This window comes from Rhincodon typus, chromosome 42 (genome assembly GCF_021869965.1).
Source record: "Rhincodon typus isolate 14 chromosome 42, sRhiTyp1.1, whole genome shotgun sequence".
Lineage (NCBI taxonomy): Eukaryota > Metazoa > Chordata > Chondrichthyes > Orectolobiformes > Rhincodontidae > Rhincodon > Rhincodon typus.
Genome location: NC_063373.1, coordinates 215,774 through 287,862, shown reverse-complemented (window position 1 = coordinate 287,862; position 72,089 = coordinate 215,774). Strand labels below are relative to the sequence as shown.

At 43.5% G+C, this 72,089-nt stretch overlaps 2 protein-coding genes across 2 annotated transcripts; both read right to left on the bottom strand.

The window, feature by feature from the left end:
* Window positions 1–2,599: 2,599 nt before the first annotated feature.
* Window positions 2,600–10,793, bottom strand: LOC109911301 (zinc finger protein OZF-like). Its single transcript, XM_048619154.1, has 2 exons — window positions 10,675–10,793; window positions 2,600–9,312 (listed from the first exon to the last, which is right to left on the bottom strand). The coding sequence occupies exon 2, from the start codon at window positions 9,229–9,231 to the stop codon at window positions 7,957–7,959; it is 1,275 nt and encodes a 424-aa protein (XP_048475111.1). The 5' UTR covers window positions 9,232–9,312; window positions 10,675–10,793; the 3' UTR covers window positions 2,600–7,956.
* Window positions 10,794–40,791: 29,998 nt separating this feature from the next.
* Window positions 40,792–56,653, bottom strand: LOC109911300 (immunoglobulin gamma-1 heavy chain-like). Its single transcript, XM_048619153.1, is given in 9 exon segments — window positions 40,792–42,591; window positions 42,593–42,738; window positions 43,713–44,033; window positions 46,118–46,225; window positions 46,879–47,178; window positions 48,741–49,055; window positions 55,703–55,752; window positions 56,160–56,457; window positions 56,576–56,653. Coding segments are annotated over 9 exon segments (1,815 nt in total). The 5' UTR covers window positions 56,622–56,653; the 3' UTR covers window positions 40,792–42,360.
* Between the last annotated feature and the right edge of the window lie 15,436 nt (window positions 56,654–72,089).

Here is a 72,089-nt window from a genome sequence, read left to right as displayed (position 1 = left end):
GTTAGTCGTAACACACTTAGTCAGTTATCTCAGCCACAGGATTTGCTCAGGGTAGATATTACATCTCTGAACAGGTTGATTATAAAATAATACACTTCTGGAACAAAGGTAGAGGTTACCACTGCACCAGAAGAGCTCCTTATTTGCGTAGGACAGTGTCCCAGCTCAACCATCTTCAGCTGCTTCATCAATGACCATGGTAAGGTCAGAAGTGGGGATGTTCGCTGATGATTGCACAACGTTCAGCACCATTCATGACTCCTCAAGATATGGAAGCAGTCCGTGTTCAAATGCAACAAGATCTGAACAAAATCCAGGCTTGGGTGAAGGTGATAAGTAACATTTGCGCCACACAAACGCCAGGCAATTACCATTTACATTTAAGAGATAAACATCTCATAAAAGTCAATAGGATTACAGTCACTAAATCCCCACTGACAACATCCTGGGGGATACAGTTGACCAGAAACTGAACTAGATTAGCTATTAACTGGATTAGACTCCCCAAAACCTGTCCACCATCTACAAAGCATAAGTCAGGAATGTGATGGAATATTCCCCACTTGCCTGGATGGGGCTAGCTCCAACAATACTCAAAGTTTGACACTATCCAGGACAAAGCAGCCCTCTTGATTGGCACCACATCCATAAGCATCCCGTGCCTGCATGGGTTTCCTCTGGGTGCTGCAGTTTCCTCCCACAGTCCAAGGTTAGGTGGATTGGCCAGACTAAATTGCCCATAGTGTCCAGCGATGTGCAGGCTGGATGGGTTAGCCATGGGGAAATGCAGGATTACAGGGACAGGGTAGGGGTGTGGGTTTAGGTAGGCTGCTCTTTGGAGGGTCAGTGTGGACTTGATGGGCCGACTGGCCTGCTTCCACACGAGGGATTCTGTGATCTTTAGGTAGCACCTTTCAAACCCATGACAACTTCAATCGAGAAGGACATGAGCAGGAGATGCATGGGAACACCAACCCCTGCAAGTTCCCCTCTGAACTCCTCCCCATCCTGACTTGGAAATATATTGACGTTCCTTCAGTGTTGCTGAATCATCCTTGAATTCGCTCCCTAAGGGGCATTGTGGGTCTATCTACAGCACATGGACTGCAGTGATTCAAGAAGGCAGCTCACCCCCCCACCTTCTCAACCTCTCACCACGGTTTGGGGGCAGGTGTGCTACTAGGGACGCAGTGATAAATGGTAACTGAGTCAGCAATGTCCTCAATCTGTTTCAACGAATGAAATAGGTTGTGGACACGCATCCATCTGGTTCTGCCAGATGATTTGCTCGGTCATTCAGTGTTATTTCCCATTTTGACTCTCACATTTATGGGTGCAATTTAAAAGTAATGGGTGACCTGAGATGAGAAATATTGTTACTTGGATATTTGTCAATCTTTGGTAGTGTCTCCCACAGAGGACTGAGAGAGCTGGCATTGATTATGTTTAAGATAGGGATCGATAGATCTGATAACCAGTGGAGTACAAAGTTATGGGGTTCATGTGGATAAAATGGCATTGCTGTGTTCGATTAATCATGACTGTATTAGATAGTGGGGCAGACTCGAAGAGAGCCAATTCCTGTTCCAATTTTAGTACTGAACAACACCTCCTGTTCTGAAGATGTCTTGAGTGTAGAGCTCCTACCCAGGGGAAACATCGTTCCTGGGTTTATACTGTCCAGCTGTAAGATTTTTGACTGCTTTGATCAGAACTCTGGAGATTACAAGAGCATCCTCCCCTCTCTGGTCTTCGATTTGACATTGAACAGTTTTAACAAACAGCAAATCTGCCTTTATAGACAAGGCTATAAGATCAAACAAGAACCGGAGGCAAATGACGAATGCACCTGCACCAGATCCAATGTGTCTTTCAAGAGGATCATTTCACATAAAACAAAACAAAAACACTAGTGTGTTGATACTGGCTGTGCAACAGTTAATTAAAGAGAACACTGTCTTTTCAGGCAGGACTATCTGAGGCTGAACCTTGAGGAACAAACAATAAAACTATCGCAGCCAGTGCATCAAGGACGCTGTAGTTTACATGATTCAAGAGGAAACACACACTGAAGGACTAGGTTCATGACTGGAATCCTCTGTCTGTACCCATTATTGGTGCAGAGCAAGCCAACATACATGTCTCGTAACATTTATGGAACAGATAGCTCCATAAGTCATTTGACGGTAACCTGAGATACTCCTCAGCACAGGGGGAGAGGCTTATTGTGAGGGGTTCTATAGGTCAGTTGGTTTTTTGATCGTTGGTTACAGACACTTCGGAAAGCCAGTGAGTTAGTGAAGGAGAGACGGACAGAGATTCTGTGTATTCATAAGAACTACTATGTTGCTTGTACGACAGTACTGTACACTCTAATATTACCGTGCTGCTAAAGGCAGATGAACCACAGGTTTTGTGTAATGAGGGCTCGGGCAAGTCCTTCAGCAGTTGAATAGCTCTGGACGATGGAGGGTCAGGAAAGTCTTAGGAGCCAAAACGGCTTAAAAGAAGCCTGTGCACAATTAATAATAGTGCAGCTGAATGGGGCTGCAAGACGAAAAAGCAGTATTCAGACCTTGTGGATGCAAAGTAAAGGGAGTAGATTATAGAATATCCTTTATTGTCACGTGTACTCAAGAGCAGGAGTACAATGAAAAGTTTACAATGTCGCCCCATATGACGACATCGAAAGTACAAAGTACAGAAATAAAGGGAAAAAAGAAAAAAAAAGTTACATTACTTACAGTTGTTCATAGTATAAGTTAGAAAAATGAGAATAAGATTAATAAGTGTTACAGTCTTTCAGTACATCAGTGCAGGGGGCTTCCACACATGGTCTACCAGGGCTCAAAAACCACTTGACTGGTCCCCAGTCCAACCACCTCCTCTGCTCTGCTCAAGCCTCCGGCCCGCTGACCATCCCCACTTCGCTCAGGCCTCCAACTTTCTATACCTTGATATCCAAGATTAACAGAATTTGATGGCCCTATCCTTTTCTTCATTGGATCATGTTGGCCCTGTACTTTCCATACGTCTTTCTTGAATGCATTCCACTGTCCATTCTGGCCAAATCATCTCTGATCTTATTAAAATCAGCCTCCCCACACTTAACAGCTTTCATTTCAGGCCCATCTTTGTCCTTTTCCATAACAATCTTGAAGTTAGACATAATTACCAAAACCCCTCACAGTTGGTACAGATAGATCTGCTCCTTCTGAAATTTGGAATAAAACACCTTGCCTCCACCCACACACAATGTGTCACATCAGTGCAATGGGTAGATTCAATGTAACACGAACATTAACCTCTTCAGAACCAGAACCTGAAACAACGACCAATACCTTCTCAAGAAGATACCAGGGGAAAAAGGTAATAAAGACTGGTCTTTCGAGTCTGTTACCAAATAAAATAACAAACGTTTCTCAAGCCACTTGTAGGTTGAATCTGAATTTTGCCTCACTTATTATTACACATTATACGCACAGCTTCAGTGTACTCCCGAAATCAGGAAACCACATATTTCAAAGGCAGATCCTCCAGCACTCCTTCTATAATGATTATAAAAATTAAAAGATCATCAGAAATAAGAGCAGGAGAAGAACATTTGCCTCCTTGATCCAGCTCTGCTTATCGATAAGATCGTGCTGATCTGGTTGTGGTCTCAGCTCCACTTTCTTCCTGTCCCGCATAACCTCTAACTGCTTCGATCAAAAACCTGTCTAACTCAGCCTTGAATATATTCAGTGGCCCAGCCTTCACTGCTTTCTGGGAGAGGGAATTCCACACTCATCACCCTCACCAGGTGATAAAATTTATCCTCATTTCCAATTAAATGGACAAAACCCCTCAGTTTCACACTGTAGCCCCTGTTCTAGATGTCACCGACAAGGGGAAACATCCTCTCAGTGTCTGCTCTGGCAAACCGTTTCAGGATGGGAACAGAGGAACAGGAGAAGGCCGTTCAGCCTCTCTAGTTTGCCCTGCTATTCAACATGATCATGGCTGATTGAACACTTCAATGCTTTTTACTCATAACCCTGTATGCCACCAGTCATCAGAAATCTGTCAGTCTCTATCTGAAGCATATTCAGAGTCTGAGCCTCCACAGCTCTCTGTGGTACAGAATACCAAAGGTTCTCAACACCCTGAGTGAAAAGAATTCTCCTCATCTCAGTACCCTGTGGCATTCCCTTTATTTTTAAGGTAGGGTCCCACTGAAGAGAAAGCATGTAAAATTAAAGAGCATGGCATAGGGGTAGTGTACTGACATGCAGAGAGAACTGGTTGGCAGATAGGAAGCATAGAGCAGGAGCGATGGTTCTTTTTCTGAGTGGCTGGAAGTAGCTACTGCAGAGTACGGGGATTGGACCCCAGCTATTCAGAATATATCTGAATATAGCTTATCGAGAGGCCTGAGTGGAGAGGACGTGGCAAAGATGTTTACACTACTAGGAGAGACTGAGACCCAAGGGCACAGTCTATCAGAGTGAAGGGATGACCCTTTCGAGCTAAGATGGGGAGGAATCTCTTCAGCCAGAAGCTGGGGAATCTGTAGAACTCATTGCCACAGAAGTCTATGGCCCAATTCTGCTTCTGTGTCCTGTGGTCTTAAAGATTTGGGTGAGAGAACTAACAGACTTGATTGAATTTTTTGAGGAGCTGACCCAATGTGTAGACAAGGGTAGGACAGTTGATCGTTTGTATGGATTTCAGCAAGGCCTTTGAAAAGGTCCCACATGGAAACTTGGTAAAAGTAATAGCTCATGGGATCCAGGATAACTTGTCAAGTTGGATCCAAAATTGGCTTAGTAGGAGGAGACAGCTGGTGGTGATAGAAGGTTGTAGATGGATCAGGACTGGGCCTCTTATTGTTTGTAATATTCATAAATGATGCAGATGAGAACAATAGGGGTATTATAAGTAAGTTTATGGATGACAAAGACTGGCTGTGTGGTTGACAGTAAGGAGGGTCATCTTAGATCACTGGAGGGTATAGATGAGTTGGTCAGATTTAACCCTGATAAACGTGAGGTCATGCACTATGGAAGAAGAACAAGACAAGAGAATACTCAATGAATGGCAGATCACTGGGAAGTTCAGAGGGATCTTGGGGAGTCCACAGATCCCTGAAAGTGGCAGAACAAGTTAATAGGGGAGTGAAGAAGGTATACAGGACACTTGTCTTTATCAGTGAACAGATGGATTACAGAAGCATGGAAGTTATGTTGGACCTGTGCAGAACTTTGTTTAGGCCACAGCTGGAGTATTGTGTGCAGTTCTAGTCTCCACACTAAAGGGAGGATATGATTGTGCTGGATGGGGTGCAGAGGAGATTCAACATCCCAGTCTTTGTTCATACATCAGTCCTTCTATCCTGTAATCAGTCTGGTAAAACTTTGTTGCACTCTCTTCATAGCCAGAACCATCCTTCCTGTTTTCTTTAAAGCAGAGAAGGTTGGAGGGGAAGCTGATTGAGGTGTATAAGATTACGAGGGGAATAGACAGGGTGGATAGTAAGCAGCTGTTTCCCTCAGTCCAAAAGTCAAGAACAAGGGGCACACTTTTAAAGTGAAAAGCAGAAGGTTTTGAGGAAAATCTGTTTTCACCCAGAGGGTGGTGGGAATCTGGAATACACTCCCTGGGTGGGTGGTTGAGGTGGGAAATCTCACAACATCTTAAGAAAAAAACTTGGATGAACATTTGAAGTGTCGTAACAGTCAGGATTATGGACCTAGTGTTGGAAAGTGGGACTAGTATAAGTAGAAGTGTATTTATGATGGCACAGATAGGCTGAAGACTCTCTTCCCTGCTGTATGATACAATTAACTAAACGTAACCTAAATTAACCTCCAAGTCTGCGGATAACACAATGCTGGGTGGGCCGATGAACTGTGAAGTATAATCCGAACAAACGTGAGATTATCCACTTTGAGAGCAAAAACAGGAAGGTAGATTATTATCTGAATGGTGAGAGATTGGGAAGCAGGAGACCTGGATGTCCCTTGTACACCAGTCACTGAAAGTAATCAAGCAGATGCAGCAGGCAGTGAAGACGGCTAGTGGAACATTGGCTTTTATAGCGAGAGGATTCGCATACAGGAACAGGGATATCTCACTGCAACTGTACTGGGTGAGACCACTCCTGGAGAATTGTGTGTGCAGTTTTGGTCTCCTTGTCTGAGGAAGGATGGTTCTGGCTATGAAGAGAGTGCAACAAAGTTTTACCAGACTGTTTCCTGGGATGGCAGGACTGATATATGAAGAAAGACTGGATCGGTTGGGACTATATTCACTGGAGTTTAGAAGAATGAGATCTGATCTCATAGAAACCAATAAAATTCTCACAGGACTAGACAGGGTAAATACAGGAAGGTCATTCCCAATGAGCAGGGAGTCCAGAACCTGGGGTCATACTCTAAGGATATGGGGCAGGACATTTAGGACTGAGTTGAGGAGAAATTTATTTAGCCAGAGTGGTGACCCTGTCGAATTCTCTTCCATAGAAATTGATTGAGGCCAAAACATTGAATGTTTTCAAAGAGGAGTTAGCTATAGTTCTTCGGTTTACAGAGATCAAAGGATATGGGAAGGAAGTGAGAACAGGGTAGTACGGATTGGATAATTAGCTACAATCATATTGAATGGCAGAGTGGACCTAATGAGCCAAATAGCCTACTCTTGTGCCTATTTTGTAGGCATGAATATAAACTGTGCCCTGTTAGGGTTTGACTCACCAAATGGGGAAACATCTTATCTGCATCTATCCTGTCTACCCCTTTAAATATTTTGAAAGTTTCAATGAGATCACCTCTCATGTTTCAGAACTCTAGAGAATACATTTTGCCCAATCTGTCTTAGTAGGATAGTCTCTCACCATCCCAGGAACAGGTCTGGTGAACCTTCATTGCACTCCCTCTATGACAATAATATCCTTCCTGTGATAAGGAGACCAGAACTATACAAAGTACTCCAGGTCCAGTTGAAACCAGTTCCTATACAATTGAAGAATTACTTCACTACTGCTGTACTCAAATCCTCTCCAATAATGGTGGTTGGTGTATAAGAGAAGGGAGGCCTTACTGCAACTGTACAAAATGGTGAGACCACATCTGGAGTACTGTGAGCAGTTTTGGTTTCCCCTTAATTAAGGAAAGATATCATTTAATTTGAGGCAGTTCAGAGAAGATTCACTAGGATGATCTCTGGTGTGGAGGGGTTGTCTAATGAGCAAAGGTTAAACAGGCTGGGTTTCTACTCACTGAGCTTAGAAAAATTAGTGGCAATCTCATTGAAACATGTAGCATTCTTCAGGAGCTTAAAAGGATAAATGCTGAGAGGATGTTTCCCCTCATGGTTGAGTCCAAGACCAGAGGGCATTGACTCAGAATAAATGGGCACCAATTTAAGACTGAGTTGAGGAGATTTTTTTCCTCTCAGAGGATTAAGAGTCTTTGGAATTCCTTGCCAAAGCACTGTGGGAACAGAGTCATTATGTATATTTAAGGCTAAGATAGATAGATTCTTGTCCAGTTCAAAAATCAAGAGTTATGGGGAAAGGACTGGAAAGTGGATGTGAGGAATGTTGGATCAACTGTGACCTTTCAAATGGCTGAAGGGGCCAAATGGCCTCATTCTGTTCCTGTTTCGTACAGTCATATTAAAAGAATAGTCGGAACATACTGAAGGGGGATAACTGGATAAACACATGATAGAGAAAGGAATGGAAGGATATGGTTATGGATGTGAGGTGAAGAGAGGATGGGACGAGGCTCAAGTGGTGAAATAATGTGTTCTCAGACCAACTGAGCCAAATGGCTTGTGGTGTAGAGTTCATGTAAAACCATGAGAGATTCGATAAAGGGAACTGTCAGCCAAACAGGCTGAAAACCTAAAGGAACAGCATGGGAATTCATAAAACACTTTTCACTTCAGCCCAGCTACCATCAGGGTCATATGCTAGGAAGTCGGATGAACCTGTTGGTGTCTCAGCAAGTGGGAGGAGCGAATGAATCCCTTCCCACACACAGAGCAAGTGAACGGCCTCTCATCTGTGTGGACCCGCTGGTGCCTCAGGAGGTGGGACGAGTCTGTGAATCCCTTCCCGCACACAGAGCAGGCGAACGGTCGCACGGCAGTGTGATAGCGTTGGTGTATCACCAGACTGTTGGTGCTTTTAAAACACTTCCCGCAGGTCGAACAGGGGAACGGTCTCTCATCGGTGTGGACCTGCTGGTGGGTCAGCAGCTTGGAGGAGCGAATGAATCCCTTCCCGCACACGGAGCAGGTGAACGGCCTCTCGCCGGTGTGGATGCGCTGGTGGGTCAGCAGGTTGGAGGACTGAGTGAACCCCTTCCCACATACGGAGCAGGTGAACGGCCTCTCCCCGGTGTGTACCCGCTGGTGGGTCAGTAGGGCGGACGATCGAGCAAATCCTTTCCCGCACACAGAGCAGGTGAATGGCTTCTCCCCAGTGTGGACGCGCTGGTGCGTTTCCAGGTTGGAAGCCTGGGCAAACTCCTTCCCACAGTCCGGGCAGGTGAATGGCCTCTCCCCCGTGTGGACCCGCTGGTGGGTCAGCAGGTTGGAAGAGCGGGCAAACCTCTTACCACACGCCGGGCAGGTGAACGGCCTCTCGTTGACTCCCTCCAGCTGTTGTCCCCTCAGCTCCTGGTTGCATTTGTCTGAACTCTGAAACGGACGTGCATTGGTGTGAAACTGCTGATGTCTCAGGAGGGAAGATGATCGAGTGAACTTTTTCCCGCAGAAGGAGCAGTCAAGGAGTGGTTGAACGGAGTGGCTTTTCCGATGCCTCCGCTGGTCAGATAACTGAGTGAATCCCTTCCCGCATACCGAGCAGGGGAAAGGCCTCTGCCCAGTGTGTTGGCCCTGGTGTCGCTTAAACTCCTGCGGGTTCTTGAAGCCCTTGGCACAGTGGGAACATTTCCACGGATTCTTGTTGCAGTGAACCCGCTGCTGCGCTCGCACATGGGAAGGATAAGAAAAATCCTCCCCACATGGAGAGCAGGTAAACTGACTCTCCTCAGTGGCAGGGCGTTGATCATCTACGGACAGTGAACCGAATTCTTTCTTGCTGCCCCGACTGTTACCTGGCTCCTCCTCACAGTTACAGTGCACGTGTCTCTCCAGGTCAGGCGAAAGGATAACGGTGAGTCCACACACGGTACAAACGTGTGGTGTGTCCACCAGTCGATCACGCTTTTCTCCTTCCATGTGCAAAGACCGATGATGTTCAGATCCTGATGAATCCAGCTACTGACTCAGATCTTAAAGGGAGGCCTGGTCTATAAACCCCTGTAAAATGAATGCAGGAAGAGTAAGATGGAGCACAATTACTTTGCAGCTAATTTTTCCCCAAAGAACAATGAAATGCCTTTCTACCAGCACATTAGCAGGAAGTGGAGAGTCAGGGAGGGGAAGGTCACTCACAAAGAGAGGAGTGGAGATAGAAACAGACAGTCATTAAATTGGCAGAAATTGTAAATGAAGACATGACCTTAGTTACGATTCAGAAAGCAGATCTTGTGACTGCAGCACCCTGTGAAGAGGAGGGGGTGGCACATTGGTAATGACACTTGATTATTAATCCATAGTCCCTGGCTAATGTTCTGATGACATGAACTCAAATGACTGTTATGGGGTAGAAAGCCATAATGCAAATTTGCGGATGACGTGAAGAATAACGGCTTTGAAAGCAAGGATTGAAAGGTACATTAGAGTTAGGAGCAGGCATTTAGTTCTTCAAGCCTACTCTGCCTTTCAATAATATCAATCCCTGATCTGATCCATCCATCAATATCCATCCACTTATCAACTTGTTTGTCAAGAAGCTATCTATTTCTGCCTGAAAAAGATTCAAAGTCTGCTTCTGTTACCCTCAAGGGATATTGTAGAATGAGGGATCATCCTTTTCACAACTACAGAAGTTGCAGGAAAAGCTCAGCAGGTCTGGCAGCATCTGTGAAGAGAAATCAGTGTTAATGTCTTGGGTCTGGTGACCCTTCCTCAGAAAGGACACGAAACGTTAACTCTGATTTCTCTACACAGATGCTGCCAGACCTGCTGAGCTCTTCCGGCAACTTCTTTTATCGTTTCTAATTTACAGCATCTGCAATTCTTTCTTTTTTTTTCTTTTCACATCTACCTTAACAAGACTCCTCAATTAAGTTGACTCCTACCCATCTAAACTCCGGCGGCTACAACCCTAATCTGTTCGATCAAGTGAAACACAGAAACATCCGCCAAATCCAGGTGCAAACTGTCTTTAATAGGCTTCCAACGGCATCGAATAAGATGACCAATACTGCACACTGTCAACGATAGTCAAGGAAGCTGAACGGCCTTGCTGCTGTTCCCGATGCCAGCAGGTTTTCAGCATCCCGAGGAGCCCGCCTGAGAAGCTCCCCGCCGGCCGGCTGGTTGGCCATTGCCCGAGGGCGGCCGGACCATCCCATAAGGCCCCGCGCGCGGGAAAGCGCTCTATGTGTTCCGCGGTGAGACAGACGCGCATGCGCCCGATGCCCGCCCCGGAGGGAGGCGCAGTAGCCCAAAGGAGATTACAAGTAAACGTCGGCAAAAAGTGAACCGTCCGGAGCTGCAAACACTGGAGAGAATAACGCGAGCGGGGACATAATAAAGATGAACAAACGCACGAACCGGAGCTTCTGGAAGCTTTCCCTCCCCCTCCCGGTGGAAGCGAACCGGAGCCGCCTCAGACTCAGCGGCTACAGGGCCGCACCACGTGACCTCCGCCACCTGGGAGGGTGGGGCCTGCACCTGATTGACGTGCGTCCAGACCAATAGGGGCTCGGATCGCTCCCCGGGGGTGGGGAGGGAAAATGGTCCTCCAACCAATGGGAGCGCCGAGATGCAGGGCGTCCGCCGCCTCCTTCCCAGTGGTTTTTGGGAGCCTGAGCTGGAGCTGAGGCCTTTCGGCCCAATTAACCTCTGCTGTGTAACGACTGAACTGATGGTCTTTCATTTTATTTCTGCCCCTGACCTATTCCTTGATTTCCTTATTGACCCGGGGTCTTTTGAGCTGAAGGTAGTTATTAATTTGTATCGATAGATCAGCATTAATAGCGAGAAATTAGAAGCAAGTCAGTCCTTTTTCTGAAGCAGTGTCCAGACCCGAAATGTCAGCCTTCCTGCTCCTCTGATGCTGCTTGGCCTGCTGTGTTCATCCAGCTCTACACCTTGTTATCTTAGAAGCAAGGATGGACCGTTTCTCCCTTCGAGCCTGCTCCGCCACTCAATACGATCACGGCGGATTATCCATAGCAGTACCTTGTTCCTACCTTTGATCCCGTTAGCCTTAAGGACTATATCTAACGTCTTCTTGAAAATATTCAGTGTTCTGGGGTCAACCACTTTCTGTGGCAGAGAATGCCATAAGCTTCCCACACTCTGGGTGAAGGCATTTCTCCTTATTTCAGTCCTAAATGGCCTACCCTGCATTCTCAGACTGTGACACCTGGTTCTGGACACCCCGGCATATCCTTCCTGCATCAGCCCTGCCTGGTCCTGTTAGAATTTTGTAAATTTCTATGAAATTCCCCCTTCACCCCTATTCTTCTGAACTCCAATGAATATAGATCTAACCAATTCAGTCTTTCTTTGTAAGTCAGTTCTGCCGTCCCAGGAATTAGTCTGGTGATTGTTTGACTGTAATTGCCCTAAGGGTATTTCAGAGTCAACCACATCACTGTATGAGAGACAACAAGTTGCAGGGCTGGATGAACACAGCAGGCCAAGCAGCATCATAGGAGCAGAAAGGTTGATGTTTCGGGCCTAGACCCTTCATCAGAAAAGGGGGAGGGGAAGGGGGTTCTGAAATAAATAGGGAGAGAGTGGGAGGCGGATAGAAGATGGATAGAGGAGAGGATAGGTGGAGAGGAAACAAACAGGTCGAAGAGGCGGGGATGGAGCCAGTAAAGGTGAGTGTAGGTGGGGAGTTAGGGAGGGGATAGGTCAGTCCAGGGAGGACGGACAGGTCAAGAGGGCGGGATGAGGTTAGTCGGTAGGAGATGGGGGTGCCCTGTATGTGTGGGCTTGGAGTTACATATAATCCCAAACTGGGTAGGAATGGCACATATCCTTCCCTAAAATGAATTCCTTATAATGAACCAAATGGGAAAAACAGTAATTAGGCTCTTACGAGGTCAACTTGACAAATTAATAAGAGGAACTTCAGGGGAAAGAAAAGGGCAACGAAGATCTGATGAAGAATTATTGGAGTCAATGTTAACTGTTTTCTTTCCATACTTGCTGTCACATCTGCTGAGCTTCACATGTGGTTTTTGTTTTTGTTATAGAGCTCCAATATTAGGTTTTTTTTGTTTTAGTTTTGTGTTTAACTCATTGCCACATCTCTTCCAGGTTTGCTACCTTGACGGGGTTCTGCTCCTCTCTCCGATGGGATTTCCATTTTAACCTTTCTTCTTGTTTTCCATCATTACTTTCTTTTTCTCTCCTAGTATTTGACAAAATTTTTGCCAAAACAGCCACATCCACATCTCATTCCTCAGTGACTGCTTCCGGCTCAGACTCACCCCACATGGATTCCCACTGAAGTTTCATCCTCCATGTTTCGAATCCACCCAGGATCACAGGCACCTCCATGATGTACAACTTTCCTCAGACAGCTACTCTCACTGCACTGTGAAATCCACACTCAGTACTATGCACCACCATATCCAAACTCTCCTCCTCTCCTCCATCAGCACTGCTTCACGCTGCCCCTCATTTTCACTTTATTCTCCTGCTCGTTTGACATTCTAACAAGAAACCTTTTCATTTCAGGTGTTATGGAACACAAAGAGTTCTGATGAAGAGTCACTGGACTTGAAACATTACTCTGCTTTCTCCCCACAGATGCTGCCAGAACTGTTGAGTTTTCCAAGCAATCTCTTGTTTTTGTTTTAGGACAATGATCATTTATTTCATTCATTTGTATGGAAAAGGAGCAGTAACACTTTGCAGTTTCTTAGTCACTCTGCAATGTTACAGAACACTTTCAAGGCTATCCAGATTACAGCATGCATTTTACAATTCCCATGCTCTAATGTCCGTGTGTCTCTTATTATCTTTGTTTTTTCCACAAACTTTCAAATGTTCTGTTCTTTTAACTAAGGCCTTGATAGCATGGCTCATGCACTGCTATTCTTGACAGTCTGAATGAGTTATGATGAAGGGTCACTCGACCTGAAACATTAAATCTGCTTTCTCTCCACTGATGCCACCAGACTTGCTAAGCTCTTCCAACAATTCCTGTTTTTGTTTCTGATTTCCAGCATTCACAGTTCTTTGGGTTTTTTTTCAGTCTGAATGCCTTGTTTGTTATCCAATTCTCTGTGCATCTATCGTTCCACACTCTCTGCGAGCTTCACTTATTACTGACTGTATAGCTGAAGTTTTAATCATTAACTGTGCAATCATGTGGCTTTACTGTCTTGGAAAATCTCGCACATCATACATTTTCAAAACTTGAAGTTATTGGTTTCTAATCAGATCAAAACAAATATTTGGTGATCTGATCTGGTGATTGATTTATTGTCATGTGTACCAAAATACAGTGAAAAGGTTTGTTTATGAGCAGTACAGGCAGTTCACAACACGCAAATGATGTATAGATCAAAAAGACTTAGAGGCATACAGGTTACATTGCAGATTACGTTATTTGAGGCTAGAGTCCATTCAACACTATGATAATGGCCAGAAAGAAGCTGTTCCTGAACCTGCTCGTGTGTGCGGTCAGGCTTCTGTATCTTCTGCCTGATGGAAGAAGTTGCAGGAGATCATTACCAGGGTGCAATGGGTCTATGATGATGTTGGCAGCCTTTCTGCGGCAGTGAGCAATGTAAATAGAATCCCTGGATGGAAGGTTGGTTTCCATGATGGTCTGGGCTGTGCACACCACCTTCTGTAGTTTCTAACAGTCCTGTGCACAGCAGTTGCCATACCAGGCCGTTACACACCTAGACAGTAAGCTATCAATGGTGCATCAGTAGAAGTTAGTGAGGGACCTTATGGACATGTCAAATTTCCTGAGCCGCCTCAGGAAGAAGAGGCATTGTTGTCCCTTCTTGACCATCGCCGAGTGGTATTATCATTAGAGTGTTAATCCAGTGACCCAGGTAATGTTCTGGGGAACCCCCACATTTGAATTCAGGAACAGCAGATGGCAGAATTTGAATTCAATTAAAATCTAATTAAAAGCCTAATGATGACAATGAATCCATTGACAATTGTCAGGAAAAACCCATCTGGTTCACCTAATGTCCTTTAGGGAAGGAAAGTGCCATTTTTACTTGGTCTGGTCTACATGTGACTCCATGCCCTCAGCAATGTGGTTGACTCTTAAAATTAGGATTGGGCAATAAATGCTGGTGTAGCTAGCATTGCCCTTAACCCATGGATGAATAAAAAAAAGTTTTGTGGCAGACTAAGATCATAAGACATAGGAGCAGAATTAGGTGATTTGTCCCGTTGAGTCTGCTCTGCCATTCAATCATACCTGATATATCTCTCAACCCCATTCTCCTTTCTTCACAAAACGCTTGATCCCTTTTCTAATCAAGAACGTATCTATCTTTGTCTTAAAAACACTCAATGACTTGGCCCCCACAACCTTTTGTGGCAATGAGTTCCACAGATTCACCACCCTCTGGCTGAAGAAAATCCTCCTTATCTCAGTTCTACAGGGTTGTCCCTTCACTCTGAGGCTGTACCCTCAGGTCCTAGTCTCTCCTACTAATGGAAACATCTTAATCACATCCACTCTTATCCAGGCATCTCAGTATTCTGTAAATTTAAATGAAATGTAAAGAAATTGCACTGTTCTTAAATAACAAGAAGGTTTAATTGCACCATTAGTATTAATGCAATTCCACTTAGTCAGCGACAATTAATAGGACCTTATGGAGTTGTGCAGATACATCTGCTCCCCCCAGAAATTGGAGTAGAATTATATGTGACTCAATCTATGTGTGGAGACATGAACACTAACCTCTTCAGAACCAATACCTGATACAACCATCATCACCTTCTCAAGAGGAAACCAGGGAATGGGGTAATAAAGACTGGTCTTTGAAGTCACACTATAGTTTGTGAACAATTAAAGAGACAACATTTCCCAAGCCACTTACAGGCCTAATCTGAATTTTGTCTCAGTGATTATTAGACAGTATGGTTAATAAAATTATGCAACTGACATCAAAAATGGGAACATGATGGAGGCTATAACACTGGATGAGATAAATATACAGCTGGAGAAAAATAAGTAAATATTAGACAGTCAACATGGCCTTGTCAAAGGCAGGCCATGTCTGACAAATTTAATTGAGTTCTTTAATGAGGTGGCCAGGCAGTGGGTAAGGATAGTGCCGTAGATGTTGTAGATTTGGACTTTCAGAAAGCATTTGATATGGTGCCACATGGCAGGTTGGTTAGAAAATGAGAAATGTTTAGAATTGATGGGTCCTTGAAGCATGGATCAGAAGTTGGTTAAAGGATTGCAAATAGAGGGAAGGTGTAGATGTGCAGTTCTCAGATTGGGGAGGAGTTGAGAGTGGTGGTCCCCAGGGATCGGTGTTGGGACCCTCACTTTTTCTGATTTATATAGATGATATGGAGTTGGGTATAGAGGACAAAATCCCAAGAAATTTGCAGGTGATACTAAACTAGAGAACTGTGAGGATGATGCTGAGTGATTTCAGAGGGACACTGACAGGTTGGCCAAATGGGCAGACCCTTGGCAGATGAAATTCAATGTCGAGAAATGTGAGGTAATACATTTTGGAAGAAGAAACATGGAGCAATAATATAGGCTCAGTGGAACAATTTTGAAGGGACTGCAGGTGAAGAGGAACCTCAGGGTTCAAATGCATAATCCTCTGAAGGTGGCCAGGCAAGTTTGTGCTGCCCTTTACAGAGAGAGTAAGAGAATACCCTCATTCAACTCACTTTCCGGATGAGGGGAGGATTGTGTCTGCAGTCTTTCCCCTCCCTTTCAAGCGTCACTCAATGGTGGCTTCTCGTGCGTGTTCCTTGGCACTTTCTCCCCTCTTGGTGACCTGTGCATGTGCTGAAGGGAGGTAGCAGAGGGCCTGATGTACACATGTTCCAGAGAAGGCACTGACCTCAGGGTCAAACCCAATTGGCACAGCAACAGGCTCTTTGAGCCACCATGTCCGTGCCCACCATGATGCCATTCTAAACTAATCCCATCTGTCTGCACATTTTTAAAAATTCATTCATGGATGTTGCTGGAAGGGCCCAGCATTTATTGCCCATCCATAGTTGCCCCCCTTGAGAAGGTGGTGAGGTACCTTCTTGAACCGTTGCAGTCCATGTTGACCCACAATGCCCTGAGGGAGGGAATTCAAGGATATTAACCCAGCAACACTGAAGGAACAGTGATAGATTTGCAAGTCAAGACGGTGAGCGGCTTGGAGGGGAACTTGCAGGGGCTGGTGTTCCCATGTATCTGCTGCCCTTGACCTTCTAGATCGAAGTGATAGAAGGTGCTGTCTGGGTTCTTTGGTGAATTTCTGTAGTGCATCTTTTAGATGGTACATACTGCTGCTACTGAGTGTCAGTGGTGGAGGGAATGGATGTTTGTGGATGTGGTGCCAATCCAGCAGGGGCTGCTTTGTCCTGGATGGTGTCGAGTTTATTGAGTGTTTGTTGGAGCTGCACTCATCCGGTGAAGTAGGGAGTACACCAGCATTCTGATGACTTAAGCCTCATAGATGGTGGACGGGCTTTGGGGAGTCAGGAGGTGAGTTATTCACTTAGTATTCCTAGTATTTGTCTCACCCTGCCTTTCAGTGAGATTGTAGCTGAATTTCCAATATCAGCAGCAGTTTCTCACACCAACTTTGTATCCCTTGATGAATTTAATATGTAGAAATCTACCTCTCCCACTCTTGCATGTGCACATTGACTGATTCCGAAGATTCACCACCCTCTGAGTGAAGAAATTTCTTTCCATCTTAGTCCTAAATGGACTGCCCTTTATTATGAATCTGTGTCTCTGGCTCTAGACACCCTCCTGCACACCATCCCTCCTTCAGTCACAGCCTCCCCCTTCCTGCATTTATTTGCACTGTCAATCCCTGTAAGAATATCATTTATGAATAAGATTATCCCTCCCTCATTCTTCTGAACTCCAGAGAGTAAAGATGGAATGTGTTTAATCATCTATCATTGGAACAATCCTTCCATAGATTGGTGAATGTTTGATGCACTCCCTTTATGGCAAATATATTCTTCATTGGGTAAGGAGACCAAAACTGTACATAATACTCGAGTATATCCAAACCCCTTGCAATAAAGGCTAACACAACATTTTCCTTCTTGATTGTTTGCTGGACCTGCATGTTAACTCACAAAAACAAGGAAGTTACTTTAAACCTGTATTAAGTACTCGTTTTTCCACAACCAAGTCCAATTCTGGACTCCGCATTTCAGAAGGGATGTGCAGGCATTGAAGAAAATGCAGATAAACGTCTCGAAAATGGATCTGGAGATGTGGGGCTTCAGACTCGTTGCAAGATTAGAGAGGAAGTTCTGAGGAAAGGGTCACCAGACCCGAAACGTTAACTCTGATTTCTCTCCACAGGCACTGCCAGACCTGCTGAGCTTTTCTGGCAATTTCTGTTTATGCTCTGGGGAGTGTTGGTTCACCTGCCATCTGTCTTTCCCACTTGCAAACACATCAGCTCGCCCACCCTGAGGAGATGCTGTTTGAGTGCTCACACTGCGCCAGGGGCTTAGAAAGATCCCAGAACTTGAGGCAGCACCAGCAGGTCCACTCTGGAGAGAGGCTGTTCAGCTAAGGTTGCTCCTTGAATCTGCTCCAACACCAGCAGGTACACAGCAACAAGAGGCCGTGCATGTGCAGGAACACGGAACAGGTGAGTATTGTATTGGTCGTGGAGCTGCTGTTGAGTCTTTCAGACACTTATACTGCGGCTTCTCTTCACTTGACTGTTGGTGATGTTGTGCGCAATGTGCAATGGGCCGTTCAGCCCATTCTGGCGTCCATACTACACACCAGATTCTTCCCACCAGAGGTGAGTGAAGTCTATCAACCTAGCCTCCAATTCATTTTCCTGATGATTGAAATGAGCCTGCTTGCCATTACAGGATGAAATACAAGACAGATCGTCTGGGTGATAACAACTTCACAGATCGGGGCTGGGGTTCTTACCTGGCCACAGGTGTGAGAATTTGGGAGGTGGTCAATAGCCCTGTCTCCTGAATGCTGCCCAGACCTTTGATGAAGAAACAGGCCACTTAAATCCTTGTCTGTTGGAACAGACTCAAGAGAGACAGCCTGCAACACCTCTTCCTGAGTGGGTGAGAACAATCACACGATCTGTCCTCTGCGGCACTCTTGCTAAGTCCCAAATAGACATTTTGTGTTCCTGTGAGTTTGATGATCTGTGATCCAGAACGTGGGTCATAGAATCCCTAGCATAGGTAGAAGTCATTTGGCCCATCGATTCTGCACTGACCCTCCAAAGAGCACCCCACCCAGATCCACATCGTTCAGTAACCCGACATTTCCCCCAGCTAACCCACCTAGACTGCACATCCCTGGACAATTTAGCAAGACCAATTCACCTAGCCTGCACATCCCTGGACTGTGGGAGGAAACTGGAGCAAACCCATCATGCAGGCGCAGAGAGAAACTCCACACAGACAGTCGCCCAAGGCCAGAATTGAACCTGGGTCCCTGGCGCTGTGAGGCAGCAGTGCTAACCATTGTACCACTCGAGACAGCCTCTGTCTGGGGAAAGAGATTTGTGGATGTATCCCGACCTGCAGTCCCACCACAGAGTGTTTGCACTGTGACTGCATGATTTGGTTACATTGGAACGTTGCAACAGGAGGAGATCATTCCTTTTACCTCATTCTACAATTCAATTAGATCATGGCCGATTTGTATCCTGCTTCCGTTCCCTACCCCTTGACATCATCGGCCCATGTAGAGAAACAACCATCTCACGTTGTTAAAGTTTGTCTCTGCTAACCAGGAAATGCCCTTCACCCTGGCACTGGGCGGGCAACACAACTTTCTGAGGCCCTGGCCCCAGCTGCAGAGAACAGTGTCCAGCCTGTATCACCTCTTCATTCCTCTCTGCTCTCCCCACTTGAATGGTATTGTGAACCATTGTACCATGGTATGTTTACCCATCCACTCTGCAGCCCAAATTCTCATTCAGATGTAGCAACACCTCATAGCTGTTGTTTAAAGTCAAGGGCTGAGACTGCTCCATCACTACATAGAGTATCCTCATGCCTGCAGTATTTCAATCAGCCTTCTGTCCCTTTCCATCGATTACCTTTAAAGTTCTGCTCAATCAAACGGCTGTGACTACCTCCTTGAACAAAGTGGCCAGATAAAACTCCTCTCCCTGATGCTCCTCAATGTCTGCAAAGCAAGTACAATAACTCCTTGCCACAGTTAAGAATGAATCTTCAGGTACTTACCACAGTTCTGGTTGACTTCATCTGATGAAGGAGCAGCGCTCCAAAAGCTTGTGATTTCAACTAAACCTGCTGGACTAGAACCTGGTGTTGTGTGATTTCTGACCTCGGTTGACCAAGACTGCAATGCACTTCAGTTTCCCACTTATTGAAGCCATCACACACTTCCAGCCTTGCCATGTCTGTCTACCCTTATTCATCAAATTACTCAAATAGTTACTCATTTATTTAGCTATATAATACCATGTCCTAGGCTTTGAACATGCAAACAAAAGAACACTCATCAACTGCTGGAAGATGAACAAAAATAATTCAAAGCAGCTCTTCCTTGCCCCTCTACAACAAATTCTCACTTCCACCAAAATCCCAACTTAGCTCTCATTTCATGAAACATTTTCTTCCCTGGTCCCTCTATGCTTCGGTGCTCGGTGCGGTAAACGTGTCTGCTTTTCTCGAGGATTTATGACCTGCATCCAAACAATAATGCAAACCAGTTTCTGGCAGCAATTATTAACACGTGTACAGGCGTTCCGTTTCAGTGTGTTGACAGTTAACTGCCACTACCAGGCAGTTTCTGCTAATGAAGCACCTCTACCGATCAGAGTCTACCTACCAACCTATCTGCATTCTTTTCTCATACAGTATAAATGTTGCCCTTTCCCCCCATTATTAGTATTCTTGTGATCATCAACAAAAAGCTATGATAAAATGTATGTTCTTTCAGCAATACTCAACTAAATAACTCACTGGCAGTTGTAAAGTTCTGAGTCAAAGTCTGAGTATTGATCTGAATTACAGTCTGATAAAGACATATGTAATGATGCAGCTACAATCAGATTTGGTAGACCAGCGCCTGTGACTGCTCTATGACAGATCAAAACCTGATACCAAAAGATCCAGCTGACTGTGCAAGGAGGCCTGTTATAGTGTAGGGATGTTCTGTGGAGACCAGAATGCATTCAACCTGGTGATCAGGCAGCATGTTGCATTAAATAGTTGATAAACAAAACTGATTCATCTGGCTTGTAATGTGCGATTGAGACCTTTCTTATTCACTCATGTAGTGTGGGCACCATTTATCGCCCCGTCCTTAGTTGCCCCCCCCCCCACTTGAGAAGGTGGGGGTGAGCTCCTTTCTTGAGCTGCTGCAGTCCTTGTGCTGTAGGGTAGACCCACAATGTCCCTTAGGGAGGGAATTCCAGGATTCTTACCCAGCGACACTGAAGGAATAGTGATATATTTCCAAATCAGGATGATGAGTAGCTCAGATGGGATCTTGCAAAGGGTGGTGTTCCCATGTATCTGCTGCCCCTTGTACTTCTAAATGAAAGTGGCTTAGAAGGTGCTGTCTAAGGAGCCTCGGTGAGTTTCTGCAGGGCATCTTGTGGATGGCACACACTGCTGCTACTGAGCGTTGGTGATGGAGGGCGTGAATGTTTGTGGATGTGGTGCCAATCAAGCATGTTATTAAGCATATTCTGAAGAAGGGTCACCGAACCCGAAATGTTAACTCTGTTTTTGCCTTCACAGATGCTGCCAGACCTGCTGAGCTTTTCCAGCAACTTTGTTTTTGTTCCTGATTTACAGCATCTGCATTTCTTTCGGTTTTTACGAAGCATATTATAGCACTTATATTAAAAGCACTTGTGGTCCCCTGTTCTGATAAGATGATATATGAAAGGATTGAAAACTGCAGGGGAGGAGGGGTTGACTAGTCAGCACAACCCTTTCAGCAGGATTGAAACCAGAGAGCAACTAGCTGGTGCTACAATCCTGACAGACAGTTTATGTTTGGCTTACTAGCGCTAGTCTCACTGAGCTCTGCTGAAGGGTTTAAACTGGAAAGATGAACAATCAGTGTAAAGCCCTTCAGTTGTACATAAAGAAGACCAAGTTGCAGAAAGAGGCAGCAGTTTGTCCAGTGTGATAGCTAGCAGCAAAGTGGTTGTTAGCCACACTCATTCCATGTCTGAATTCTAAAGTTCGTACAATAAATTGAACTTTGTAAATTAACCAGAGTCATAGCCAGTTTCATAATCTCAAAGCAAAAAGAACTTGTAAGAGTCATGGATTTACCTCGTATTTTGATGTGTCCCTTGTTATCCTGCAGACCTTGACATCACTCCTACATTGAAGAAGGATTGATTGGATGTTTATAACCTCTGCAGCAAATGCAGCCATTTTTTTCCAGGCCAGGGTGGGGCTACTGAGTAGGACACAGGAGCAGAAGCAGGCCATTTGGCCCATAGAGCTCGTCCTGCATTCAATGTAATCATAGCTGATTTGATAATGCTAAACTCCATTTCCCTGTATTCTTTCCCCCATAACCCTCAATTTACCTCCTTGATTTAAGAAGTCTGTATATCCTTCAATATACTGAACGATGCAGTCTTGACAATGCTCTGAGGTAAAGAATTCCACTGATTCACTTCCCTCGGAGAGAAGAAATTCCTCTTCATCACTGTCTGGTAACGCCGAACACAGAAACAACATCCACCACCATCTCATGAGGCGGAGGCCTGAATTAACTTGTATCCAAGTTGATTCGGGCCACCCTTAAATAAGAAATTCAAACTGCACAACTTCCAGCAATATGCGGCTTCCTTCCACACTGTCAGGATGATGTAATGGGACCAAAGAATGGATATGATCTATCTTGGTTACATTCAACACACCAGCCTCAGCAAGCCTTGTTAACTCAAAAAATTAAATTCACTACGTCAGACAGAGCCTTCTCATATGCTGTCTATCCCATTTTAAACAAAGGTTGAACATTATCAGTTCCCTGGCACTTTGCCTGTAGCATGAAAGGATGAGACAATGATGGTCAATGCCTTTGCTCTTGTATTCTATTTTGCTTAACAGCCTGGGGTACAATTCATCTGGGCAAAAAATGCTGGCCAGGCAGCAAGGTCCAAAATCTCAAGAATGAATTAAAAAACAGTGAAGAATTAAAATGGATGGAGTAAACAGCATCAACTTAGGCACCAGACACAGTAAAACATAGCCTGCTCAGTCTGTGGAACCCAAACTTAATCTGACCAGCTCACACAAATAGCAGGTCCTAGGCTGGGGATTTTGAAATTAAAAAATGTCGGCTCCTGATCTCAACAGAGCCTGTCCTCCGTATACAAGGCACAAATTAGGAGTGTTATGGAAAATTTGGAAAAGTTGGGAGTGTTCCATCACACTCCTGACTTGTGCCTTGTCAATGATGAACAAGCTTTGCAGCATCAGGAGGTGAGTTACTTGCTGCAGGACTGCTGGCCTCTGACTTGTTCTTGCAGCCACTTTATTTGTATGGCTAATCCAGTTCAGTTTGTGGTGAATGATAACCTACCACAGGATGCTGATTGCAGGGGGTTCAGCAATGGTAATGCCATTGAATGTTAGGGGACAGTGGTTAGAATGTCTCTCATTGGAGAGGTTCATTGTCTGGCATTTGTGTAATGTGAACGTTCCTTGGCACTCGTCAGCTGAAACCTATATATTGTCGGGCCTTGCTGCATTTGGACATGGAGTGCTTCAGTATTTGAGGATTCATGAATATTGCTGAACACTGTGCAGTCATTGGTGAACATTCGTATTTCTGGTCATAATATGGAGGGAAGGTCATTGATAAAGCATCTGAAGGTGGTTGGAACTTGGACATGACCCTGAGGAACTCCTTGCAGAGATGTCCTGAAGCTAAGATGACTGTCCTCCAACAACCACAACCATTATTCCTTCTTGTAAAATTTTATCTGGGTATCTCTTCCCAATGCACCAAACTCTCAATGCTGTGTAGATCAACCCCGCTGTAACACCTGCATGTTCCTCTAAAAATCATACAGCATTGTCAATGTTCCTTCACCATCACTGGGTGAAAAACTGGGCTTGTGTCCCTCGCAGCTCTGTGGTTACACTTGTGCCAGATGGACTGCAGTGATTTAAGCAGCAGACTCACAACCACCTATGAAGAGCAATTAGAATTGGGCAACCAATGCTTGTGTTGCAAGAGATGTTCAAATTCCATGAGAAAGGTGAAAAGTCTCACCCTGTAAAACTTGAGCATGTGCACAAACCACCATCCTGTCTCCTCATTCTATCCATGCAGGTATGGAAACAGTTTCCAAAGTGACTCCCACCCCAGCCTCACCTTGATCCTCTGTAATTTTTCCCACCCTCTCTCCACCAGCAGGCTCGCTGCCTTGTGTACATGAGCCTTCTCCCACCTCCCTCTCCTTTCCTCACCACCCCATACTTTCTGCCTTCCACCCTCACCCCACCTTCACTGCTCTCCCTCTCCCCATATCTGTTCCTGTATCTCTCTGCCCCTTGCCCACTCTATTTCCCGCTTCCCTTTCTCTCTCCCTCCCTTATTCCCCTTTCTCCCCTGTCCTTGCTGTCCCAGCTGATCCTGCGCAGGGCAGAAGTTGTCTCTCAGACGCTAGCGGCACTTTGTGCAAACAGGCTGCCTGGACAATGACTGATCAGAGAGAAGTGAACACTCACAAAACAGGAAACAGAGGCCCCAGACCGTTATTTGCAGTCATTGAGTGTGAACATTATACTGAGAACAAAGGGTTTCGGATTTCGGATGGAAAGAGAGAGAGAAAGAGAGAGAAAGAATGGCCGTGTTCAGGAGCTGACTCAAATATACTGCAGTGACACGGTAAGGGAATGACTTATTGCTGTCTGAGAGTGAGTTTGTCGATGGGTGAGTTGTGGGAGCAGTGGGCGGGGTGTTGTTTCTTACCCGGGAAACCATGCTGAAGCTGTGTGTCATACACACAGGACAATGAGATAGAGGAGGAAATGGAGGGGAGGAGTGTGTTATAAAGCAGGAGCGAGGGAAGGAATGTGATAGATTGAGAGAGATCACAAGAGGAAGTGAAATGAATGTGGCGTTACAGAGTGTGAGAATTGGCGATTTTGAAATGGGAGATGTACATGCCTGGATTGTGTTGTATTTAATCAAATCAGTATATTGTGTCTGATTGATTATTTCATGGGATGTGGGCATCACTGCCAAGGACAGCATTTGCTGCCCCTTCCTCATTGCTCATGAAGTGGAGATGCCGGTGTAGGACTGAGGTGGACAAGGTCAAAAATCACACGACATCGGGTTGTAGTCTCTAACCAGGTCACAGCCCAACAGTTTTTCACTCCGCCTGAGGAAGGAGCTGAGCTCAGAAAGCGTGCGTTTTCAAATAAACCTGTTGGACTATAACCCAGTATCGTGTGATTTTTGACATTGCTCATGAACTGAGTGGCTTGCTTTTCCATTTCTCATTAGAATCAGCCACGTTGCTGTGGGTGTGGAGTCACATCTCGGCGAGAGCAGGTAAGGAAAGCAGATTCCTTTCTCTGAAGGGAAGTCAAGAACAAAATGGGTTTTTACAACTGTTCAGGAATACTGCAATGAGCTTTCAAATCCAGATTTAACTCACTGATTTTGAGTTTCATCATCTGCAGCAGAGCGATTTGAAGCCATGAGAATTAAAGAGAAAATGCTGGAGAAACTCTGCATGCCAGACTTTAAATGTAAACTCTGTTGATCTAACACAGAAGCTGCCAGACCTGCTGAGTTTCTCCAGCACTCGTTTTTATTTCATATTTCTGAGATCTTCATTATTTTACTTTTACTCCCCAGCAAATTAGCCTGGACTTCCAGATTACTAGACAAGTGATATTATCACAGTGTCACTCTGACCAGACAAGGTTAGAGGCTAGGAATCCTGTCACAAGAAGTTCCCCATAGGCTGTCCACCATCCACATATCACAGGCCAAGAATGTGATGGAATGCTCCCCATTTCTCCAATAAGTGCAACTCCAATGATACTTGACAAGCTAGACAACATCCAGGACAAACTAAAACACTTGGTTAGCACCACACTGCACTCACTGCCACTGATGCAGAGTTGCAGCATCTATCATCTAGAAGATGCACTGCAGAAATTCACCAAATGCTCCTCACACAGCACCTTTCAGATTCCACTTACCATCCTGACTTGGAAATATTTCACTTTACCTTCAATGTTACTGGGTCAAAATCCTGGAATTCCCTCCCTAACAGCATTATGGCTGTACCCACAGCAAATCGAAGGCAGCCCACCACCATCTTCTCAGAGAAACTAGGGCCAGGCAATAAATACTGGCCCAATCAGTGAAGAGTCCACACCTTCTGACTGAATAATGAAAAAAGCTCTTGTGTCATGACTGCTCAAACCAGTATTTTGTAACACAATTCATTCACCATCAGTTCTGAGGAAGGGTCACCGGACCCAAAACATTAACTCTGTTTTTTCCTTCACAGATGCTGCCAGACCTGCTGAGCTTTTCCAGCAAATTTGTTTTTGTGCATTCACCACTGTATTGTTTAATAATCCATACCAAATTACTCATGAAATGTGTCCAGGTGAATCCCATTGGAATGTGGGCCTGGAGAAAAGGTTGAATTGTCTCATATTGGGCCTGGTAATCACTCCCCAATATCCACAGAATCCTGGGATTTATTAGCTGATAACTGTCCTGAGGGAATTTTCCCACATTTGGAACTGAGCAATTCCTTCAATTTTCCTGTTATATGTTCTTTTGGAAATTTGTGATACATTATTCCGGTGTTATCTGGGCCAATTCCAACATGTGTAGGACCTGATGGGCCCTACCCCATGGGTAGGCGATGGCCAAGAGGTATTATGACTAGACTATTAATCTCAGTTAATGTGTCTGAGGACCCGGGTTTGAATCCCATCATGACAAATGGTGGAATTTGAATTCATAGAACATAGAACAGTACAGCACAGTACAGGCCCTTCGGCCCACAATGTTGTGCCGACCTATTATCCTACTAAGAACAATCTACCCTGCATACCCTACATTTTACTATCCTTCATGTGCCTATCCAAGAGTCGCATAAAAGTCTCTAAAGTATCTGACTCCACTGCCACTGCCAGCAGCACATTCCACATGCCCACCACTCTCTGTGTAAAGAACCTACCTCTGACATCTCCCCTATACCTTCCTCCAATCTCCTTAAAATTATGCCCCCACATAATAGTCATTTCCATCCTGGGAAAAAGTCTCAATTTTAAAAATCTGGAATTAAGAATCTACTGATCACCATGAAATCATTGCCAATTGTAGGAAAAACCCATCTGGTTCACTAATGTCCTTCAGGAAAAGAATCTGCCATCCTTACCTGGTCTGGCCTACATGTAACTCCAGACCCACAGCAATGTGGTTGACTCTCAGTTGCCCACTGAAATGACATAACAAGCCATTCAATTGCACCAATCATGACAAAGTCTCAAAGGAATGAAACTGGACAGATTACTTGGCATCAACCGAGGCACTGGAAAAGACAACAGAAGAAACAGCTGTCAAACCCTCACTAACATCTGGGGGCTAGTGCCAAAATTGGGATAACTGTCTCACAGACTAGTTAAGCAACAGCCTGACAAAGCCGTACTCATGGAATTATATCTTACAGGCAATGTCCCAGACACCATTTTCACCATCCCTGGATATGTCCTGTCCCACTGGCAGACAGACCCAGCAGAGGTGGCAGCACCGTGGTATACAGTTGGGAGGGAGTTGCTTTTGGAGTCCTCAACATTGTTTCTGGACCCCATGAAGTCTTATGGCTTCAGGTTAAACATGGGCAAGGAAACCTCCTGCTGATTATCACATACCATCCTCCCTCAGCTGATGAATCGGTTCTCCTCCATGTTAACAACACTTGGAGGGAGCGCTGAGGACGGCAAGGTCACACAATGTACTCTGGGTGGGGGATTTCACTGTCCACCACACAGAGTGGCTCAGCAGCAGTATGACAGATCGAGCTGGTCGGGTCCTAAAGGACATAGCTGCTAGACTGGGTCTGCGCAGGTGATGAAGGAACCAAGAAGAGGGAAAAACATACTTGACCCCATCCTTACCAATCTGCCAGCTGCAGATGTATCTGTCCATGACAGTATCGGTAAGAGTGACCATCGCACAGTCCTTGGGGAGACGATGTTCCGCATTCACATTGAGAATAACCTGCACTGTGCTGTGTGGCACTATCACCGTGCTAAATGGGACAGACTTTGCACAGATTAGCAACTCAAGACAGGGCATCATGAGGCGCTGTGAGCCATTAACAGCAGCAGAACTGTACTCCAGCATAATCTGTAACCTCATGGCCCGGCATATCCCCCACTCAACCATTATCATCAAGCCAGGGGATCAACCTGGTTCAATGGAGAGTGCAGGAAGCTATGCCAGGAAAAGCAGCAGGCATACATGAAGATGAGGTATTAACCTGGTGAAGCCACCAAACAGGACTGCTTGAATGCCAAACAGCAAAAGCAGCAAGTGATATACAGAGCTCAGCGATCCCATAGCCAACAGATCAGATCTAAGCTCTGCAATCCTTCCACCTCCAGTCGTGAATGGTCGTGGGCAATTAAACAACTCACTGGAGGTGGAGGCTCCACAAACATTCCAATCCTTAATGATGGAAGAGCCCAGCACATCAGTGCAAAAGGTAAGGCTGAAGCTTTCTCAGCAATCTTCAGACAGAACTGCCAAGTGGACGATCCATCTCGGCCTCCTCCAGTGGTCCCCAGTGTTTCAGATGCCAGTCTTCAGCCAACTCAATTCACTCCACGTGATATCAAGAAACGATTGGAGACACTGGATACTGTAAAGGCTACAGGCCCTGACAACATTGCGGCAATAGTACGGAAGACTTGTGCTCCAGAGCTTGCTGCTCCCTGAGCCAAACTCTTCCAGTACAGTTACAACACTGGTATCTACCCAACAATGCGGAGAACTGCCCAAGCATGTCCTGTACATGAATAGTAGGACAAATCCAACCTGGCCAATTACTGCCCCGTCAGCCTACTCTCGATCATCAGTAAAGTGATGGAAGGTGCCATCAACAGAGCTATCAAGCAGCACCTGCTCAGCAATAACCTGCTCAGTGACGCCCATTTTGGGTTCTGCCAGGGCCACTCAGCTCCTGACCTTACTACAGCCTTGGTTCAAACACGGACAAAAGAGCTGAATTCCAGAGGTGAGGTAAGAGTGACAGCCCTTGATATCAAGGCTGCATTCAACCGGGGGTAGCATCAAGAAGCCCTAACAAAACTGGAATCAGTGGGTGTTGGGGGAAATCTCTCCGGTGGTTGGAGTCATACCTGGCACATAGGAAGATGGTTATGGTTGTTGGATGTCAATCATCTCAGCTCCAGGACATCTCTGCAGGAGTTCCTCAGGTTAGTGTCTTCAGCACAACCATCTTCAGCTGCTTCATCAATGACCTTCCCTCCATCATAAGGTCAGAAGTGGGGATGTTCGCTGATGATTGTGCAATGTTCAGCCCCATTCACACCTCCTTAGATACTGAAGCAGTCCATGTTCAAATGCAACAAGATCTGGACAATATCCAGGCTTGGGCTGACAAGTGGCAAGTAACATTCGTGCCACACAAATGCCAGGCTATGATCATCACCAATAAGATCATCACCCCTTGGCATTCAACCGTGTGACCATCACTGAATCCCCCACAATCAACATCCTGGGGATTACCTTTGAGTCAACTGGACTCACCACATAAACACAGTGGCTTCAAGGGCAGTCAGAAGCTAGGAATATTCCAGTGAGTAACTCACGTCCTGACTCCTCCAAGCATGTTCACCATCTACAAGGCACACATCACTTTCCTAGAAGAGTGCAGCCCCAACAATACTTAAGAAGCTTGACATCATCCAGGACAAAGCAGGCCTGCTTAGTTGGCACTACATCCAAAATCATCCACTCTCTCTACCACCGACACTCAGTAGCAGCAGTGTGTACCATCTACAAGATGCACAGCAGAAATTCACCAAAGATCCTCGGACAGCACCTTTCAAACCAGTTACATCCAGAAGGACAAAGGTAGCAGATATATGGGAACACCACTTCAAGTTTTCCTCAAAGCTGCTCACCATCCTGACTTGGAAATATGTCGCCGCTCCTTCACTGTCGCTGGGTCAAAATCCTGGAATTCCCTCCCTAATGGCATTGTAAGTCAACCCACAGCTGGTGGACTGCAGCGGTTCAAGAAGGCAGCTCACCACCACCTTCTCAAGGGCAACTAGGGATGGGCAATAAATCCTGGCCAGCTAGCGACGCCCACATCTCACAAATGAATCAAAAACAGGACATCTTTCCTATATATGGTTCTGGGACATATTACACTCTTCTGGGCTATGAGTGTTTCTCTCATGACTGTAATTGAAAAATGGATAGAAATGGCACGCAGGGATATGGGTAAAAGACAAGAGATGAGCTGAAGACTTGTGCTCTGGAACTTGCAGCTTGCCTAGCCAAGTTCTTCCAGTACATTTACAACACTGACATCTGCTCAACAATATGCAGAATTTCCCAAGTATGTCCTGTGCACACAAAGCCAGGTCAAATCCAACGCACTTAAATACCACCCCAATGTTCTACTCTCAATCATCAATAACGTGATGGAGGGTGTCATCAATAATGCTATCAAACAGCACCCGCATAGCAATAACCTGCTCAGTGACGCCCAGTTTGGGTTTTGCCAGGGCTACTCAGCTCCTGACCTCATTCATGCCTTGTTTCAATCATGGACAAAAAAGCAGAATTCCAGAAGTGAGGTGAGAGTGACAGTATTTGGCATCAAGGCTGTATTTGACCATGTGTAGCATCAAGGCGCCCGAGCAAAATTGGTATCAATGGGAATCAGAGACAAACTCTCTACTGGTTGGAATCATACCTGGTAGATAGGAAGATGGTCGTGGTTATTGGAGATCAGTCATTGCAGCTCCGGGGCATCTCTTTGGAGTTCATCGGAGTAGTGTCCTGAGCCTAAACATCTTCAGCTGGTTCATCAATGACCTTCCCGTCATCATAAGATCAGAAGTGGGGATGTTCACAGATGATTGCAATCAATATTCAGCACCATTCGTGACTCCTCAGATCCTGAAGCAGTCCACATTCAAATGGACTGAAATAACTCCACAGAGGCCGGTATCCTGTCACCAGATCACACTTTATTTACATGTGGAAAGTCCTTGACACTGATCCAGCTCCCTCAGAGCCAGCTCTCAGAATGTCTGACACTCCTGTTTTTTTATCTGTCAGCCAGGTCTCCCTGATTGGACCAGATTAACAGCCACAAACAGGGAACACATATTCTATGAGGACCACTTGGCTGACCTCATTACAATTACTGCATCACTCCCCCTCTGAATCCAAGGACATAGGCCAGTCCTTTTTCTTGTCATGCCACCTTGGGTGTTTTAGCACCTGGTTACGTTCCTCCAACTCAGTGTCAGATACAGGCGCCATACATAAAGCACGGGAACTCACCTTTTTATCCCGAGCGCCTCGAGAGAAATTCACTGTCTTCTTCCGGTAGCAAAGGCGTCAATGCCGTTTCCAAAGGCATTGGCCGTGTCCATCTCAAATTTTGAGGTCCCTTAAATACTTGATGGAGAGGGAAAACCTAAGGGTTAACACTCCACCACCAATTCAGCTTTGTCTGCAATCAATCCTGGCCAGCAGACATAACTTCTCACCAACACCTTCATTTTAGACATTTCTGGATTACCTTGGTGAAGCTCAGCTCCACCTGGCACAACCTTTGCTCGGGACAATCACTCTTGCTCTGCATAATAAAACACCGTCCTCTGTGTTGACCTAGTCTTGGTGGGTCCAGAAAGGTTTCACTTCTGGTTGTAATGACCCTTTTGTTTCGCCCATCACCACCAGCTGTTTTAGTTCTGCCAGGTCTGAATGTTTTTACATCCAGAGTCTGATATTTTCAGCAGTGACTGGAAGGGTGTCCTGGAAGTTTAAAACCAGAACACGCTCTTCCAGTGGCATATCTGCCAGCAGAAGGCAGCTCAAGCTATCCACATTTGCTACTTGGTGTCCCAGATGTAGTTCAATCTTGAAAATGTATGCACTTAGAATGAGAGCCTACCACTGAATTCAACCTGAAGCTATGGGTGGCATGGCCTTGTTCTCTTTGAATGGCCCTAGCAGAAGTTTTCGATCTGTTACCCTGACAAATTTATATCCATAAAAGTATTGGTGGACCTTTCTGACCATCTGACATATGTGACATGTTTTACCATACTGCAGTACATAATAATGAAGTCCTGGCCATGTAAAATACCTGATAGTTCATACCTGCACTTTCCATGTTCCTTTATGCCATTTGAACTCCATGTGCTACTCACAATATCTCCTCATGATATCTGGGTAGTACCTTTGTCGATGAACAACCATCTGTTCTTCATCCGCGGGTCTGGTCATCAAACCTCTACTTTAATACAATAACACTCTGGAACTCCTTCAGCCTCAGCTGCAGCATCAGCAGTGGGAAATGTATTTTCATTTCCATCGCCATCTCCATGTTCTTATATTTCTCTGCTCTTTCTTTGTCCTTTTCTGCCATCTCTCATTTCTTAATTCTTTCCTCATACTCCAGCCACTGTAACTGATTATGTCCTGATTCCTGTGTTTCACTGTGAAATACTCAGCCTCCTTTGTGTTTCCTCTCCACCCAAGTGCTCTTCTAGTACTTGAATTATTGTGGTTTTCTTGTCTTGACCTTATTGGGTCAACCAACCAGGTTTTGAAAGTCTCATGAAGACCACCATGGACAAGTCTGCCACCTGCAGGGAATCCTTTGCCATTTCCAGTGCCATGTCTTAAACACAGACACAGAACCTGGTGTTTACCTTCACCAATACCATACCCAAATCCTCATAGCCGTGATTGGACTTGAAACCGAGGCAAACAAATCCCCAAATTTTGTGATAACTAACTGGGGTAGTGTGCAGAAAATCAAGACTCCCTATCCCTGGAAATTTCACAAAAATTCAAGTTTTTGAAAGTAAAACCTCCAAACTGCCTAATTTCAGACCAGGGTTGATAGAAAGCACAGACCAGGTTTCTGTGCTTAGCAAGAATTGTTGCTTATTGCAGATAATTAGATTTTAGACACAGATAAATCAATATAAACTGTGAGCATGTAACTCTACTAATTAAAACTCTAAACCGCCTTATACACTCCCCCTCACACACGCAGACACACATGCAGACATAAACATAAACAGGGTAAAATGAACACATAGGCAGAGGAGAAACCGGAGAAACAATTCCATCGTCTTTGTTCGTGAGATTTCTTGGGTTGGTTCTTGCTGATTCAAAGGTTTCTCCTTGGCCTTCCTTTTCCCGAATGCTTCCACTGGTTTGTCAGGGGCACTGGACAGTCAGTTCACTTGTAAATGGTCTCTGGCTTATCAAATAAAAATTACTGCTGCAACAACTGAAAGATAAGATGGTTTCTTCACATTCACAGTGATTTGTTGCACAGAACTGAGAGAAGGAACTCCTGACTGCTGCAGACCTGGTAGTTTCTCTCCTAATCTGAACCAACCTCACTCTGTCTTAAAAACCAAAAGAACTGCAGATACTGTAAAACAACAGAAGTTGCTAGAAAAGCTCAGTAGGTCTGGCAGCATCTGTGAAGAAAAAATCAGAATTAACGTTTTGGGTCCGATGACCCTTCCTCAGAACAGTTCTGAGGAAGGGTAACCTGACCAGAAACATTGACTGATTTTATATTTTATTTTAACTGATTTTAACTAATATTTATCTAAATCGTAATTCAATGTCTTCTTGAATTCCTCAGTTGAACCTGCCTCCACTACACTTCCAGCCAGTGCATTCTATTCCCGAACTACTCACCGAGTAAAAGAAAACCTCTCTTTAACTCGCTCTTGCTTCTTTTGTAGATCTCTTTAAGTCTATGCCCTTTTCTTGTTCTTGTCCCTCTTACAAGCTGGAACAGGTTCTCGCTATGTACGCTGTCGAGCTTATTCATGATTTTGAAATGGTCTGTTTTATCTCCTCTTAAGTTTCTTCTCTCCAGGGAGAACAGTCTCCTGAAAATATCCTCATAACTGCTTCTCATCCCTGGAATCATTCTTGTACACCAATTCTGCTCTCTCTCCAATGTGATCACATCCGTCGTGTAATGTGGTGCCCAAATCTGTATGCAGTTCTCCAGCTGTGATCTACAAAGTGTCTTGTACATATTAATTATTACCACCTTAATCTTGGACTCTATGACTCTATTAATGAAACTAATGATGCTGTCTGCTCTCCTTACTGCTCCCTCTCCCTGTCCTGTATTTTCAATGTTCAGTGCACATATACACCGAGGTTCCTCTGCTTCTGCATCCCCATAGAATTGTATCCTCTATTTTGTGGTGTCTTTCAATGTTCTTGCCACCAAAATGTATCACCTTACACTTCTCTGTATTGAAAGGCACCTGCCACCCGTCTGCCCACTCCACCAACTTTTCTGTGATCTTTTCGAGTTCTACACTGTACTGCTCAAAGTTTGCAATTCTTTCAAGTTTTATGTCATCTACAACCTTTGAAATTGCCCCCTCTGTGCCAAGATCGAGATCATTAATATTTGTAAAACAAATGTCCAAAATCGGACCCCTGGAGTACTCTATGACAAACCTTCCTCCATCGTGAAAAATATCCACTGACCACAACTCTCTGTTTCCTAACATTCTGTCAATTTTGTATCGATGTTGTTCCTGACAATTTTATTGCATGACCTATAACTTGCCTCACAGGTCTGTTGTGTGTCTTTGCAGGAACCACCTTCTGAAAGTTCATGTACCCCACCTTAACAGCATTAAACTCATCAACCCTCTTGTTTCCCTTTTCAAAAACCTCCAGCAAGATAGTTAAAAATGATTTTCCCTGTTGGAATCCATGATGACTGTTCCTAATATTCACCATTTTCCACATTTACTCCATTTTCACCAATGTCTCTATTTGAGGAAATTAGCTCTTTCATTGAACTGGGAATTCCATCACCCTCCCCCAAACCTCAAGCCTTCTCCCACCCACCCCTATCCTCCAGCCAACCAATATACCAGTTGTGGCCCTTGGATGAATTTGCCACCTCTTTGTACAAAATAGATTTCCTCTTCCATGGACCTGGGATTCTTCTCCTATATACTGGTTTTTGCAGTCTACTTCCCTCAAGGAATGATCTCGTGAGAAATTTGTTTATCCATGTGTCTGAGAACCTCCTCCACTCTCTGAACTTGAGTTGCACTGTTCAATATCTGTCCCTGAGATGCAGTCATAAAGTCAAAGAAGTCTGCAGTCTGGAAACAGGCCATTTGACGCAACTTGCCCATGCCACCCAGTTTTCACAATGAAACTGGTCCATTTCCCTGCATTTGGTCCATATCCCTCCATACCTATCTCATGCCTGTACTTGTCTAAATGTTTCTCAAATAACAAAATTGTACTCACTTCCACCACTACCTCTGGCAGCCCAGTCCAGACACTCACCACCATCTGTGTGGAACAGTTGCCTCTCTGGACTTTTTTGTATCTCTCCTATCTCACCTTAAACCTATGCCCTTTAGTTTTATACTCCCCTACCATGGGGAAAAGCTGTTGGCTGTCTACCTTATCTATGCCTCTCACGGTCTTATAGACCTCTATAATGTCACCCCTCAGTGTCCTACACTGCAGGGAAAAAAATCCCAGCCTATCCAACCATTCCTTATAACTCAAACGTTCCAGTCCAAATAGCATCCAAGTAAATCTTACCTTACACTCTTTCAAGTTTAATATTGTCCTTTCTGTAGTAGGGCAACCAGAACTGCACACAGCACTCCAAACGCGACCTCACCAATGTCTTGTACAGATACAACAAGATGTCCTGACTCCTCTACTCAGTGCTCTGACCACAGAAAGCAAATAACCTGAAAGCCTTCTTCACCAACCTGTCTGCCTGTGACTCCACTTTCAAGGTGATATGAACCTGTACTCCTTGATCTCTTTGTTCTATAATATGTCCCATGATATCAATTTCTTCACTGCATCACTCCTGTCAGACATAGATGAGATTTTGCTGGATTTTTTTCTGTTTCATAATGGCTCCCAATACTTGGTCTTGATTTGGGAACCTCGGACATCCAGACCTTGAGTTTTGTTCCCAACTGTCTGGTCCTGGGGTGTATTCCCCCATTGACTGTGCTGGGTGAAGTTCCTCATACCTGGACAGGGTTTTTCCACTGTTTAGTGATTTCTCCAGCATTGAAGAAATGAGGGAAGAGACAGCTCTCATACATTGGGCTGTAATTATTGAACAATATGGGGTCCTGGGATGTATTCCCCCAAAGCAAAATCCTGGAGTCTTCTTCCTGATGGCTGAAGAGAATCCATTTTACATGGAACTTTAAATCTCTATATTACCTCATTGTGGCACTGGGGTGTAGTTCATTGATGTATATGGTGAGGACTTCTTCCCAGCTGTAACTTACTTCCAGAATATGTTAACCGAAGGTCTATTCCCACAAGAAGTGCAGTGGAGACAATCCTTCCAAAGTAGGCCAAGGCATCTCCAAGAATATCATGAGGTCAATTCCCAATGTGTGATGGGAGATTCCCTGATAGTTTGAATAGGAATCTCTTCCAATTTTAAATGTTGATGTGTATTATCACAAGGAATGTGCTGGAGAACTACTGCCAGAAACATACTTGGAGATCTTTCCCATTATAAGCTTCTTAGATGCATTCCCGAATTCATTGTACAGGTGGATTTACCTCCTGTCTGGGATTGTAAATCCTCTGAAATGATTTTCGAGGGCACCCTGCCCTTAATTCATATGCTTTGAGGGTCAGAGAGGTTGAGGTGGGAATTAATTGAATGGGTACATTTGTGCTGGGAATTAGTGCTGCCAGTCTTTTCTGGACCTGAGCTGCATTCACCCAATAACTATTCCTGGATTGTATTCCCTAATATGTGGGGTGTTCCATAATTTCTCAGATGGGGAATTTCCCACAATACCTAATACTGCTATGTATTCCCCCACTGTCTGTCTGTAAGAGGAATTCTGTCATCTTTGACAGTGGGGACCTATCCCAATATCTGGATCTGGAATCTATTCCACCAGTGACAGTAACACAGAGAAGGAATTCCCATTTTATTGAATTGGCAATCTTCTCTACTCCTGGAGAGTGTATGTCCATTAGCTTATCCTGGATTGTATTTCCCCAGTGATCCTTTTCAGCAAATTCTATTCTATATGGAAGTTGAAATCTCGCCCCATATTTGATACTGGCTCATCTTCCCACACGCAATGAACCTGGTAATTATTATCAACATCTGGAATCTATTCACCAAATGATGGACATGGAGAGCCATGGGTTTAGTACTGAATCACACTCAATGATCATGTAATGATTTCTCTTCATAACACTGGGATGATCCTCTTGTGTGTGTAATATGAAATCTTACTCAATTCCCAATATGCGGCCTTTGGCATAGTCACTGGATTGGTGAAACGTCCCCAAACATGGAAATTTCGTTCCACATTCCAGACCAATATCTGTTCCTGAATTGAATCTGCTTTGAGAGAATTCACAGGGAATTTGAAGAATCTCATCCAAAAAATGATTTTTGTGTTTGTTCTTTTGTTATACATCCAAATGAATGTGTTCGCAGACGAAGTCACTCATACTTGAGCCAAGTGAATTTGAGGGTGGGTTGGAAGTTGTTAGTGTGGGTGGAAGACCCCTTCGCTAACAACTTCCACCCCGCCCTCAAATTCACTTGGTCTATCTCAGACCCCTCCCTCCCTTTTCTTGACCTCTCCATTTCCATTTCTGGTGACAGCTTACGGACCGACATTTACCATAAACTCACAGACTCCCATCGCTCTTGAGACTACACTGCCTTCCACCCTGTATCCTGCAAAAACTCCACCCCGTTTTCCTAATTCATCCTTCTCCGTTGCATCTGGTCTAACGAGGAGAAGTTCCACTCCCAAGCATCCCAATGTCTGCCTTTTTCAAATAATGCTTTTCGCACCACCACCCCCCCACCCCTGTCATCCAGACAGCCCTCCACCGCACCTCCTCCATTCCCCGCTCCACAGCTCTTAACCACCACCCACCTCCAAACATAATAAAGATAGAGTCCCCCTTGTCCTCACTTTCCAACCCACCAGCCTCCGCATTCAACATATCATCCTCAAACACCTCCACCAACTCCAATTAGAGCCCACCACCTGGAACATCTTCCACTCCCACCACTCTCCCTTCCTTCAGCAAGGACCATTCCCTTCGCCACTCCTTAGTTCGTGCCACACTCCCCACCAACCACTCCAACCCGCCCGGTACCTTCCCCTGTAACCATAAAAGATGCAACCCTGCCCATACACCACCTCCCTCACCTCCATTCAGGGACCTAAACAGCCCTTCCAAGTGAGTCAGAGCTTCGCCTGCATCTCCTCCAGTGCTCCGGATGTGGTCTTCTCTACGTCGGTGAGACGAAACGTAGACGAGGTGACCATTTTGCTGAGCATCTCCACCTGGCCCATAATGGCCAACCTAACCTCCCGGTCACTGTGCATTTCAATTCCCCGTCCCACTCCTCCTCCAGCATGTCTGTCCTTTGCCTCCTCCATTGTTGCAGTGACTCAGAATGCAAATTTGAAGAACAACACCTTATCTTCTGCCTGGCACCCTAGAGCCCAGATGACTCAACATTGATTTCAAATAACCTTGCCACCCATCCGCCACCTCCCGTCCCAGCCCCACCTCCTTCCTTCCATTCCACCTTCTGACCATCCCTTCCAGCCATCAACCGGATTCATCCCTCCCATCAACCAACCAGTCGTACCTACTACCAGTGCCTCCAACCCTTCCACCTCCCCCCCCCCCCCCCCGGCTTTATCTGAAGCTCCCCCTACGCCTACATCAAGTTCTGAAGAAGGGTAATACCTGAAACATCGACTGCTCCTTTTCTCCAGATGCTGCCTGGCCTGCTGTGTTCTTCCAGGCTCCAGTTTGTCTACCATAGGCCATACTTAATTATTGGTCAGGCCCTGGGGAGTGTTGTCGAATTTAGAGACCTAGGAGTTCAGGTACACAGTTCTTTGAAAGTTCCTTGGCATGACAGGTAGACAGGGTGATGAAGGTGTTTAGCATGCTTGCCTTCATTGGTCAGAGCATTGAGTATAGGAGCGGGGACATCAACAGGACATTGGTGAGGCCACTTTTGGAGTACTATGTACAGTTATGGTCATCCAACTATAGGAAGGGTATTATTAAATTGGAGAGGGTGCAGATGTTAAGGATGTTACCAGGACTGCAGGGTTCGAGTTACAAGGAGAGGCTGATAGACTAGTCTCCTTATCTCAAGAGAGATATACCTGCCAGAGAAGTGTTGCAACAGAAGTTCAACAGAGTAATCCCTGTGATGGTGGGATTGTTTTAATTTGCCAGATTGAGAAAATGGGACAGTACTCTCAAGAGCTTTGATGAATGACGGATGAACTTACTAAAAGTTACAAAATTCTTAAAACGCATGTCAGGGATAATGTTCTTCTGACAGGTGAGTCTAGAATCAGGGACGTAATCACAGCATAGGGGGTAGACTATTTAAAATTGTGATCAGCTGGAATTTCTTCATGCATAGGTTAGTGAATCTTTGGAATTCTTTAACCAAAGAACTATGGAAGCTCATTCTTTGAATTTGTTCAAAGCAAAAATTTATAGATTTTTGGAGACTCATGACATTGAGGGATATGGAGTTAGTGCATGGAAGTGCCACAGTATTAAATGATGAACCTTTATTTAGTTGAATGATTAACATGATTGACAGGCTGAATGATCTGTTACTGTTGCAAAGTTCCTGTCTCTTGTGGTGTGCTTCCCCAGTAGCTGGCCCTTGGTAAAAGCCCTGTTCTTTATACTGGTGGAATTCTCTCACCCCAGGGACCAAGAACCTAATACGTCATTCTGAATATGCTCCCACACTTTCTACTGATTTGATTCCATTCATACCTAGGATTGAAGACTTCCCCTGGTATTTGGTGCTGGATATCTGGTTTCCCGATCACTGTTCTCATAGGTGCTTTCCCTCCGACAACAGGACTGTGAATATTCCTCAAATCTGATCCAGAGGTGTATTCCAGCAATGACCATACTGAGGATAAAGTAGTCACTCAAAAATGGTGTTGAGAAGCTTAACAGAGATTTGTTTCTGTTCCTTATCCTGCTGAGGTCTGGTCCTGAATTTGTCTTCCCCAAGATTATATTTTTCATGGTTCTCATCCAACTCTTAATTCCAGCATCTGCCATGATAGGGTTCGAACCCATAAGACCAGAACATTTGCTGGGTCTAGAATCCTTACAGTGCAGAAGCAGGCCATTTGGCCCATCAAGTCCACCCTGACCTTCTAAACACGATCCCACCCAGACCCACCCCACTATCTTAACCCTATAAACCTGCATTTCCCATGGCTAACACATCCAGCCGGCACATCTCTGGACACGATGGACAATTTAGCATGGCCAACCCACCTAACATGGAGTGTGTGTGAGGCAACACTGCTAAGCACTGGATTAATAGTCTAGCGATAATGCCACTGGGGCATCAACTTCCCTCCTCATCCACCATCTTCAACTTTCACTCCCTTAATAACCAACACACAGTGGTGGCAGTGTGTATCATCTACAAGAAGCACATCAGCATCATACCAAAGCTCCTTTGACAGTCCCTTGCAAACTGGAAATATCTACCACTGACAGGGACAAAGACAGCAGACGCATGGGAGCACAATCACCTGCAATTTAGCGTCCAAGCTGCACACCATCCTGACTTGGAACCATTTCACCATTCCTTCTCTGTCACTGTGTCCAAATCCTGGAACCCATTTATGATCAGCCTCGATAGTTAAATAATTGCAGTGGTTCAAGAAGAAAGCTCATCAGCACCTTCTCCCAGGCAATTAGAGTTAGGCAAAAATCACTGACCTAGTCAGCAACACCCACACCCCATTAACAAATGAATAAAGAATTCACAAAATATCTATTTCTGGGATACAACATTCCTCTGGTTAGAAAGCTGGGGCATTCCTATAACTTTTCCGACAAGGAATTCTCCCACACAATATTTCATCCTAGTCGTGTTACGTTGTTTACTCCACTAGACAGTGGACTGTGTCTCCCAATAACTTTGTATTTACTCATATACAGGACTGTGGATCTCCTCCAAAATCAAGAACTTGGGTATATTTGCCTAGTAACTTGAGTCATTCTCCTTCATCTATCCAAGTCATCAGATCAGCACTTATTTCATTTCATTTTTCGTTTTTACTGATTTAATTTCACATGAAAACTTTTACATCAGAAAAACCTTTTTTTTTAAAAAAAGCTGCAGGCAATAATCTGAATAACATTTATTTGTTATGCACAAACAAATAACAGATGAACATTAAATTGTTTCCAAAATTTTAATCCTTCTGTCACCCAACTCTGTTGGTTCTGTTTCTCTGTTCCATTATCCAAGGTCAGAAATCCAACAGGTGATAGTCCAACAGGTTTATTTGAAAACACAAGCTTTCTGACTCTCACTCCTTCTTCAGGTGTTAGTGAGAGATGTAGCATCAGGCACAAAATTTATCAGTAAAAAATCAAAGGGTGACACCACTGATGAGGATGGATTAAACAAACCTACGATGCTGTTGGATCTTTAATCAGTTTCTGCACGTTTTAAAACACAAGATTCTGATATCTTGGCACCAATAACACTCAATGACCAGCAAACAATCAGGTTTATTGTGCAGCTGTCTGAGATTATTCCAGAAATCTGGATGATATCCTTTAGAACTCCAAAATGTCTCTTTTTGATTCTATATAATATTTTAGTTGGCCTAATATAATACAGGCAGCACGAAGATATCTTGGAATATCAGTTGTCGAATAGAACATCTGCTCAATAAGACAACGATTTGTGAGTGGTGATGTGAAGGATGAAATGAGTCTTAAAGCCTACAATTCGTGGATCATTGTGATGTGGTTAAGCATCTAGCACTGTTGTCTCTAGGTCAGAGGATTGTGGATTCAGGTTTCACCACTCATTCTTGAGGTCTTCAGCTAGGTTGCCACTCCAATGAAGGACTGAGAAAGTGCTGCAAGTGTGGAAGGAGAGACCTCCTGATGAAATAGTAAACCATGGCCCTCAGGTTAATGTACACGATCTCATGGACATATTGAAAGAGCCGGGTGTTCTCTTCAGTGTCTCAGCCAGTCAACATTTAACTCTCAACCAACAACAAAAAGTAGATGATCTGATCATTATCAAGTTATTATTGTAGGAACTTACAGTGTGCAATTTAAAAACTGAGAAATCTGGAGAGATCAAAGCCATCAACCACACATGACACAATGATAATTAAAGTGTGGACTAATCATAACAATTGGTCACATCAATGAATCTACAATAAACCAAAACGTATGTTGAGGAAATCACAACATTGTCAAAGGGGCTTTGGAAAGTAAAGATCCAAAATTCCTTTCCCTCAGAACATTCTGCATTCACCACAGTTCATGTCCCGAATTATTCATTTATATTCTCCCCAACCACAAACAATGTTCACTCAAAACTAACACTGAAATTTTTCACGTCAGGTTTATTGAAATTTGATCAGTACATTGACGTACAATTGACATTCTGTGGGATTTCACACAGGTTTCAAACATGATCAAGCAAAGCACAAAAAATATGTTTCAGAAGGACCTGAGGATCTCAGGTAGATCTGCAGAAAACAATGTTGTCTGATTTGGAGATTTTTTTTTCTCTCAAGTACTGAACAATGTTGAATTTTGTTCATGTTAGAAGTGCATTGCTACCAGGAGAGAGGTTTCAAAGTGCTCACAACAGTTTTCCGGTTGTGTTAAACTATCCATTTACAGGGATTATATAAATGGGAGATTGTTTAAAGCAGTAGAGTTTATGAACAGGAGTTAAAGCTTTCAGTTAGAACAAGTGAGACATTAACCAGGTTGGGTTTGCTGTGAGATTTATAAATGCTTCTGAACACATTTGTTGTGACTGACTCATGTCCCACCATGTACGTGGTGCCTCTGTTCCACTCCTCTGCAGAGACCGTCAAGCGACTGCCTGAGTTCCAGCCTCCTCTGCCATCCTTAGTCACTGGCTGATGAATGAACCCTGTCTTCAAAAAGGGTATCATTGGCCATTCAAGCCAGGTCAATATCTGCAGGAGAGAATCCAGTGACCAGGCAAACCAGGGTCGCAGTATGAGCAGTCTCCATCTCATCCAGCGAAGGGGGCAGGAGGAAGACTTGAGGGTAAGTCTTAACCTCAACTGCAAACAGACAAAACAGAGGTTAGACTTCATCTTTCACTCAACATGTATTTACCTGACACATTTGTCTCTTGCACAAAACTAAGCAACTTCTGCATCCCCAGGAACTTCTCCGAGATCAGAAACTAAAAGCATTTCTTTTCATGTTGATTTTTTGGGAACGTAGTGCAAGGATCAAATCTTCAGTCTTGCTGATTCTCTCACCATGGGTGGGGATCCCCTTTTCATAAAGAGGGTCCAAATCATGAGTGATTTGAATGGGCTAAGTAAGGAAAATCGTTTTCCAGTGACAGGCGAGTCAGAACAAACATTTCAGATGGACTGGAAATGAACCCGTGGATTGATAATTGAATTTAATTTGCTCCCCTATTTATGATGACTTGCAATGCCCAGCATGAAAAAGGGTGGAAGCAGATTTAATATTAACTTTCACCAGAGAATTGGACATAAAATTGGAAAGTAGAGACAATTGTATGGTTGCCGAGATGGAGCAGATCACACGTGGGATCATTTCAATAGCTATTTCAGAGAGCTGGCAGTGACATGATAGACTAAATGGCATCTTTTAAAATGGCACAGTTTTCTGAGAAACACCAGAGAACCACTTCCTGATGTCAACAGGTAGGCTTCATGCATTATTCTGATCTGGTGCTCTCTGCTCTTTCTCCTTTTCCTCTCCATGTATTTGCTCATATTCAGCCTACACCTGAAACTGATGGAATGTTAAACGCTGGAAAACTGCTAATCCCTCTCTGACTGTCCTATCACCTTGACCCCATCCCCTTGGAACCAGTGTGATTCACATCAAGGCCGCTGAGTTGATTTGAGGCTTTATCTGGTCAATTTCTTGACTGGGATCACACGCATCTCTGGTCTTGTAACATAGTCTGACAGCCTGTGATAGGCTGCTTAGCACTCTGGCAATAAATCACTTCAGTTGCTAAGATCAGACACACATTTCCATCTACACGTACCTTGGGCTTTCCTGATGAACCTCTTCTCTGGCGTTGGCAAATTTTCATCCTCCACCAAACACATATACTCTACCCCACTCTCCCACTCTGCAGCAGGGACTGTCAGTCTACTGAAGATGATCTCTTTATGTCCACTCTTCTTGGGACCCTGGGTCTTCACTCCATCTTGTCTCATGATTCCATCCACTTTCCAGGTTACCCTGACTCCCTCTGAATCACGGTGAAGTACCTCACACAGAATGATTGCTGTTCTGTTCCTCCAGATCTCTTCAAATGGAGGCTTGCTTAGGGTGACCAAGATTCCAATGTCCAAGCATTCATCTGGGAGGAGAATGACAATTATTAGTCCATAACTCCTCAGTGGGATGTGGGTATCACTTGCACGGTTGACATCACTAGGTTCACAACTAATAGCCCGCTAGGCTCTCTCAGAGGCAGTAATGAGTCTTTGATATTGTCGTGTGCCTGGAAGTGACAAAACTCCCTTTCGTGCTACAGTTTGGTGGTCATTTGTGCACAGCATGTACATCCTGTTCTGTACTTGCATGTCTGAGTCATGGGAGAAGTGGATGGTTCACCAAACTCTTCACACATTTTCCCTGTTGCTCCTGATTTCCAATAGATCATTGTCATTTCAGATATGCCACAGTTCAGCACATGGTCTCATCACGGTTCAGGCACATTGCACCCAAAACTCTCAACTCTTCTCCGTGTGTATTCCTGTCTAACTCTAGGATGCAAAGATAACTATTACTGCATCAGGATGACATCCTTAATAACATCCTCTTAAAAACTTACCTGGAGAGAATGGAGGAGCTGACTCCCAGGCCAGAGGACATCACTGATGAATCCTGGAGGCATGTCAGAGAGCAGGCTGTGTGGGAGATCAGACTGAGACCAGGCCAGCACAGGAGGAGAGTCCTAGAGGCCTGGTCTGGAGGCCGGCACGGGAGTTGCATTCTGGGGGCAGTTCCGGACCAGAGGCCAGTGCAGGGAGGCTAGTCCCAGGGGCAAGTCCTGGACTGGAGGCCACCACTGGGAGGCAAGGCCTTTGCAGACTGAACCACAGGCTCAGATTTCAAGTCTCGTGGTCTGGAGACTTGCCTGGTGCAGTCTGGAGACCAGCTGCTGGCATGAACTTGGTGAAAAGGACTGTCATTTGAGTGCTTTTTAAAAACCTTTTGCTTCATATGCTGGACTTCTTGAGTAATGCAAGTTCTTTTTGAAAACTTTTTATTCCTGTGCTGGACTTTATTTTTTATTCTTTCAATTCTATAACAGATACTGAAGTATCTGTACCTAACCATCCTGTACCTAAGATGGTGCCATAAACAGCGACTTTGCAAAATTTTCACTTTTCTTTATACCTGTTTCTCAAAGAATCATCATCACTTCAGACATCCTGCAGCAACCTGTGTGTTCTGTACATTCACTGTGCAAACCACAACTGTGATGTCTGCTTTGATCCACACTGATTATTCTCTCTCTATATCACATTGAGTTAATACTCGGAGAGAAACGATTCCTGTATCTGTGTCCGAATCAAAACCATTTATCAACACTAGGTACCAACTCCTGTCACTGCATTTGAGCTGATGTTCAGGACAGTGATAGGATCACATGTGTTATTAACTTCAAACATTCTGTTTCTCTCATCTGTCTTTCAGACAAGATGTTGAGCAATGTTTTTTTCCAGATTAGCATTGATCATTATATTAGTGACCAATTCTTAATGTTTGCTCCCACACAATCAAACCACACAGGGCCAGAAGTATTCCCTTATCATTGGAAAATGGTAAAATCACAGGGTAAGGGACATTTCATTCCATTTACCTTCATGGAGAAATTGAAAAAAAGCTTTGTCAATTTGAACTCCTTGTCAACAGAGTACATTTCATTGACTGTTGTCAGTATCCAGGACTGAAGGAAGCTTCTTTCATTTTACTGTCCTGTGTTTACATCCACAATGTACAAGATTGTACAGGGCACCTCATATCCTGAATTATCAACTTGCCTTGGGACCAACATCATTGAAGAAAGAGGCCAAGCTCCTACTTCATTGAATCAAGGTGACGGCCCCTCTGAATGACAAATAATCTTCAAATTCTTGTCAACCTGAGTCAGAGCCAAGAGACAAGGATTAAGTAGTGGGATTGGCACCTTGCAAGCTAACCTGATACAGGTCACCAAAAAGTGACCACTTCAATTAGGAGTAGATTGGCTGGGAAACACGAACTGGGGCTGTCACTTCTCAGTGTTTACACTTACATTCTGACAGACACCATGGGCTGGATTTGAACCTGCCAAATGACTTGTAATAAAATTCAATGGTCAATTCCATTCACAATGAATTCACAACTTTATTTGACACTTTTGTTGGTCACAGTTATATTGGTGCTTCTCACCATTTCTGAGGGTCACACTGAGGTTAGTATGATAGAGCAGCTCCAGTGCAAATGTGCAAGGAGGACAAGTACCAGGAGGATTTCCACTTGGACATGAAAACTTTTCACCTGGAGTTGGAAGAGTTACAAATTTAAATGTTATACATGTTTACCTCTCCTCCCCTGTGCTGGGAAAGTGGGAACACCACCACCACAGCCTTAAAACTCTGCTCCACTCTGCTTATATAGAATTATAAATGAACCAGATCATGTTGATGATGAAAAGTTGCTTCACTTTGTCCAGAATGGTAAAATTAGAGAAAAACGACTCAGCAGGAGTGCCATTTCAAAACAAAATGTTCAGCCACCAATTGGTCAATCTCTGGATCAGCCTCTCTCCAGAGATGGTGAAGCAGATCGAGGCAATTCTTTCAAATGCCAAGTTATAAACAATCCTTCCAAAAGACCACACTTTGGAGTCATTGGAAAAGGCAAGATAAGGAGGCAATTTGAACTGTGAATACTATCAGTTGGGCTATTTCAGAAGGGCCATTTCATACCCAACCTCCTTTCTTTTCTATTGGATGCACAGAGAGTCAAACTGAACGAGGGAAACACTGCTGGCTGTGGAAACACTGCTGGCTGTTTCCCTGTCCAATGTATTGGAATAAGACACTGTCTTTTCAATGTTGGTTCCATATCAAAACACAAAATAATAAACGTCACACGCTTCCCAACAGGTTCAATATTAGGATATCTTTATCCTGCTCAGATCCACTTACCCTCTTGGTATTTCATGCTGATCATGTTCCTGAAATTGGAAGGTGGGTGGGAGACCTCACAAATGTATTTATCGTCTTCCTTCCAATTCATCATGGGTATAGTCAGGTATGAGATTGTTTCAAAGGTATCATCAGTTCTCCGTTTGAAAGACAGAACACCCGCTTGGTCCACTTGGTCTTTCTTCCAGGAAATCTTTATACTATTAGGAGCAAATTTAGATATAACACAGCCCAGGACAGCATTCTGACTGGAGATAAAATCCACAGATGGGACAAGGGCGGTGATGTTCGGCTCTTGAACTGTAACACATTGCAATGTTGCAGATCATACAACTGTTTTGCCACAGGAAAGACGTCCTCTATTCCTTCTAGATTTAGAGAAAGGTTAACGGTGTCAACCCCCTTCGCTGTTAATTTGACTGGGTTTCCTCTTATCTTCTCCTGAAATATTTAGTTACCTGACAGTGTTTGGTGCTGATCAATGGGCCAAAGCTTTTAATATTTTACTTTCTGAGCCAACTGCCAGAGAATTTCCTGTTAGTACTTGAAAATCCAACAGTGCCAATAACCGGTTTGAGATTAGCACCTATATGGCAGCACTTTATAAAACTGTTGTTGACCCTTTATGGGTCAGATAGGATTTACAATCCTCCACAACAATTGAGAGAATATTAGCCATTACCCCCTCCATTTGACCATTTCAATCATGTAGAAATTAGTCTGAGAGGGGCAGGGTGGAGCTCTATGCAGACATCACTGAAATAGCAGCCATCCATTTTCAATTTCCATTGACTTTAGTGATGGAATGAAAAGGTTGTCAGAAATTAAATTCTCCAATTCTCTAAGGAACACAGGAACTGAGAAAACTGGAATTGCAAAAGAAAAATGTTTGTAGGTGGCAGGATAAGTTCCTACGTCTGCTTCTAAAATACCATAATGGATCCTGAACTTTATAAACAGAGTTGTCGGGCACAAAAGCAAGGAATTTATTCCTAAACCTTTGTAAACCACTGCTAAGGCCTTAAATCGAGGTATTGTCTCCTATTCTAGCTACCTCTCTTCAGGAGGGATGGAAACAGTGCAGTGGGCATTTAGTGGAATGTTCCAGGTATGGAGTACTTCAGTTATTTTGTACAGATTGGAGATAACAGGCTCGTTCTCCTTGCGTTGAACAGAGAAGGTTCGGGGGAAATTAAATGGGTGTGCTCAAAATTTGTGAGTTTTGATGGAGTAGATGGGCAATTGTTCCCCACCCCAGAATGACAGAGGATGGAGATTTAAAAAGGAGAGGCAAAAGGGAAGCAACGGTGTAGAAGAGGAGGGTTTATTTTTAATAAAAACACTGGAAATGTTTATGTTTGAAAATGCACAACTTGAAAGGGAATGGAAGCAGATTCAGTGGCACTTTTCAAAAACAGAATTTAAATAACTGCTTGAATAGCTAAACCTTTGAGGAAAGAACAGGAAGACTGGGACTAATTTGGTACCTCTTTCAAAAACCAGACAGGCATGATGGGCCAAATGGCCTCTTTCAGCCCCATGTGAATCTATGAAAACAATACCTGATTAGGAGGAGGCCTCTAAAATTTGGCACAAAATGGACAGTATGGCACGGTGTACACTTCGCCTGATATTGGGTGCGTGGTATCACAGGTAACAGCAATGCATCCTGCCATTGTCCTGTGTTGTAGATTCCTCTTTGTATTTTTATCTTATTAATGCCAGCACTGCTGGGATAAAATCCATAGGCACAACAATTTCTGGGGGTTCTATTGTGCAATCACCTCCTCTATCAGTTACTGAAGGTTCCTTTTCCAAATCCATCTTGTGACACTAAATGTCAAATAATGACATGTACTAACTTTTAGGTGTTTCAAACTGACGTTCCACCATGTTGTTTGAGTTGTAGCCCGCCTGGCAGTGGTAGAATCTATTGGTTTTCCAATCTGCTGCAGAGACTTTGAGCACACTGCTCATTGTGTACTTCTTATCATTCCCCTGGACTGCAGGATACTTGCTGATTCCAGTGGTAATGACCCCACTGTCACTGGACCATGTCTGATGGATACTCCTTGGATGAAAGTCCTTGACCAGACAGAGGAGCCTGATCTCATCTTGGTTTGAGTTCATCTCACGTGAAGGATTAGAGATGTAGACTAATGGTGCAGACTGGGCAACTGAAACATAAATATTTGCAAACTGATTACAGCAATACTAAATGCATTTCAGTCAGGCAGAGCTCAAGAGATTTTTTGATGTATAAAACCAACTGTTCCAAAAAGAATTAAAAACAACAGGGAAGAAATGAAGAGTAATTGAAGGACAGCATTGGGTAATTAGAATCTGCATGACAGGGATACAAGTCCAATGGAATGGGTGGAATCTAAGTTTTACACTCATCCAAAAGTTATTTTCAAAGTTATTCTGCATCAATCAACTCTGATGTCAAGTGGGGTGTGAAACCAGCTTTGCCCCGAGTCCAGTCAGTTTCCCAATGGCAGCATAAACAAAAATGGTTCAGTGGAAAGTCAAAAATGTGCAACAGTCCTATACAGCAGGAAGGCTAGCTGGAAAAAACCCAGCAAATGTCAGGATAAAACAAGGCAAGTGAAGAAACCAATATGTCAAAATAAGACAATTAACAATAACACACAGGCATCAAGAGAAAGGAGCTAGATGCCAGAAGCTGTAAACAAAAAGGAACTGAGAATTTGCTGTCAAGTGAATAATGGAATAATCAAATATTTTGTTTATTATAAATAAATATGTTGTTGAAATCTTGTTTTCAAATAGAACATATGATTAAACAAAGCAGTCAATATTTACAGCTGAATTGTTCAACGTCCTTTTCGCGTTACCAATTCTGAAACTTTGCCAAGAAAGGTTACACTGGTCAGAAAGTGTATTTGATTTGCAGGGATAGAATTGAGTGCAGAAAAGAGAAATTATGTCTTTTTCTTAATGCATCAAAATTACTCAGACTAAATCTGACAATACCAAAGCTGTAAATTGTAAAGGTACTTCTGGCCACTGGTGAAACAGTTTCTGTAAAAACAGCCACAAACTAGTCCCTGCCAAAAGTAAGTTTCACAGGACAGAGCCATTAGATATGGTCCTGGATTGACAGTCTGAAAACACACGGCATCTATTGATGTGTTTGCAGGTTTAACTTGGTTGATGAAGTGGTACTCAGTTACTGGTCTTTCAAAATCTTGATATTTATCATTGACATGAAAAGCTTTGGAACATTGGACATCCTAGATCGTAATTAAAGACCAAGAACAATCAAGATGACCAGCTCCCATCCTAGAAAATATCAACAAGGTTTAAAGAAACCTGGTCCTCTCAAGCACACCACACTCACCACAGTTTGCATCTCAGATTACTCAGATTCTCTCCCAAGCTATTTTCCAAAAGAAACACCTGAAAGCTGCTAATTATAGAAGGAATTATCAGTGTGAATGAGAAAGAACAGCTACATTCAGGAGAGTTCCAGCCAGGAAAGTATTAATGAATGCCTACAGCTAACTGACCACTGCAGTGCAGCTCTGGGGCAGTGACGCATTGTGTGAAGTGTTGGACGGTCGCCCCACTGTCCTCTCCAATGAGTCACAAATGATTCCACAACACTAACTTGAATGAGGTGAAGGGAGTTCTTTCCAGTGTCCTGATCAATTTTCATGAAATATTGCAAACAGATTATCTGATCATTATCCAACTGCTGCTTGTGGGATCTTGCTGTGAACTGTTCAGCTGCAGTATTTCTCTACATTACACTAGTGACTGCACTTCCAATGCATTTCATTGGCTTTGAAGCCCTTTGGGATCTTCTGCAGTTGTGAAAAATAATTTTGTTGTTCATTTATGGGATTAGGACATCCCTGGCTAATGGTATCAGTTCATGTCTTTTTTGAGAAAATAGTTAAATGAAATCAATCAGCTGTAGGCATTAGAAATCAGCGTAAAAGCACTTGACAAAGTTTTAATTCTATTTCTCTCTGCACAGATGCTGATGGAACTGCTGAGCTTTTCCAATGTGGGTGACAGGATCATATCAGTCAACTTAATTTACAGGTGACAGTCTTTCACATCCTGAAAATTGTGGGCAGTAAGTATAGTTCATGATACATCAGTGGATCTGGTCAGTATCGGTCCATGCTGGTGTTTGTACTCCACTCGAGCCTCCTTTTATTCCATTCATTCCCGGGTTGAGAACTCGCTATGTGAGGCAGCATTTATTACCAATTCATAACTGCCCCGGAGGTGGTGATGGCAAGACGTTCTCTTGAACCCCTGCTGACTATTTCGTGTACAGACACTCATGTGTGTTAGGATGGGAGTTCCAGGATTTGAGGCCAGCGACAGTACATGTCCAACAATATAGTTCCGGGTCAAGATGGTGTGCAGGCTGCACGGGAACATGTAGGTGGAGATGTTCCAAAGCACATACTGCTCTTCTCCTTTTCAATGGTGGTCGTTGTGGGTTTGGAAGGTGCCTTAGTGAGTTCTTGCAGTGTATCGTGTGGATAGTACGCACTGCTGTCACTAAGCGTCAGTGGTGGAGGCAGATGTTGAAGGGGTTAGATGGGTCCTCATCTACACCATCATAATCATCCATTCCCTTCCCCCTCATAGATTTTAAAGGGAAGCTGGACAAGTCCATCTCTACTCTTCACTTCAACAGTTTCACATTCTCACCACTCTTTGGCTAAAGAAGTTCCAAAGACATTCTGTGGGCACTGTCTTGTATCAATCGACTCTTGTTATGCAGTTTAAGACAGAGATGAGGTGGATTTTTTCCACTCACAGGGGAATGAATCAGTGAAATGTTTTGCTACAAAGGGTTGTTGAGGCTGGGTCATTAAGTATATTCAAGACTGGGACAGATAGATATTTAATCAGGAACAGAATCAAGGATTATAGGGAAAAGGCAGGAAAGTGGAGTGGAGGATGATCAGATCAATCATGATCACATTGAATGGTACAGCAGACTCAATGGGCTGAATGGCCTACTTTGTCTGAGGTCTCCCCAACAAGATGAAACATTCTCTTTGTACTGCATTTAATCAAAACCTTTCAGAACTTTAACAATCTTAAAAATTAGGTCACCCCTCAGCTTTCTCTGTCCGAGAGAAGACATGCATGGCCTGTCAATCCTGTCATTGGAACAAGAGTGGGCCACTGAGCCTCTCAAGCCTGCCCCACCATCCTAGATAATGGCAGATCATCCCCTCAATTCCATTCTTCTGCTTTATCTCCATGTCCCTTAATGTCATCAGTCTCCAGAACAGCATTGATTTCTGTCTTGAACCTGACCAATGATTGTTCTTCCACAGCCCTATAGGTAGAGAATTTCAAAAGATTCACCACCCTCAGAAAGAAGAAATTCCTCCTCATCTCAACTGTAAATGACCTGTCTCTGATCATCAGATTATTCGTCCCCTGGTTCTAGATTCACCAGTCAAGGGAAACATCGTTTTCGCATCAACCCTCTCAGCCCTGTGGGAATTTGCGAGTTCAGTAAAATCATCTCACATTTTTAAAAACGCCAGGGAAAAGAGACCCAGTTTCCTCAATCTATCTTCATTAGACAACTCTGCCATCCCAGGGATTAGTCTGGTAAACAACCATTGCACTGCCTCCACGGCAACTGCATCCTTTCTTGGATAATGGACCCAAAACTGTGTACAATGCTCTGGGTGTGGTCTCACCAAGGCCCAATACAATTGCGGCAAGGCATTTTTGTGTACTCAAATCCCCTTGAAATTAATGCCAACATACTGTTTATGTTCTTACGTAATTGCTACACACACCCGCTAGGTTTGAGTGACTCACGGACAAGGACACTCACACTTCCAAGCTGGACTTTGTTTCTTTTCTAACTTCGTACTCCTTTATACTATGTTCTTTCAGCCCAATTCTAGCCCATTCACAAAGCACCCTCCCACAAATTATGCTCCCAGCCAGTCTGATGTCATCAGAAAATTTGCAAATATTTCCACTGGTCCCCACATCTACATTTATATGGATTGCGAGCAGTTGTGGAACTAGCATTGACCCTTGTATTACCCCAATAGTAACAGCCTGCCGTCCTGAGAATCATCCATTTATTCCAACTCCCTGCTTCTGCTGAGTGACTGATTCTCCATCCACACTTGTATATTTCCCCCAAGTCTAATTTATTATCCCCAGTGTAGGAACTTCTCAAAAGTCTTCTGAAAATCCAGAGGTTACATTCACTGGATCCCCTCTGTCCATGCTACAAGTATCTGTGTATGGTGACTCTTTGGTGGGACTAACCACACAATCACACTCCCCTATTACTGTCCCAGAGGGCTGTCAAATGTTTTCCTTTCAATATTAAGCCGATTCCATTTTCATCTTTACAGCAGAACCTGATTCTTCTGTCCTTTCAGGCAGAACACCCGGAGGAAATGATGTTGCCATAAATTTTATCCTTAATTACTATCTGTAAAAATTTCCTCAGACGTGCCATAAGGCCAACTGGAATGCAATGAGTCAGTAATAGTCTTACTTTTAATTTGCTCCCTTATATCCTCCATCCACTTTCTCAATGTCATTCAGAATTTTAAATACCTTTTCCCCAACACTGACCTAATTAAATTAAAATCTCTTAGATCCTCAACAGTTAATGCTGAAATATTTGAAATGTCTTTCAATGCTGACAGGAACTCACACTGTATTCTATAATAGGCCTCATCCAGTACATTACAGTCTACCATCAACATCCTACTGCCGACCTCACCCCGTCACACTGAACTGATCCTTTCAACATCTTTCCAGAATGTTCCAGCTTTAACCCCATTGATGGGTGGTGGAACTGTTCGACTGGAATTGTAGGACAGAGGGTGAGAAAGATAAAGTTTGAGGACTGAAAACAGGGGAAGAGAAGGAAGAAGAAAGAAAAAGGAAAGAACTGACAAAAAAGGAAGAAAAGATGGTGAACGACAAAGAAAGATGTGAAAGGAAGTAGAACGCACCCAGTGAGTAAATTCAGACAAGAGGCTGAACAAAAACAACTGCAGAAACACATCTATGATCACCCAAGTACAAGAAATATTTGTCCAGCGTTTTATATCTTCCTGGTGAAGAATGGGAATTGGAATCACACACTCCAGTAAAATTGACCCCTAACTCACTCAGTGTTTGTGATCAGGAATGTTCCCATCACACAGTCTGTGTTACAATCAAACACTGTAGCCAAGAAATTGTTCACAGGGAGTGAAGGAAAACTGGGGTAATCGCCTGCCTGTTCCACACTGCGCCTGACATTCAATTCCAGGTCAGTCCCTGCAATTCAGGCTCAGACACTGGGCAGGAGGAGTGGCAGGTCGGAGAACTGCCTGTTTTGTCTCACTCCCTGGGAGGAATTTCTAAACCAGTGAATCCAGGGAGATAGGAGGAGGAGCAGTGAAGGTTTACTGTGTGCTTTTTGTAAAATTCATCCTTTCAGCTGAATGTCCTCAGGAGACATGTTGAAATCATCATTGTCCTTCCTGTTTATTTAGCTAATGACATTATTAAAGCAAATCTATTTCAAACAAATGTAGAAAACTCATCTTAAAAAGCTCACGAGAGATCACAGTTCTCAGGAATAATGAGAGAATCAGTTTCCTTCACAGATCTCTCTCTATCCCACCAGGGAAGGTTGTGAAATGTCAACTCAAGCTCCTTGAGCTCGAATGGATCATAACCCTGCTCTGAGAAAGATCGTGCCCTTCCTTTCCCACATGCCTAACTTCCATTTGAAGGATTGTCCCCGCTAAAAAAGAGCAGTGGTCAGAACTGGCTGAATAGTAAACCTTGTTCCACTAACCCTATAATAAGAAATCATATTCCTGCCTTTTGGACTTGCACTCATGGTGAGGTTTAATCATCGACCAGTTCATATATTAGTGTGAAGTTCCCTTGTTGAATGTTTTAATCCAATAATTGTAAATATTGAAACAGTGAACCAAAACATGTGATATCAATGAATTCAAAAATAATTGATCCCATGCTGCTATTGCTCAAGAACAATTTCAACCAGACAGAAACTCTTCCAATTCTCAACCTTTCAATATGGGTCCAGTTACAGATGAGATTTCAGAGTAAGAGATGATTTGAAATCTCAGATAGTTGAACTATTAATGTCAAAACACACACTAAATCCTGTCTCTAGGAGACACAACTTCATTCCACACACAGCTTGTTTGCTGTCTGTTCAGAGAATTCACTGGAATCTGCTGCAAATTTGTTAGGATGAGGTATTTTAAATGGAAACTAATCCCTGTGTCTCACTCCATCCAAATCATTTCTCTCTGTTCACAAATTTATCAAGTAGAATCCTGAATGTATTCTTTAAACTGTTCGACAAGGTATGAACTACATAAGCAAAAATGTAAGCATTTGTGACACCAACTATTAAATCACAAAAACAATGAGATAATATCTTTTAACTCCGATTATAACAAAATCTTTACCCTCCTCCAAATATCCTAAAGTCCAAAATCATCAAACCTGCCCCAACACAGCAAGTATCCAGATTACATTATTCAGGCTCAAGCTGAACATATGAAACTGATCCTGGAATCCCACATTTTCTGGGGTTTAATGTTATTCAATTGAGAATAAATCTAGTCTCAGATTTCAGGTCCGGTTACTGGGTATATTCTTGACTCCACAGAAATTCACCTCTCTGGGACAGAATCATGTAATTGTCTGAAATATCTCACTGATTTTACCAAATTATCACATTTACTAGTAACACAAATTAAATACAATAATATAGCAGAAAATAGTATAATTGACAGGTTTCTCTTACTTGAAGTCACTTCCAGAAAGGTTCTGCTCCCCCAGTAGTCAAGATAATCACTATGCTCTGTCTCTTCATTCACCCAATACAATAACTGACCCTGAGCACCGTATACAATAATCCCCAGGGAATGTAATATAAATTGTGTTGTAACCTGGAGCAGCAACTTCCTGTATTTTCATCTGAAATTCTATCCTAATCCTATCCCAAATGTATCCATAAATGAAGTGTTTTCACATTATTCCTGTTTATGGACAACAGATCCTGCAAGTTACCCAGAAACAGAAATGCCTCCTTTTTGTCTTGTATTCTCCCAGGAAGCGACATTTTCCCTGACAATCCGAGTCAGCGTTTAGATATTTCACTCTTGGAAACAGGAATGTGAAATCCATGGATCCACATGGTCATTAGGAACAGGGCTGTTTGTGTCAAGCTTTGTGCTGCTGTGGATATACCAGCTATATACCCATCTGTCGCACAATAGATGGCAGTGTCGTCCACTCTCAGATTTGTTATTTGCAGATCCAGGGTATCGCTGCTTTTGGAAGCAGTGAATCGGTCTTCAACTCCTGGCGCGTAATGCTTGCTACTTTCTGTAGCATAGTACAGTAACCATTCCAGTCCTTTCCCAGGGACCTGTCTCACCCAGTGCATGTAGTAGTCATCCAGGCTGAACCCACTCACTGTACAGGTCAGTCTGAGAGACTCCCCCGGCTTTTTCACAACTGACTCGGGCTGGTTCAGCACAATCCGAGACCGGACACCTGTGAATAAAAGAGAAACAGAAGAGAGCTCACTTTAATAAACCAGTCAGATAAAGAGTCACAGAATCTGGGAAGAAACAGCCTCGCTGTGTGGGGAGAAAGCCTCGGGAGCTCTCACCTGTCAGACAGAGCAGAAGGACACAGAGATAAGGAGCAATCCCCATCGCTGTGCAAAAGCAGAGACAGAGTCCAGCTGCTTCAGGGCACCTTTATCTGGAGCTGGAGTCAGTGCTGTTTAAATAGGGGAGTGAAGTGAGTGAGGGTCCCACAACTTCAACAGCAGCTCCACCCACTGAAACCAGAAACAGAGCTTCCTGTCCCTGCCTCAAGCAGAAATTTCAATTCTCTCCAAGACAGTAATTTATGCAACAGGCAACAGATCAGCAGCAATAATCAGATTAAGATCCAGTCACACTTTGTCCTGTTTCTTTATTTCAAAAATAAAGAGCTTGTGAACAAAGAAACTGAGAGACACCAGACACCAGTCAGTATACAGATACCTCCCAGAGAGAGGGCACTGAGAGACACCAGTCAGTATTCGGATATCTCCGCGAGAGAGAGACAGACAGAACCGTCAGCATAAAGATACCTCCCTCAAGAAACTTGGCACCATCTACGACAAAGCAGCAGGGTTGTTTGGTACCTATCCATCATCAATATTCAACACCGCCACAGTGGTAGCAGTGTGTACCATCCACAAGATGCACTGCAGCAACTCACCAAGGCTAATTCAACAGCCCCTTCCAAACCCATGACCTCTACCGGACAGAAGGACTGGGGTGGCTTATGTGTGGAATCACCACCACATGCAGGTTCCCCTGCAACACACACACACACACACACACACCATCCTGACTTGGAATGACATTACTGTTCCTTCATCAATACAGAGTCGAAATACTGGAATTCTTTCCCTGACAGCTGCAGCTACACCCAAAGGACTACAGCAGTTTAAAAAAGGTAGATCACCTCACTTTCTCAGGGGCATTTACAGATAAACAATAGCCCAGCCACTAATGCCCACATTCCATGACCAAGCAGTAAAATATAGAATAATCATCACAAATTGTCATTCCTATGTCAAAGCAAGAAGAGTTACATTTCTGGGCATTAGGCTTATTATGATAGCACACAGAATAGTAAACCTGAAGATTGGGTGGATATTGGAACCCAGTGGAAGGTCACCCAATCATTGATAAAGAAAAAGAAAACTGACAAAAGATAGTAAATTAGGAACCGACTCACAATGAGATTGTGGAAGCTTGCAAAGGATGTAAGAAGGAAGAAATCAATGAGTGTAAACATGGGTCTCAGAGACAAAAACAGAGGAAATCCCAACAGGGAATGAGGAATGGACAGAGATATCAAAGAAGACCCAGAAACCATTTCAGGAGGAAATGATCTAGGATCTGGGTGAAATAAGGAACTGTGGGATAATATTAAGCAGAAATGAAGTTGTATTGGAGAGAATACCATGACAGGGTCAGAATCTATTAGGGATGCAGTGACAGTGAACTGTCACTGAATTGAAGTGAGAAAGGTAATCTATAGCAGGTTTGGAATATGATGAAGGATACATGATAATGATAAGATAAGCAATGATAAAATAACAATGACCAAATAAGCAAGATGAGCATCAATAGTCTGTTCACAGTATCAGGAGCACATGCACCATAATAAGCCACAAACTGTATCAGTGAATGTCCTGCTGCAGTAACACCAACAGATGTCTGAATAATTTACTGACATCAGTGACACAGTCTGAAGTATTTGTACTGTACCTGCATCAGGAGCAGTACTGATTGACTCTGTATGTTACTCTCACTAGTAACACTGTCAAAAGTATTATTACTGTACATGCATCAGTAACAGCACTAAGTTTCCTTGTATGTCCCTCACCAGCTGTATTCGTACTGAACCTGCATCAGTAACTGGACTGAATGTCTGTGTTACCCTCACCACTAACGCTGTCTGAACTATTAGGACTGACCCTGTAGCAGTAAACAGCACGAGAAAATCAATCTGTCTGTCTATATCCTTGTCTTGTGCTTTCTATGTATATATTAATGTATATGTACATACATTATATCACAATACATATCGATAAATAAATACACAAAATGTGTCACTACTTAGAGTTAATTATGAGGTTGAACGGCCAGTAGTTGTTTCTGATTATACAGATTTAGGAAGTGGATGAGATCGGGGTGATCATCCACATTTTACCAATCACCCCCTCCCACCATACCATCCAACCCCATCCCCAGCCCCAACACCCACCCAGCACAGGTCAGTGGGTTGCTCACAGAACCAGTCCACTGCTACACTCGAGATAAGCAGCGGAAATGGCTTTTCAGACCAAGTCCTTATCAGCAGTGTTACACAGCCAAAAGTAGCCTCACTCATCAGCAGGATTGATGGAAACCGCACTCAGTGTTTCACTATGTCAGCTCCACATGCAGCAAATTGTTCGAGCTGAAAACGTTGCCCAGCCTTGAATGCCCCCCTCCTGAGTTTTAATCCTTCACTGTTTCCCCTTCAAACCTCACTCAGTAAGACTGTGTTGTGAAGTCTCACCAAAACCACACTGACCTTGACTGACTGGTCACTGATGGGATTGAAGGCATGTGGTGAAGTTGTTCAGTGACCACTATTTCGCAAGGGTTCATACATATTGGACAGTCTCCCTGACAGGGGGACACAGTGGTGGAGGTGTTCTGTTACTGCACCCTCAATCCAGAACCAGGATTCACAAATCCCAACAGTTTGAAAGTTGGAAATCCATTTAATAATGTGGACATTTAAAAATAAAGTAGCAGCAACCAAGTCATGAATGTTTTTCTGGGAAGAAATCCTGTTGTCCTTTCCTGGTCTGCCTAATGATTAGGAGCAGGTTCTGATTCAGAGAATCAATACCACAGGGGACAGAATGGATCCTGGCAGGGAGGAGGGACCAGGCACAGTCTTGATAATGGAGATGTGAGAATTGATGAATGTTCAGGAGATTTCCTCAGTTGTGTTTCATATCCAGAGACTATTCCCCCATAGATTTTCCTCAGGAGATTAAATGGAGTAAATAAACTTTTAGGACAATGGGGCATGACCATAAAATGAGGAAGGAAATTAAATAGGTGGTAATCCTAGGATGGTGTGGATTGTAAATGGGCTGTGAATGAATTTTCCTCGATCACAAAATTTAGTTTACTTTGTTGTTCACCAGTTAATCACCATTTTTAATCTGAGACAAACTCTGGTTTATTGACAAACTCACTTAGTATCTTTGTTTAAAATCTTGACTGAGTTCTTCAAGTTTCGGGTGAAGATTCTTTGCTTTAGAGACAGTTTTGTGCTGTTTCTGTCCAAGGGACAGATTGTTCTCCACTTGTACAAGAAGACTCGTTTTTGAGCCTCTTTTCCCTTCATACTTTCAGTTCTGTTGGTGTGACCTCTTTTGGTTAAAGAATTAATAATTGGTGTTGGTCACTAAATCAGAAGCATATTTCCATATGTAAAACACTGTGCTTATTCTTTTTAGTAACACTGTTCCCTCTGGGAGGCCCCCTGTTCAGTTTCTGTGATGCTGCCAACTCTTACAGGAAATGTAAGGAGAAGAAAATAGACCTGAGGTTGTCACCGAGTTTCACACGTCTGACAGCCATGAATGAAAATATCAAACCTGTTTCTCATAACTTTTGACAGCTGCATACTGTGAGATGCTGTTCATATACAGAGGAAAATCAGAATTGGAGTACATCATTCAGCCCCTCGCTGCTGTTCCATTACTCACAAGTAGATCATGGCTGAGGTGTACCTACCGGTCTCGGTTCTGGATCCTTCAATGCTTCTTTCAGAAAATTGCTGTCAATCTCAGTGCTGAATTTTCCTCTTGATTCTCCAGTCTCATCAGCTTCTTAGGGGAGAGAGTTTGAGATTTTCACCACCGTTTGCATGAGAAAATACTTCTTGACAGTGCCCCTGAATGGCCTGGCTTGAATTTTAATGATCTGCTCCCCCACCTCCACCAGATAAATCTTTTCTGTGTTAATCCTGTTGAATCTTTAATCAGCTTGAACCTCTCAATTACATCACTCTTCAATCTTCTAAATTCCACATTTGAGACAATACAAGTCAAATCAATGTAAATGTTGACTTGTTGTAACCCTTTTAGCTGGTATCATACTGGTAAATCTTCACAGCACCTTCAACACGGTCAATACATCCTTCCTGAACTTCAGTCCCGGTACGGAGTGACGTTCTCCACAAGTGATGGAACCAGAAATCTATTCGACTCCAGCATCATTTCCCCCTATTTCTATTCCAATATCCATCACCAACTGCCGCACATGGAGAGATTCTACTAAAATGTGTTTGACAGCTTAATTAAAACTGAAACCTTGCAGTTATCTCTCACAGATGAAGCAAATTTTCTGCTTTTACTCTCACATCCTACAGGACTGGTCATTCTACCTGTGGAATATTTACTTCAGTGATCTTTATGATTGATGGAAATGACAAACTCTGACTGTGATCAGGGTACACTGCCTCTCCTCAATGTGTCTGCAGCCTTTCACACAATGGATCATCACCATCCTCCTCCAGTGTGCAGCAGAATGGCACTGTCCTTGCTGCTTCCACATTTATCTGCCCAGTCACAACAAGAGAATTTTGAAATATTCTTTCAAGGGATGTGGGTGTCACAGGCAAGGGCAGCATTTGTTCCCATCCCTCATTCCTGGGAATTGAGCACCTCACTGGACCAGTTTAGAGGGCAATTATGTGTCAATTATATTGCCATGGGTGTGGAGTCACCAGGCAGAAACCTTCATAACATTCAAGAAGAATTTAATTGTGCATTCGTGTTGCCAAGTTATACAAGGCTATGGGCCGAGTGCTGGAAAACTGGATTAGCATAGTTAGGTGGAAAGACCTGACTGGATAAGATGGGCCGAAGGGCCTTTTCCTGTGCTGTAGGTCTCTCTGACTCTATGACATCATGGACCCAATCAGGTAAAGATTACAGATTTCTTTCCGTTACATGTCTACAACAACCACTGACATTTTCATGGTCATCATTCCTGAGACGAGCTTCAATAACAGGTTTCTTAATTGTATTCAGATTCCATCAGTTGCAACGGTGGGAATATGTGACATGTCTGCTGATCATCCTTTGGCACAGTATTCTCTGTCCTGGGCACATTCCTCGTCAGATTCTGTGCCTCTCTGATTTCCGAGTATGACAGATAGATTGTCGGCTGATTTTCTTGTAATCCTAGCTGATGGCAGTTTGGATAAGTCAGATCCTAGCATGAAACCTGATCTGATAAACAAAATTGAAGTATAGTCTGTTTGTTTAATGTAGTGGTTAGGAACTGAAACTGTTCTGTCACAGATAAAACAATCATGTGCTTAATTTCCTTCTTTATCATTGCCAAGAGAGGATAAGGTTTTGTTCTGGATGTAAACAGCCAGACTGGCTTTGTTTCTGGATGTGGAATTGTGGTATGTTGCCTTCCTTTTTCGTAACCCAGCGACTATAACTGAGCGTTCATATCTGGAGCTTGCAGTCTGATATGAATAGACAGGCGAAAATACAAATTAGGAACAGGAGTAGGCTAAACAGCCTGCTCCACCATTGAGTAATTTCATGGATGATGGTAGTTTGGATAAGTCAGATCCTAGAATGAAACCTGACCTGATAGATCATAAGCTGATTTTGTTTGTTTGGTTAATGTAGTGGTTAGAAACTGAAGCATATTCACACGAAGTGGTTATCACTGCTGCTTCACAGCGCCAGGGACCCGGGTGTCGAGTTTGCACGTTCTCCCCGTGTCTGCATGGGTTTCCTCCAGGTGCTCCGGTTTCCTCCCACAGTCCAAAGATGTGCAGGTTAGGTGGATTGGCCATGCTAAATTGCCCATAGTGTTTAGGTAGGTGTAGATTAGGTGGGTTATAGGGGGATGGGTCTGGGTCTGGGTCTGGGTGGGTACTCTGAGGTTCAGTGTGGACTTGTTGGGCCGAAGGGCCTGTTTCCACACTAGGGATTCTATGAGGCTGCAGATTTTCTTCAATAAGAGCAGACATTTATTGCACAGAAGGGAGGCAATGGCCTAGTGGTATTTTCACTGGACTGTTAATCCAGAGACCCAGATGATGATGTTCCGGGACCTGGGTTTGAATCCCACCACGGCAGATGGTGGAATTTGAATTCAATAAATATCTGGAATTAAGATTTAGTGATGACGATGATGACATTGTTGGAAAAACACATCTGGTTTACAAATATCCTTTAGGAAAGGAAACTGCCATTCTTACCCAGTCTGGCCTACGTGTGACTCATGACCCATAGCAATGTAGTTAACTCATTACTGCCCTCTGGGCAATAAATGTTGGCTATGGCCTCATCCTTTGAATGAATAAAAAAAATGAAATTAAGAAAAATCAAGCTAACTAAACACAGAAGACAATTAGAATGATTCTACAAAGCACAGTAAGACAAAGTTTCAGCCTATTCCCAACATTTCTGACAGAGACTCAAGTCCAGAGAAATTACACTGCTATCACAGCTCTTTAGAGTTTTACTTAACTGACTTCTGATATTTTCCCCGTAGCCCATGCGAAGAAACTTCGATCAGCCCTTTCTAATTTTGCTGACATGAACTTTCACAAATTGGAGTGTTTAACCTTTCTCAGTTCACTGACAGATCGCAGACCAAACTCTCCTGGTCTGGACACTTTGTGAACTAAATCTTTCCACTGCAGTAGTTTGCTCCTTGAACTACCCTGATACTTGAGAGCAACTAAAACTTGCTTCTGCATTTAATTCCAGTGCGTCAATCAACAGATTTTAAAAAAAAAAAAAAATAATGCTCTTCCGAGATTCCTCAGAACTATGAGCAAAACTCATGGCCTTGCATGTTTCCCCGACCTGTCACGAAGAAAACAGTGTAAACAACTTGCATTTACACTACAGGGGTCTGCTTTTTCTGCTTTCTGACCAAAAACTGGTTTGAATCACTGTGCTGAAAGGTCTCTGACATTTTTCTTAAAAAAAAAAAAAAGGTTTTCACACTGGTAACCAACACCCATTTGCCTCCAATTTGAACTCTAAATTCAGAAAATTATATTTATGTAATAATTCTAGCCTTTTGTCACACAGAGTAAAGATTTCTGCATCTTCAACAAGAACAATTTCATCTTGATCAAGCCTTGCCTCAGGGAATCAGGGACAAAGCATTTACAATAGCCTGCTGCGTTCCTAGTCAACCCTGTGCCTTGGCACTAAATGTTATCATCCTCAGTCAGAATGGTTGCTCTCACGATGAAATTTGTGCAAACTTATAATTTCAGGGACTCAGTGAGGGTTTGTGGCCTGTCTCGGTCTTGAAGTGGAGATACATACTCTGAATGGCCATGTAGCAGCCCATCATTCTTTCTCTATCACTTTATCTGTCTCTTCAGCAATTTTCAGGGATCTTGACAGTCTCTGCTTTCCTTCTCAGTATTTAAAAGAGCACACACCCCAGACCTGTGGAAGGTGCACCTGCTTTAATGACAGTGAGTAATTCTGGGTTTTGACAGTGACACTGTTCTTGAGCACCAGCTTGTTGGTTCTGACACATGTGAAACAATCCCGTGCTCAATTTCCTTCTTTATCTCTGCCAAGAGTGGATGAGGATTTGTTCTGGATGTGAAGAGCCAGACTGGCTTTGTTTCTGGATGTGAAATTATGTGGTATGTTGCCTTCCCTTTGCATTATCCAGTGGCAAGAACTGGACGTTCACCTCTGGAGTTTACACTCTGATATGAACAGGCAGACGAACGTACAAATTAGGAGCAGGAATAAGCTAATCAGCCCCTCAAGCTTGCTCCACCACTGAGTAATTTCATGGCTGATTTAATTGTGGCATCAAATTCACATTCCTGCCTCACTCCGACAACCTTCGACTCCCTCATTTGTCAAGTTCTATCCACCTCCACCTTAAAACTGTTCAATGATCTTCTTGGGTTTCCTCTTTCTCTGCTCTGCAAATCAGATGCAAGTCAGTACAGCCTCTTCTGTTGAAAAGTGATCACCAGTTGTGTCACATGTCAGGGTTTCTGTGATATTTCTGTCATGATATTGGAGGGTTGCACTCAGTTCTCTCATGACTTTGTGTTTTGTGCATCCTGACTTAAACTGTGTAGCTATTTGAATGATGCCTGGTGAGAACTTTCCCTGACCACAGTTGAGAATCAGAAAGAACTAAAACTACTTCAAAATGTAAGAAACTGCAAACATGGAATTCAGCAAAGGAGGACCAAGAAATTGAGAAAGAAAATAGGATATGAATATAAAATAGCAAGGAACATTAAAAAAAAGTGTAAATGCTTCTATAAAGTGGAAAACATTACCAAAAGACAAATATAGGTCCATTACAGGCAGAGACAAAAAGAATGTGTAACAGCAGATATATAACAAGTGCTCTTCTCAAGACCACAGGAAACTAGGAGTTCATCATGCAAACCAGCCTCCAATCCACTGATCCATCTATATTTTCTGTTGCCTTGGGAAAGCAAGCATCATTAAACACCCCTTCCACCCCAGTTATACTATCTTCCAAACTCTTCTGTTGGGCAAAAAAGTTTGAATGCACGGACGATTAGATTTAAAAAAGCTTCTTCCCTGCTGTGACGAGACTTTTGAACAGACCTCTCAAATGTTAATTTGATCTCTCTCTCTCTCTGCACTTTTTCTGTGGTTGTAACACTGTATCCTGCACTCTGTTCTGCTACCCTGATGCACTTTGCATGCTATGATCTGCCTGTACAGCACACAAAACAACACTTTTCACTGTATCCCCATATGTGACAACAATAAATCAAATGAATACAGAGAAATAGCAGAGAAGCTAAATAAGGATTCAGAGATCAAAACACAAGACTGTCCCTGCAGTAAATAATATCCAAGGATCTAGTGATTAGTGTGGGACTGAAAGAGATTAGTTAGACCATAGAGTCATACAGCCATACAGCATGGAAACAGACCTTTCGGTCCAACTCGTCGATGCTGACCAGATATCCTAAATTAATCTATTCCCATTTGCTAGCATTTGGCCCATATCCCTCTAAACCCTTCTTATTCGTGTAGCCATCCACATGCCTTTTGAATATTGTAATTGTACCCCTTCCACCACTTCCCCTGGCAGCTTGTTCCATACACACACCACCCTCTGCATGACAAAGTTGCCCTTCACGTCCCTTTTAAATGTTTCCCCTCTCACCTTAAACCTATGCTCTTTTGTTTTGGACTCCCCAACCTTGGAAAAAGACTTATTGATTCTCCTTATCCATGCCCCGACTGATTTTGTAACCCTCCAAGGTTATCTCTCAGTCTCCAAATGCTCCAAGGAAAAAAGCTCCAGCCAATTCAGCATCTCCCTATAGCTCAAACTCTCCAATCCCAGCAACATTCTTGTCAATCATTTCTGAAGTCTTTCAAGTTTCACCACATCGTTCCGATAGCAGGGAGACAAGTCATGAATGCAGTATTTGGAACGTAGCCTCACCAATGCCCTGTACAACTGCAACATGATGTCCCAACTCCTATACTCATTGCACTGACCAAGAACTCCATAAGACAGTGATGCAGAAATAGGCCATTCAGCCCATTGAGTGCTCTGCTATTCACATGAGATCATGGCTAATCTGATCACGCTCAACTCCACTTTCCTGCCTTTTCCCCATGATACCCAATTTTCGTACTGATTAAAAATCTATCTCAGCCTTAAAGATACTTAATGACCCAGCCTCAACAGTCCTGTGTGGTAAAGAAATACTGAGAATCACTATCATCTGAGAGAAGAAATTCCTCCTCATCTGTCTTAAATGTGTGACCCTTTATATGAATGTAGGATTAATAGAACATCCATGATCTCACTGAATGGCAGAGGAGAGTTGAGGGGCTGAATGCCTTACTTCTGCTGCTATATCTTACGGAGATTATGCCCTCTCATCCTAGACTATCCTACAAGTAAAAACAGCCTTCTGCATAGATCTTCTCAGGACCCCTAAAAATCCTGTATGTTTCAGTCAGGTCGTCCCCCTCATTCTTTTAAAATTCCTGTATGTACAAGCCCAACCTTTTCAACATCTCATCAGAGAGGTCCTCCCCATACCCAGACTCAGCTCAGTGAACCTTCTCTGGCTTCCAATGGAACCTGGGGACATACCTCAGAATAAAAGTCCGAAAAAGCTGGCATGAGATTAGGAGGAACCTTTTCACTCAGTGGGTGATGGATCTTTAGAATTCTCTACCCCAGAGGCTGTGAAAGTTCAGTCATTAATTCAGTTCCAGAAAGAGATCAATGGATTCCTAGTTACGACTGTCATCAAGGGATAAGGGGATACCAGGGGAATGTGACACTGAGGTAGACAAATCAGCCATGATGTAGCAAAGCAAAACAGGCTCAAGGAGCTGAATGGCCTGCTCCTGTTTCTATTTCCCTATTGACATTACAGGCCATTCCTCTTTGAATGATGTGCTTCTCTGATGGAAACTGCACACTCTTCCTGATGTTCTGATGGTTGTCTTTCTGCCACCCAGAGTCACAGGACACCTTATTAGTCTGAAACACCAGACTTTTTTTTTTTTTTAAAAACTTCTTTCTCTGTTTCTGATGCACTACCTTATTCACCTCGGGTATTTTAATGACCTCATTGAGGTGCATATAAATTATACACCAGACAATGTAGTGCAACTCATGAGGCTCAAAAATGAAATGAAAACCATGTCCTTTCCTTCTTAACACCAATACAGATCAACATAAAGCAGTACATTTTCTATCCACTCTAGAACCCAGGTTTCCAAACTATATGAACAATTTTGTTCTTGTTTATTCTTAGGATGCGGGAACCACTAACAAGGCCAGCATTTATTGCTCATCCCTACTTGTGCAGAAGGTCGTTAAGGGCTAACTAGAATGCTGTTGATCTGGAATCATGTGTAGACCACAGCATGTGAGGATGGTAGATTTCCGTCCCCAAAGGAACCATTTGGGTTTTTACGACAATCATTGCACAGTCACCATTAGGCCAGCTTTTCATTCCAGATTTATATTGAATTTCACCATCTGCCATAGTAGGATTTAAACTCATGTCCCCAGAACATAAGCCTGAAGATCTGGATTACGAGCCCAATCACATTATGACGACAATATACTTTTTTTATATATCATGATCCTCGTTACAATATCAAGCGAAGAACCGAGTCAACCTCTCTATCACTATACTAACAGTAACTGTTCTCAAGGGAATGGTCTCTGGGAACTGTAAAACCATATATATCTGCAGGAGTAAGGGTATGCTGGTTCCCTGCCATGGTTTTCCGTGAAGATCTCTCGTAGTCCACTCACACCCTGCTACTGGAATGACAGTTAGAGGGTTACAGTTTGATTGCAGGTTGTGGTTTTCCAATGATCTGGCATATTTCGTTGTTTTACAAAATTGTACTACATTCCTGTGAAGGCCTGGCAAGGAAAAAAAAAAAAAGTCTTACATGTGCTTATTATACATCACGGATAAATTCTTAGACCTTTTCCTATAACTGCTCCATCTCCTTAACCTCACTGAGCTTTTAGTGATGACGAGAGAAGCTGCTACTTTCATCCCAGCCAAATCACCCCCAGGAATCGGTCAACTCTGAATACAGGCCAACCATGGACTACACCTGCTGCTACCTACAGACAAAGTATGGACTATGCTCACCTCTATCTAAAGACAAACTGTAGACTGTGCCTTCAGTTACTGGCCCAGACATTAGATCACAATCCAGATGCACCTGATACCAACGTCAGCTTGTAGTCAAGCTGCTCAAACGTGTTATAAACACACCTTTGGAACCCGTGGGATTTGAATGCAGATTTCCTGGCCCAGAGATCTACTTCCTCAAATGTGAGCTCATATATACCCTGTCAATACCATTTATTAAAATCTTGGCATTCAGAGGACTCTTTTACCAGGGAAACCCATAATGTTTCCACCAAAGAGTTTCAGTGGCTCCCGTCTTCCTCAGTATAGCTACATGTTGACCTGCCTTATGTGAGAAATACAGAGTTACTTTATATTTCGACAGGAAATGCGCTTCAACTCTCAGGCGTCCATTGTATCTGGCCTTACAGCTATTGTCAGAGCTACAACCTGCTCTGTTGTACTCTTAGTCAGGGCTCTTTACTTTGCATCAACTTTGTTGACTGCTATAAATCCCATTGATTTACCCCACAACTTCCAGATATTTGCACAAGGATGTTCCACCTTCTAACAATGGAAACCTTTAGGCCATCAGATATCATTTTGGCTCTGAGCACCTTTCTTCCTGGACTGAGGAGATGATCCTGGGAGATTCCCAGATGACTGTCCTTGTCCCATGCTAATTGTCTTCCTTTTGTCCTCTCACATTCAGTCCTTCTCAGGTTTGTGATGTTGATAGGAAAAATATTATTTTAATTTGTGGACCATCCTGTAATTGTCAGTCATTCAAGGAGTTAAAAAAAAAAAAAAGTGAAAGTTACAATTGATGCATACTGGACTGACTTGTTTCATTTCATTCACAACAGTGCTCCAGGAAAACCAATACATTCATTTCCAAAGCTTACTGCTTTCTTTAAAATGGATTTTACCTCTCAGATCTCAGTTGCCTGTCTAGTTTTGCAATTATCTGGCTCTTTGTGTGATAGAGAGAGTGTGAATGTTTAAGTTCCTCTCAAGGAATTAATTCCCTAGAGTCTCCTACATCATCTCCACCGTTAATACCTGCATCCAATGACCAACATTAATTTTCTTTACCCTCTCAAATTCTAAGTCTGTGCAAACTGCTTCTGGATATTCCAAAATATCTGCCTGTAACCCTCGGAGACAAACTCATGTGTTAAAAATAGTCTTTTCTGTCACCTCAATATCTATAGAACCCGCCTTAGGAAGCAAGGTGGAAGCCACATGAGTTCTTCTTTTCAGTCTGCTTTGCACAAGCAATGCCCAGTTATCTTTTGGCCTCCTCGTCTGTTTGGCTGGGTTTTCAAAAGAAATCAAAAATGCTTCTATGTCCCTTTCATCAAACTTCAGAAAGGCTTTCCCAAATTTAAAACTCTTCCCATTTGCTCTTCGGTTAAATGTAGATGCTTCCCCACTGGAAAGCTCCTCAGAGTCTCAGCATCCTCTTTCTCCATTCCAGCTTTCTAACCCCTTATTCCTTTTCATACCCCTTTTGCTTTCTCCTGCTTCTGTTCTGTTTCACTGTTCAATTCTTTTTCACTTTTGTTCTCCTGCATCTGGAATTCCATGACAATACAATTCAAAGTAGCACAGGAACAGGCCTTTCAGCCCACCAAGCCTGCATTGATTCTAATCCTCATTTAGACCCACTACTCACTGCCCATGCGCAGTTTCTATCCCTCTGTTCGCCTCCTGTTCGTGTGTCTCTCAAAATACACATTAAATGTTGCTAACATACCTCCTTCCACGAGCTACACAGTGTGTTCCAGCACCCACCACCCTGTGAGAAACACATTCTCCGCACTTCTCATTGAAACTGTCCCCCTCTCACCTTGAACCTGTGCCCTCTTGTATTTGACCTTTCCATTCTAGGAAAAGCATCTGAAAACACACCCTATCCATGCCTCAATTTTGTAGACCTCTATCAGATTGCCCATCAGTGTTCATCTTTCCACCAAAAACAATCTCCGAGTTTACCAACCTCTCCGCATAACTAAAACTCTCCAGACCAGGCAGCATCCTGGAAACCTTCTCTGCACTCTGTCCAAAGCATTCACAACCTTCTGGTAGTGTGGTGACCAGAAGTGCATGCAATATTCCAGATGTGGCCCAAAGTTTTGTACAGCTGTAACATAAGTTGCCAACTTTCATATTCAATATGGACAACAGGAGGCTGGAAGAACACAGCAAGCCAGGTAGCATCTGGTTGAAAGGAGAAGCTAACTTTTCAGAAATTACCATTCTTCAGGACAATGAAGGCAAGCATGCTCCATGTACTCTTGACCACCTGATCCACCCGTGTTACCATTTTCAGGGATCTGTGGACTTGTAAGCTCAGATCCCTCTCTATGTCAATGCTCCAGTTTCAATTGTTTTTAACTCGCTCTTTCCCTTACTTCTCTCTGAAGTGCTCATTCTTTGTCTGTTTTCTCTTTGTTTTCCTTTTCCCTTACTGGAAGCTCAAGTGTTCCCATTTCATTTTCTTATTCAAGCTGCTCCATCAGCAACTGAATTCTCAGCCTATCCATGGTTATTTCTTGTCTATCACTCAGGGATAACATGTCCATCTCCAGAAAGGTTTTTGCAACTACCAAAGCCATTTATCCTTTTGCAGTTATTATTCCCCTCCTACCAATTACATGTTTGTGGCATCAGGTATCCCACGGTGAGTTTTACGTTATGACTGAGATGAGAAAAGTGCCCTGTCTTTCTCTTGTCCCACTTCTCCATGATTCACAACATAAATTTAACTGATTCATCCAGCTCCCAATATGACCACTTGCATACTTTCTATATATTACACATTGAACAAAAAGATCCATGCATTCACCAAATGTTCTTCAATAAATACAAAATTTGAGTGCTGCTGAAAAAGACATTTTGTTAAAGCTTGTCATCTGGCACTCATCAGGACAATTCTTAAGAGATACCAAAATAAAGAGAAACAACATTGATACTGCATGAGAGGAGAATACTGAGTGCTTGGCAAATAAACCCTGATTGGTAGAGGTGTTGCCATGGAGAGTGCAACATTTCATAATGACAGACAGTTAATGGCCAACATTTGTTCAAAGTTTGAAACAAGCAGGTTAACTCTGCCCCTGTACGACGATGTTCCAGTTATTGATGTGCTGACACAGAATATTTGCAGTCTGCTGAGTTAAGAGAAACATTAACCTCATTGAGCCATCTTCGAAGGGCATTTAGAAAATTTTAAACTGATTCAATTTGGTTGAGCTTACCTGATTATAAGTCTCAAATAAACCCCTTCAAACAATATCATTCAAATACTTCAGGTTTGACAGAGATATAACATCAGTAAAATCAAGAATATTGAGTTAATGAATCATATTCAATTTTATGAAGCCCTGAAGGGTGGAATGGCCTCTTCCTCCTCCATATGCCATTCACTGACTCATACCCACAGCCATGAACATTCACACTCACTCACAAACATACATACTCTCACACATGTATCCAGTCTTTCTCTCAAACTTCCTCACTCACACTCACAACGACCGCCTCCACCACCCCGTACACACTCACATACACTAAGTCTCACACATACGTCGGCCAGTGTCTCACTAAATGCTTGTATCACCACAGAAAGACCTCCCTCAACCTTGTCCTCTCGTTCTCCAACAACAAAGAGCAGCTCACTATTGATCTTCCTCATTGTTGGATATACCACTGTGCGAGAGTGAGCCTGAGAGTTTGTGTGTGAGGGTGTTTTTGACTTCTGCTTTAGTCAGAGTGAGCTCTTAGTGTTTGACAAGCTCGACGTATTTACTTTGTGCCGGTTTATGTATAGAATAACAAATACCCGGGAATGAGTTACAGGGAGGAATCTAATCGAGGGGCCCTGGGTGGTTTATATACAGAGTAAC

What these genes read in the sequence shown, in the direction of transcription:
- LOC109911301 (XM_048619154.1), bottom strand. Translation starts at nt 9,231, where the DNA reads ATGGAAGGAGAAAAGCGTGATCGACTGGTGGACACACCACACGTTTGT.